Here is a 72,089-nt window from a genome sequence, read left to right on the forward strand (position 1 = left end):
ATGAGGGAAAGGATGGATCAAAAGCAACAATACAAGATGAAGAGCAAGCACTGCAAGGTGATGTACCCTGTGCAAGAGAGCCATTCCCCAGCCTCCAGCTGTGTTACCAGCTACAGCTCAGAGAAAACCATCTCATCCCATCCTGGAAAGCACCTCCATCCAACTGTAAACTTCAGCATTTGAGCCCAACAACCCGATGCAGATGCAGAAGTTCTTAAGAGTCATTATTGCCTGAACCTCTGGGCAAAGCTAGATTTCCACTAACCTGTAGCATCTTTTCATTCCCCACCCAGATGGAAATTCCATCTGTGTGGAAGCTGACACTCTAAGGCATCACAGAAGTCACACAAGCCCTTATCACACAATTACAGACTGCTCTTAATCTGCAAACAGGGTTTCATGCAACAGAGGGGAAGCTGGGCGGCTTCAGCTGCTCCAGCAACACAACCTACCAGGAAAATTCATCCAACACAGCAGGACATCAAAACTTCTCAAAACATCTGCAAAACTCTCACATTCCACCACTGAAGTGAACACTTCAGCACACTCCTTGGGCTGAGTGAGGTTTTAACTCTGTTAAATAAGAAACTCCATGAGCATCTTACACGGAGGTGGAGGAAATGCCGGGATGCGTCCGTTAAAACAAGGTTTTAATAAACAGCAGCATAAAATAATCAGTGTTTAATATCATCTCTGGCATGTGAAATACAAGAATGCACGTATCTTAATTATAAAATAGCCTTTGTCATTACATTTTTCATGCTTGCCTAATTGAAATGCCCATAATTAACAAATCAATCATCAAGTAATACAGTGATTAAACGCATGCAGTGAAAAGGAAACAATATTTGTATAAGGTAGTGGCTGAATATCACCATAATATATTTCAAGAACATCTACATCAGGTTAAAAATAATAATAATAATAATAAAAAAAGAAACAGACCAAAGATAGAAAATGCAGAGATGTATTTTCACTTCTGCTGTACAAAACATTATCACACTTTTGTGCAAAAAAGAAGATAAAAATAAAGTTGTTATTATACAACATTGTCAACTGAGCAAAAGGATTTGGTTTGTTCTGTGTACAATAAAAAACACTCTTCGGTACAAAAATGAGTCTGTGAGAACCTGCCATGTACACAGCACTTTTGTAACTCATTAAAGTGGTTTCAATTAATTAGCCTAGATTGCCGAGACCTGAATGAAATTTTTTCTTTACTAATTAAGACAAATGTCGTATTTCTAAGTGGAAAATTAATGCTAATTCACATTATTATTAGAATTGACAGACAAAATTGCTATCAATGGGTTTGCTGCCCGATGGAACGCGAGCTTCCCTTTCCTCAGGGTTACCAGAGTCGTGGTCACTGAAATTCCACACTGATCCAAAGTAATAAATATTCCCTGGCAAACTGATTGTCATTTACCAAATGGTGGTTTGGAGCCTTCCCACCCAACAGTTGCATAGCAACAAAAGGATATACAACTTCTGCTTTCACTCCTAGGTCATGAAACGTTATCTTTGCGCCAGTCGACGCGGGTTCTGAAATTAAAACATGTTTAATTTCATCACCTTTAAGGCAATTTTGTAGGTTAAGCCGTCTTTAGCGGCCAACGGCAGTGACGGTCACGGGCTGCAAGGTGGTAAACTCAAGGGTCATATAAATGCCTCTTGTTTTGGGGGCTGAATCTGACCTCAGACTCCCAGTTTAAAACCAAAATCCTACCTGAAGTAATTTCATTCAGCTTTCAGACCAACGTATCTGAAACATAATCCTCGACTGCAACATTTACAGCTACTTTAACTCTCTACTGGAACTGACATTGCACACCCAGCAGGCCTCTGAGTATCTGCATCCCCTAGAAAAGAGACAAATATTAAAAGATGCTTTTCACTATAAAGAAGTTTCTGCAATTTAAGCCACAACAGAGGTTTCCAAAGCTGTGAAAAAGCCTACAATAAAATGGTTTTTATTGAAAAAAAAAAAGTTAACAAAATCAAATTCCCCTTCCCCTTTTTGAACTGTGGGTGGCACTTAGAGAAACGAGGCGTCCGCTGCCGAAGCTGAGCATCCATACCACAATGATCGCTGTCTGGTTGAGCCTGCCCATCCTGTTAAGCAGTTAAAACTTCACAGAAGATACTTGCTGCAATGTCTGGGAGAATCTTTTAATAAAATATTTGAATATAAATCTTTTTCTACGGCTTTCTGGTTTGTCCTGTAAATAGTTCTATTTACAAAGGCCTCTCGCTATATTTACAATTCAGCTGAAATCATAGATTCATTAGGTCCATGGATGCTGGAGTCTCCTAATAGGGAGGATTGTTTTGAGTCAATTTTGTAGGGTTTTTGAGTTTTATTGCCAAAAACTGTGATACCGATCCCCCCCGGGTGACTAGGAATTGACATATGAGATAGCAAAGGGATATTTGCCTCCTGGTTGGATCCTGAAGATGGCAAACTAGTGACGTGACCTGTGCTAGTCGATCCGCTGGCGCTGCTGGGAGAGCGACTCTTTGGAGGAGGACAGTGCTGGATTACCCTGGGTGGAGCTTGTGGCTGATAGTGGGCGGCCGGGAAAGCAGCGTATCCTGGCGGTATCGGGTACCCGTTGATCGGGATGTATCGCTGGTTTTGAGGTATCGGTGGGCCGATGAAGCCGGCGATTTGGCCTTGCGGTATTCCTTGTGCTGGGAACATGTAGTTAGGGTACCTGGGGTTACTGAGGTTACTCACCGGACTGGCGCTGAGGGAAGTCGTTTGGGTGGTGGCATTCCCACCCGAGGGGGTAGTAGAACTAGTGTGGCTGGAAAGACCCTCCCAGGAGCGCAGCCTGGCATGGATTTCTTTAAACCGTGGCCTCCTGGATGGCAGGTCATGCCAGCACTCTGTCATCAGGCTATACATTCTGGGAGGACAGTCTTCAGAGCATGGCAGCAGTTGTCTTTTCCTGATCATCTCTATCACTTCTTGATTACTAAATCCATAATAGGGTTGAAGTCCAAAGCTGAATATTTCCCACAAAACGACTCCAAACGACCAGATATCGGAATCAGAGGAGAACTTGCCATACATAATGGCCTCTGGTGGCATCCAGCGGATGGGGAGGAGAGACTTGTTTTGAACTCTGTAGTAATCTGCTGAGTAGATTTCTCTGGAGAGTCCAAGGTCTGAAATTTTCACGTGAAGTTGCTCTCCGATTAAAATGTTCCGAGCGGCGAGATCTTTGTGGACAAAAAAATGACTGGACAAGTACTCCATCCCTGCTGCGATCTGGACAGCAATATGCAGGAAATCCCCATGGTCCAGGCTGGATTTTACAGTCCCATCCTCATCGCTGCTGCATCCAACATCCGAATGCGGCGACCGCATGATGAGAAACTCGTGGAGGTCTCCTTGGTTCATGTACTCGAAGAGCATGCAGACAGGTTGCTCCTGGGTCACCACGCCCAAGAGGCAAACGATGTTGGGGTGATGGAGCTCAGCCATGAGAGATGCTTCTTGCTGGAACTCTGCCCACTGCTGAGGGTTGTTAAAGTCTTTCAGGGTCTTGATAGCGATGAGCTGAGCGTGATCCATGCCTGGAAGGTAGAGATGTCCCTTGTAGATCTTGCCGAAAGCGCATTCACCCAGTTCTTCCATGAAACGAACAGCGGACAGGGGCAACTCCTTGGCTTTGCTCTGTTAAAGAAATGACAGCAGCAACAGGTCAGAAGAACAGAAGCCCAAGAACACAGTTTTAAGTAAAAGATCTTTCCGCACAGGAGGGCTGAAAGCCAAGCACAGTGACACAGGAACTCCCTGGGACCCAGCACTGGAGGTGCAGCTTCACCAGTGCCCAGTCCAGGGGCACAATCCCCTTCCCAGACCTACTGGCCACACTGCTCTTGATACAAGCCAGGATGCCATTGGCCTTCCTGGCCACCCGGGCACACTGCTGGCTCATGTTCAGTCGGCATCACCCAACACCCCCAGGTCCTTCTCTTCCTGACAGCTCTCCAGCCAGTCTCCCCTAAGCCTGTAGCACTGCCTGGGGTTGATATGTCCCATGTGCAGCACTCTACAGCCTTGTTAAACCTCATCCCATTATCATCAGACATTAACTTCCACACGGGCTCCTCACACCAACAGCCAAACCTGCTCATTTAGGGTCTCCAGTATAGCAACAGGTAGTAATTTAAGGCTAACAAGTTTGGGATCTGGGGTTTATAAATTAGTGTAAGCATCAGCATGGGCATTCCTGCAATGATTTACAGTGGCAATATAGGAAAAGAATGGGCATTCTAAAAAAAATGACATTTTAGAAGAAATTAATTCTAATTGTATTGATCACTATGACTTTTAGACAAATATTGTAGTAATAATAATAATAACAATAATAATAATAACAATAACAATAATAATAATAATAATGCCATTTAAGCAATCAGCCAGTAGACTGTACGGTGATGGCAGGAAATTAGCTATATTGCTGAGGAACAGCTGGTTTATATTAAACAAATCCTTTAGGCTAAAACTTGTTTAGGTCTGGCATATTGTAAATTATATTTTAGTAATGAAAGTGAAATGACCTCTGTCTGACCTGAGGCTGGGTTCGTCTGTTTGAACCGACATAGTGGAAAACTATGAAAGAAAATGAAGTCATAAAGTTTTGGCAGGAAGGGCTCATTTCAAGTTAAGGGGTTATAAATCTGCTTACTTTTTGTTTGACAAGTATTTGTCATACATGGGTGTACAGAATGTAAAGAAGTGTAAAATACATAGGAGGCAGCAGGCCAAAGTAAACCCAGTACAAAGGGAGAGCGGTGAGAGCGAAGCCCACCGCCTCTATCTCTTCATCGGCTCCTTCCATTAGGTGAATGACAAGATGAGCTCAGTTTATTATATTTTTTGAAGGTAATTAAAACCCCTTCAAACAGGGTTTTGGATGAAATGCTAATGCTTTTACTCATATGAGCAAACACACGTGCACCTCAGTTGGAGCTTGGAGCCTGAGAGTGTTTCCACCCAAAGTTGACATTAATACTGGATTTAAAAATAGGATTCTACTTCCTTTCTTTTAAAATGTTGTTTGAAGGCAATCAAAACATGTGAGATGGGGAGAGCTGGGTTTCCCAATGGGGAAAGACAGAATTAGCATAAATAGGATGGAAAGCTTTGCAGAGCACACGACTTTAAACACAAAAAAGGAAACAGCACGCTCTGTCTCCACAAACATTGCTGGGTGAGTTGCTTTCCTACGCTGTGTGTGTGAGGCATCGGTGCACCAGCAGCCTAGGTGGAAACTGTGACCTCAGTAAAATGATGCTCATGTTCACATTGTCTTCAGTTTAGCCAGGACTGTACCCCAAATATCTAGGGGAACAAGGACCAAGAAGCAAATTCACATCTACTAAAATATTCTGTGGAGGTTGGATGCAGGATACAGTTTTGACACTTATCTGAGTAAATGCTCTTTGTGCTATTACCAGCATTTTGATATCACAGAATGAATCATAGAATCATAGATGGCCTGGGTTGGGAGTGACCCCAAGGGTCACAGAGCTCCAACCCCCTGCCACAGGCAGGGACACCAACCTCCAGGCCTGGAGCTACACAAGGTTGTCCAGGGCCCCAGCCAACCTGGCCTTGAACACCCCCAGGGACGGGACATCCACCCCCTCAATGTCAAGTTGTCAGAGAGAAGTGGCATGGCCTGAAAAACACAGTAAATGCTTTCTGGGCACTGTTCTGCCCATAGGCAGCAGGAGGCAGTGGCAGCCCCAAAATGGGGGATATATAAAATCAAAACCAAGAGCTCAAGGTTAATCAGGCTTAAATCTTAAATGATTTTTTTCAAATGCTTCATGACTGGGACTACAGTGAAGCAAAACAATACCAGCAACAAGATTTTTGAGGTTCTGTTTGGGCAATTTCTCTTTTTTAACTGAGAGAAGGAGTAAAACACAGCACAAATCTTTCCAAAGCAACTTCAGTGGATGACAAACGACTACAGCAGAGCCATGGAAAAAACTCTCTTGAGAAAACGCTGAGTCACATCCTTATCTGCATCACTTTCTACCTTAAACGAGGCAATTCTGAGATGCTTCAGGAATGGGTTGCTGTGCTGGCTTTATTGCAAAATAACCCCTCCAGCTCTGATTTATCCAGGTACATGGGACACATGGGAATTACCTCCATAAGTCCAGCACTCTTGCTGTGCTGCTGCTGAGAAAAGCCCTTACCAAAATCGCTGCTGAAGGCACCGGCAGAAACCACAAGTTGAAAATAAGCTTCATATTCCAGTGCTGAGATCATAGAGCCATAGAATGGTCTGGGTTGGAAGGGACTCCAAGGACCACAGAGCTCCAACCCCCTGCCACAGGCAGGGCCACCAACCTCCAGGCCTGGAGCTACACAAGGTTGCTCAGGGCCCCATCCAACCTGGCCTTGAACACCCCCAGGGATGGGGCACCCACCCCCTCTCTGGGCAGAGATGATCAAAGTGTTTCACTCCCACCTTTCCAAACAGTGAAAGTGGAAGCAGAAATGAGGGGTTACCTTTGGCTTGTAGGCGTTGAGCATTGACATCTCCACGTTTTGCCCTCTCACATGTTTAGGCTGTCTCTGAACAGGAGGGGAGGATGACTTCTGGTTGTTGCGACAGATGCAGATGAAGAAGAAGAGCAGGGCTATGGCCAGGGGAATAGTGACGCTCGGCACCAGGATATACAGGATTTCCATTTTATTCTTTTCCTTGGAATCCTTATAATCTGTTGCAGAAATAAAAATACCACAAAACAACAAACAAAACAATGAATGAACAATCCCACAGACAAAAATACATCCCTGGGTCAACTAGAAGTGTTAAGAATAAAGCAGTTGGGTAACACCACTGCACTGTGAATGCTGTTTGATTTCCTTAATATTAACTGGGCAATTAAGTTTGTTGAGTAACATTTCTGTGAGATCATGGAATGACCAGGAACAATTTCCCTGCAGTGTGTCAGTTCAGACCTACCTACAGATGTGAAGTAGTTGAATCCTGTGAGGTGGCAATTGCCTGGGGGGAAATGAAGGAAGGGTCTCAGGAAAGCTAATTTCTAAAATAGCTTATGGAAGAAAGGGTCTGGTTGGGATGATGGAAACCTTGCTTTAACATGTACATTAGGTTTTCTGCCATAGTTTCTCTAATCCAACAAAAATCCTCCTATTTATTTCCAGTCTCCTGTTCTCAACATCTCCTAGCATTGGCCAAAGCATTTTTGTGGCCACCTAAAGTACTGAGGCCTGAACCATAGGCCCCAAACCAAAGCTGACCTCCAGATGAGTCTCAAAACCCAACAATATATTCACTACAATCACATATGCAATGTCATCACTCTTCCTGTAACCAGCAGAACAGTTTTTCTCTGATTGGAGGCACTCTGCAAGGCCATGAGACCAGATGTCTGGTGCTGTGGAGAAATATGTGGTCAAAGTGAAGAGAGGTAGAGATAGTCCCTTGGATTCCTCCTTGAGCCCTAGCCAGGCTTTGGGTGGAATCCAACAGGGAGAGTGAGGCCAGATGATTCCTCATCAGGTGATGTGAACTTGTTTATTCAATACTATAAAAAGCTGGGCCCTCTTGCAGCAAATTTGGAGGCCTCACCTACGAGTGGATGCACTGCACAGGACCTCCCAGTTCCCTGGACAGGGTCTCAAATCCTTGCTGCAACTGGGGCTCCCCAGTGACTGTGGATCTAGATGATGGGGGCAAGTGGTGATAGATCTTTCTTAATCACTGCGACCTTCCTTCTTCCTGTCTATTCATGATTCGGTGTGTTACCCTGCTTCCTCACTGCTTAAAATGAGAGTATAATGAGCTTCTTTAACTACATGCCTCAACCTCCTGTTTGTGTGGCCTTGAAACAGACAGTAGAATGAGCCTCCCCTCTTTGTTGGCATCTGTGGCCTTTGTATTGACCCTGTCAACTGGCAAAACAACAAAACAACACCCAGGGCATGTGGGACTGAAAGCTTCTCATCTGTCCTAGGTGCAGGAGCAGGGCAATTAGGGACTCTAGAGCAGAAGCAGTGGAGAACACCTGGGAAATGGGAGAAAATGCATGGAAATGGCAAGAAATTAGAAGAAATGGTCCTGTTTTTTATCCCAGGGGGGTTTCATGCCATGAACCCCTTGTTCTGCTAGTTCTGAGCCAGGCACAGCTGGGACATCAGCCACCTGCCTCCCTCCAGCAGCTCTGGTTTCACAGAGCACCTTTCTTGGAGGGAAGGGACAGTGGGAGAGGGGCTTCAGGAGGAGCTCACAGCCTTGTGTTCATGCCTCACCCGCTCCTGATGACAAGGACATAGTTTCTAGAGGGATCCTCTCAGCATGGGGATGCTGAGGCCTGCTTTGCTCTGGTATTTCCCAGGAGCACTCATGAAGCTTAGGGTATAATTACACTCGGATTAACACACTAACTACAGGGCAGGCTTGGAATTTGGAAGATCACCTTGTGCTGCAGGACTGGTGGCCATAGCCTGGTTGTTTCTGAGGAAGAAAGGAGAGTGTCTGTGGCAGCATCTGGCTTAGCAGATCCTGGCAGAACTGGGAATGTTTTATTATTCCTACAGGGTCATTTCAGTTTGTGTTTTTTGCCTGGATTTGTAGACATGCTTAGCAGCCCACACAGATATCCTTTATGCACTTAATTAAACATGAACTTGATCTTAAGCTTGGGTTTGACTCAAATTGTGACAGAGGCAAAGTTCAAACCCTTCTGGATGTCACTTGGCATAACCCCTCTTCTCTTATAGGCTCACACTGACCTTCTGCTCCCCCTATGCTCCTTTCTGAAGGCTCTTTTTAGATTAAGATTGTGCCATCTGGGTTTTAATTGAGAGGAGAGGTAGTCCAAATGTTTCCAGGGCCTTTGGAAAACAAGAGAGAACTAAAGTCCATCCTTGTTACTGTCTCCCTGTGTGCAGCAGCAGGATGTGTGCCCTCACCCTGCCTTTAGAGAACATCCAGCTCTACAGCGTGGACTCACTGTGGTTTTCCTCCGTGAGCTGCTGCCCTCTAGCACAGACACACAATCACTGCCTTTCCTCTCCAAACCCTTCTCATGGCTGTCTCATGCTCGAATTGCTCCATGTTTCACATCTTCCTACACCCAGGCTGACAAACCTTTAGGAAACGAGCCCATTGCAGCCTGTGAGACAACTGAAAGATACAGTCAAAGCCAGAAAAAGAAAAGAGTCAGCACGAGGCAGACGGAGACCTGGGCACTAGTTCATCACCTGAGCTCTTCCAGTCAAAGGGAATTATTATTCCTATTAAGTAGCAGCCCCCGCCGTGAAGCCTCATTAGGTTAATAGGTTTCTTGGGAGCCACCCTAATTAAATCCATTTCCCATCTAGGCATGTCCTGGTGAGGTAGAACACACAATGCTTATTGAAATGTGCCTGAAATGGCTCTTTCAGCCTGTGTAAAACCAGTAGAATGTGAGTCCCACGCAGTATTTTGGTTTTAATATGCAGATTAGCACTTAACAATCAAAGTCCTACTCACCTGATACAGCTCCATTTCTCTGTATTTAGAATAACAGAGCTGTGAAACCCAAGCTGTACAGCACATACAACTTAAGGCAGCAGTGAGAGGTAATTAAAACCTTTGTCAGGAATCCCTCAGGCCAGCCAGCTGTCCTGGGTTTGGTTAGGACAGAGTTAATTGTCTTTCTGGGTTTCTTTCTGGGCAGTGCTGGGTTTGGGAGTTGGGATGAGAGTGATGCCGATAATACACTGATGGTTCAGTTGTTGCCAAGCAGTCAGGGACTTGTCAGCTTCTCATGCTGCCCTGCTAGCAAGAAGGTGGGGGAAGCAAGGAAGCTGGGAGGGGACACAGCCAGAACAGGTGACTCAAACTGGCCAAGGGATATTCCACACCATGATGCCATGTTTGGCATAAAGGGGATCTGGATGGGTAGAAAGAGCACACTGGGGGAGTGTCTGGCTTTGGGACGGCTCTGAGCTCTGTGGTCTGAGTTGTGCCATTTGGTGACAAACTGCACCGTGTAACACCAGTTTTTGTACATTTTGCTATCAAGTCCTGTTCATATTATTTCTCCCTCCCTTTGCTGTCCCAGTAAACTGTCCTTATCCCAACCTGCAAGGGTTGCCTTTGGGTTTTTACCCCTCCTGCCCCTCCAGAGAGCAGCTGCTGGCTGGGGCAAACCTATGGCACTGTTAAGCCTTTCTATCTCATTTATTATCTAGTAAAACATCCAAATCAGAGACTTTTGCAACATGTCCAAATGCATCCTGCATTCAGCCATTTCAGACCAAAACAGCGAGCCAGTCCTGGGAGCTCAGAGCCTACCTAAAAGGGGACTGGCAAGTGCCCCACTGCCTCCCCACTCTATCAACTCTTAATTACCCAGTTATCCAGAAACAGTGGACAACACAAAACATACATGGCTGCAAGGCCATACAGGGACAGGGCAGTGGAAAGCTCAGCAGTACCACTGGCCATGGACACGCAGAGAACCCTGAGCTTGCTCAAAGTGAGCTGCCAACCCCTCCCCATCCCTCCCCAGGGCTGAGCTCCATCTCAGCCGTGCGGCTCCCGGGGCGGAGAGCCAAGAGCCGACAGTACGCGAAGGGGAGTCCTGCTGACTGCTACTCAGATCCAGAGTTTTGTACTGAAAGGCTGAAAAAAGACCTTTGGAACAGTTTATATAGCTTGAGCTATTCTTGTGTAGTCAGTCTATCACTGTGCCTAATTAACAGGGAAAATAACAGAAGTTAAATGTACTGAAATAACAGCAAAGAGATACGGGATGCTAAAAGGCATGTACGTTAGTGAGGGTCTGAGATGCACATGATACAGCCCAGACTGTCTGCCTTTCCCCTGATCTACTCTTTCAGTAAGAACATAACTTACATCCCATTTTGGCATCGATTCCCATCTTTCCATTAATTGAAAGAGACTCTGGAGCAGGCTCTGAACATGTCTCACTGCAGGAATGTTCATAGCCATAACCAGAAATAATTTCATTTGGTTCTGGCTATCGAGCAGTAACATCAAACACTGTCTCCTTTCCAAGGGGAAAGGTAATGTTACTGTGACAACTTGGAGGCAACATCAAATTTTGCATGAAACGTTGTACCATGAATTTCCAGACCATTTCTGGGTGCATTTCTGGCGTGTCCATGCAAGGAGTTGTGGGTTGGGTTTTTTTTCTTGGCATGCTATCAGTGTTGGTATTTTTAAATGCAGATTAAACAATTCAGAACCATTCGTTCAGGTCTCCATCCGCTGCCCCCACGTCTCAGAAAATCAGAATAAAATGAGAGCTGAAGCTCCAGTTTTGTTCATTTTACAAAAGCAAAATGCAACCAGGGCAGCTCTGTAAACACAAACCTAAAACACAGTGAAGAGGCTCTGGCAAGATGATCTGTTTTTTACACAAGGGCTGAGCTCTGTGACCTGGGTTTGGTTAGGACAGAGTTAATTTCTTTCTGGCAGCTGGGCAGTGCTGGGTTTGGGAGCTGGGATGAGACTGGTGCTGATAACACACTGATGTTTTAGTTGTTGCCAAGCAGTCAGGTGCTTTTCAGCTTCTCATGTTGCCCTGCTAGTGAGAAGGTGGTGGAAGCAAAGAAGCTGGGAGGGGACACAGCCAGGACAGGTGACCCAAATTGGCCCAGGGATGTTCCATACCATGATGTCATGCGTGGCATAAAGGGGATCTGGGTGGGGGGAAGGAGCACACGGGTCCAGAATGTGTGATTTGGGGAGGGTCCAGCTTTGAGACAGCTCTGAGCTGTATGGTCTGAGTTGTGTGGTTTGGTGAGAAACTGCAACATGTAACACCAGTTTTTGTACATTTTGCTATCAAGTCCTCTTCATGTTATTCCTCCCTCCCTTTGCTGTCCCCATAAACTGTCCTTATCCCAACTTGTGAGGGTTGCCTTTGGGTTTTTGCCTTCTTCCCACCCCAAGAGCAGTTGCACAGTGCTCAGCTGCCAGCCAGGGCAAACCCATGACACTGTTAGGCAACGTCTGCATTTATTAGACTGGCTCTGAATAAACTGAGATGGAGAAGGTTTTATAACCATCTTGTGCATCAGCATCAACAGTGCAACTTCTGTGGTCCAATTTAATTTAGACTCAGGAGTTGTACCAATCCTAATGGCAACCTGGAAAGCACAGGATGTGGGGCTGGTAAGGTGCCACTGCTTCACCACCTTCATCCCCTGCTAAAATATTTTCATGCCACCACTCTGCCAGCCACACAGGCAGTGGGTGTTTGAAGCTCTTCTTGGGGCAGGGATGCTGTGTTGGCTCTGTTGTACTTAGCCTGTCCTACAGTTCTGAGGGGTGACCTTATTAATGTTTAAAAATATGTAAAGGGGGAGAGTCAGGAGGATAGAGCCAGGCTCTGCTCAGAGATGGCAGCGACAGGACAAGGGGCAGCAGGTTCAAGCTGGAGCAGAGGAAGCTCCATGGGAATGTCAGGTGGAACTTTGTCACTGTGAGGGTGATGGAGTGCAGGGACAGGCTGCTCAGAGAGGCTGGGGAGTCTCCTTCTCTGGAGACATTCAAACCTGCCTGGATGTGTTCCTGTGGGATTTAGTCTATTTGATGCTGCTCTGGCAGGGGGGTTGGACTAGATGAGCTTTTGAGGTCCCTTCCAACTCCTAATGCTCTGTGAGTGTGTGATTCAAGAGACACTCTGGGCACAGCTCCCCTGAGCTGCTGTTCAGCAGGAAGGCTGTACAGCTGGGACAAAACACTTCCCCCCTTTTTCCCCAAAGATAAAGGTAATAAAGGTCAGTAATTACCACATGCTGGGACGTCACAAAGCTCAGACTTAAAGTTCTCATCTAAGGTGAAGCACCACGGGGCGTCCTTCTGGTTCCCTGGGTTGCGGCAGTAGGAGTGTCCCCCGTTGAGCTCGGGGTAGCGGATGGCGGTGAAGGTGTGGGTGTGAGGGTACTGGGAGTTCCACGGCTGGCACTGCCTCCCCGACCTGGTCACGCTCACCGTCCCCCGGTAATCCACTCCCGTGCCGTTGTAGCACTTGTGATCTGAAAGGGGGGGGGGGGGGGAAATATAAATAAGTAACAAAATCAATCCAAAGCAGTAATTCTCAGCAGCAAGGTGGATGGCTGCAGCACCCAGGGGTACCAAGCTGCCAGCATCCCCCAACAGCAGCACACTGCTGCTGGCCTGGGGCTGGGAAGCCCGGTTTGGGAGCGGGGGCTCCCAATTTGCTGCGGCTGTAACTCAGGGCCTGCTTTGCATTCACATTCCTGGGAGGATTTAAAGCTTATGCTTCTGTAATGAAAACAGCTTATGCCAAGCGTTTTTAATATAAGATACACAAAAGAAGTAAAAACTACAGTGGGAACCTGAATTGCAGCCATTATTTTCATATGAAGGTGGAGAATTTGTGGGAGCCACGTTTTATATGTGACTATTCAGATGTATAAGGGCTGTGAACAGGCTGCAGCTCAGCCTGGTCAACAAGCAAGCTCAGCCAATGTCTAAAATTTGGCTGTAATAGAGAGGGACAGCACTGGACTTGGCCCTCCCTGTGTTCTTCCTGACAAGCAGCCCTGTACTGCACCCCCAGTCTTGCTGGAACACATCAGGATGCTGGGGAAGGACAGGGAGGCTGAAGCTACGATGTCCCTCAGTATTCAAATCCTCAGTGTTTCCTACTTGCTGTTAATTAGAAAAGGCATGAAACCAATCCATAACACTTTGTGTGAGCCCACAGGCAGCTGAAGGAAAGAAATGAGAAAGTATTTCTGAGTTTCTCCCCACCCCAGACTAGCTAGGGGAGAAGTGCTCCAGAGCACGGTGCCTGTGAGCTTTCAAAGCCCAGCTCCAGCTCTGACTTCGACAGTCAGCCTTTTCCCACCAGCATTCTTGCACAGAAGCACAGGCAGTTTTAACTTACTCTTATTTATAGGATCTGCCATTGGAATCCCAATCCGGATACAATTGACGGCTTCGGGGCTATCTGGCTGGGGAAGATCTTCGCAGTTGGGCAGCTTTAATCTCATCAGAATCATGGGATTAGACCTTGCAAAAATATACTCTGTCTGACACAGGACGTTCTCCAGAATTTCACATTCATCACGGCAGAGGTCTCGTGGCTTGGGAGCTGCTGAGGTCTCATCGCAGTAGGGGAAGGCGTAATGGCACAGGGAAGGAATAGCAAACTGGGAGCATTTATCTGACAAATGGCTGGAAGTGCCAATCATGGTGAAGGCAGCTGTAAAATATACAAAAGGATTTTACTTAACCCGCTGGGAGTTTTATTCCTGTGCTCTTGCCTTCCCAGTATAACCCTCACTTCCCATTGTGACTATTATTTTCAGATGTTCAGGTGATGAAGAGGCCTTCCAGCAATACAGAGCACTAATTATGTTCAAAGTTATTAACAACACTAATTTTGCTGACAGAGAGAACACAGCTGGTTTTCAACATGGGATTAACGTTCAGCAAGTTACCAAAACCCCAAACCTCAGGATAATTCTACTTTTATAATCGTCTGGATGCCTTTTACCCAGCAGGTAAAAGCCCAAGTCAGTGTCTGCAGGCAGCAGGATGATGGTACCAGTGCCTTTGTGGGAGATGTCAGCTTCCACATCATCCCAAATGGCTTTCCAAACAAAATGGTGTGATGTTATGAGCTGCTGGCTGTGTAGGAACTGTGTGGCCTTTCCCATGGGCAATGGAAAAGCCTTTCTCAGAATGCCTACAGTGTTTGGAGACCAAGGAAGAAGGCTCTGGGGGGATGAGAAATTCGGGATATTCCAGCAGCAAGAGAAAATCTGAATATAGAGAAGATGACTAAGTTGGCTAGGATCTGGCTAAGGTTAACTTATATTAAAAAGTAGAGAAGTAGCATGGTATCTGTGAGGCCCCAGTTGGAATTCAGCACCCCCCCTCAGCACACTGCCTCCTGCACAAATGATGAAATCTGGTTCTTCACTAAATCTGAAGGAAAACTGCTACCTGCTGGATTATTGATGCAGCCTCTTCCAGCACCTAAGTGACCTCAACCATGTAAAAAGCAAGTAAGTCTGGTCTCCCCTTGCTTTTAAAATCCTCTTGGGTAACAGCAGCACAAGGTAGCCTGATTATGAGGCCCCAGAAGTTTTAAATACACGGTCATTTCTCCTTGAAAAAACCTTTTTTAGTTTCTTTTTGGGGGGAGCTGGATGAGCACAGCCATGGAGGCTGCTGAGGATGACTCCCTCCACTGACACCCCGACAGCGCAGGGGGCCTGGGCGAGCTTTGTGATGGGATACTCACAGCAGGATAAAGAGCAAGGAAAAGGAGTTTATAAAATTCCATCAGCTTTTAGGGAAAAGCTTTTAGGGGAGGAAGCAAGGGTGTGTTTTTTTTTTTTACCCACCTGTAATCTGATTTTCTATTTCCCCTTGCATGTGCAAGGACTCCATATAGATGGTGCGATTGCCGATGAAGCGGGCGCAGGCGATGCCCCTGTAGGGCTGGCAAAACCCGTCCTCTTCATACTCGTCACTGCAACCAAGCACAACCACAACAGGGGGACACGTGTCACAGGCGGCTTCACCACAACCCGTCCCCCCCGGGGAGCTGGCACTGGTGGTAGGAGAGGCCGATGCGAGGGGCTCTCTGTGTTTCTCTTCACTCCTCGATTCGTTCTGGGTGAGGCTCACCCCGGGGAAGGAGCCCCCAATAAGCCCCCACCGCCTTCCCCCCCCCCATTAGGAGCCTGTGATAAGGGATTATATGGTCTGTAGGTAGCGCAGGGAGGGGGGCACGGCATCGCCTTTGTGCCCTGCATGCCTTTAACCTTCCCAGACTCCCACACCGCTGCAGGTAGTCCTCAGCAGCTCCCAAATAATTCTTGAATTCACTAAGAAGTTGGTGTATTTCTTTCAAAAGAAAGGAAAAACACCACTGAAACCTTCAGCTGGTAAAAGCAGGTAGTGGCATTTTGGGGTAGACAGACTATATGGTGCATTAATGTGTGAGAAATGAATGCTCTTGGGAAGGATGGGGGGGGCTGTAGTCAGGAATAGACCAGCCTTGATGAGAAGAAAAAAACAGGAATGGACAGGGGGAAAAAAAAGATTTTTAAAATATTGAAAAAAAAAATTGATCATTAAAAAAAGTAAAAATAAAAATAAAATGAGAAAATGAAAAAAATTTAGAGAATAAAAAGATAAAATGATTAAATTAAAAAGTAAAATTAAAAATGTAAGTATTAAAAATGAAAATAAAAATAGAAATTAAAATAATAAAAGTAGAAGTAATAAAAGTCATAAAATAAAATTAAAATAATAAAAAATTAGGAAATAAAAATTAATTTTTTTAAAAAAATTGTGTTTATTTAAATCAGCTAACATGTTGGTTCCTATTTTTGAACCAAACTTGTGCTTAACATTGATAAACACAGTGGGAAGAGCCATGTGAGCCGTGACAGAATTTAAAGTGTATACTGAAAACCAAACTGGTCCCAGTGCTGATCCCCTTGAAATAGGAAATGTTTCATCAACCTTCCCCCAGTGCAGTAACAGTTATTGCTAAAACAGAACCAAAGCTAAGACAGGAGTTAAACAGACAGATTTCTTTCATTAGGTGCTTTGTTTTATGCAGTGGAGGATGTAAATCCAGATGGGAAATTATCTGCCAATACTCTTCAAACACAGCAAAGACAGGGAATCACTAAACCTCCGAAGCCCAGACCAGATAATCCACAGCTCCTGCTGGTCACGGACACTCTGCTGGCACACAGTGGATGGTTTTACAGATGTTTTGGGGAGCAGGACTCAGCCCTTTCATTTTCTTGCTTCCAGAACCCAGCTAGAGACGTTTGGGACCCGTTTTCTGAGCGGCTGGACCCCGCAGCTCTGCTGAGCCATGGGAGATGCCTAATGGAAATTCGCTAACGATTTGGTATTCGCCTTGGTACCCACCTGAGGCAGCTTCTACGTAGCTCATAAATTAGGCTGGATAAATTAGGGATAGTGGAATATCCCTAAGTATGACCACGGCAGGGTAGGCAACACGTTCTGTTTGCCATGGGGTGGGTTTTTGGGCAGAATTCATCCTCCCCCAGCTGCCAGAAGCCTACCAGTGGAATCAGGCTATGCCATTAATCGGGAGAAATCGGAGGGTTTTTTTAATCAAGTCTGCCATTAAGTTTAACAAAAGCCACTTTCATCCCCTCCTGCAGACCTTGGCTGTGAGAGTTTGGAAATGCAAATTGCCGGGGGCCCCTTTGAAGTCACCCCTGCATTGTGTGCATGGCTCAGAGCAAGCCACCAGCCCGCAGCCCCGCTCCCCAGAGCCCTGTCACAGCAGCCACAGCGAGCTAATGGGATTAGAGAGAAGTGCTGAGATCGCCTTCCAGGACACCCAAACCATGTCCCAGCACTCCTCAGCTCCACAGCACAATCCCAGGATTCACACAGAGTTGTTTTCCAGTTGGCTGGGAGCAGCTAGACCCCACGGATTAACAACAGTAATTTATGACTGTGAAGACAGGGGGGGTGGGAAAGAGGGACGGTGGAGATGGAAACCTCCTACCACAGACATCCCACTTCAGTTGAGAAATCAATGGGAAGGGGTCCAGCCTTCATCAGATGATGGTCCCAAGATGTTCCCAAGTGCACTGAAAACTGGATTGCAAAAGTGCAACCTTTAAACTGCCAATTAAACTCCTCATTAGCTAGAGCGACTGTAGGCTGAGGTGCCTCGGATAATGGATAGTACCAAACCAACACAGAATCACAAGCTGGAAAAGACCTTTAAGACCATCGAGTCCAACCGTCCCTGTCCTGTGCTGCCCCAGATCCCTGAGCACCTCATCTACCCATCTTTTAAACCCATCCACTGTCAGTGACTCAGCCCCCTCCCTGGGCAGCCTGTGCCACAGCCCCATAACTCTTTCAGGGAAGAAATTTTCCCTCCCAGCTGAGCTGACCCTGCCCTGGGGCAGCTTGAGCCCATTGCCCCTTGTCCCATCTCCTGTCCCCTGGCTGAAGAGAACTTGGGTTCATCTTCATCTCTCTAATTTTCTCATGCTTTGCTCTAGCAGCATTTACATTTGTCAACCCTGGGTCACCAGCAGCTTTTCCCACACTGAAATGGCAACAAAGCAATAAACCAACCCTAAACCAAAGCATGGTGGGTGTGAGTTGGAGTTCTCAGGCAGACCCTCCCAGCAGCCTTCTTGGTGTTCGCAAACATCACAGCAAGAACTTTCTCTTCCCTCTGGTACTTTGTCTTCCACCTCACCTGAGTTTGGCAGATTGAAGAGGTAAATGTGAAAGCAAAGCAGTGCTCACAGCTCCATGTGCAAAGGTCTTACAGTGGATGGAAAGGATTGAGACTGGAACACCATCCATCCCTGGGTGTGGGAGCTGCTGCGTGGCTGCGGTGTCCAAGCAAAGGGCTGCCTCACGCACACGATGGAGGCCCCGCTCCCTGTACAGGTTACCCCAGAACTGATGGCTGCTGCTTCCTGCATGACACAAACGCCCCTGGTCCAATTGCCTGGGTTGGAAGAGACCCTTTAGATCATAGACTCCAACCACAGACCTAAACCTGCCCAACCCAACTCTAGATCATGTCCTCAAGCACAACATCTACACACGTTTTACATCCCCTCAGGGATGGTGACCCCACCACCTCCCTGGGCAGCCTGTCCCAACACCTGACAGCCCTTTCAGTACAGAAATTCTTCCTGATATCTGACCTAAATCTCCCCTGGTGCAATTTTAAGCCATTCAGGGAGTGTACAAAGAGGCAGAAAGGGTTTAATAAAAGCAGGAAGGGAAAGGCCATCACAGCATTCAGGGACACTGGTGGGTGGCCGTGTGAACCAGCACAGGATTAAGGTGTGTGTGCAGAGCCAGACTGATTTATGAAGATGAACTGATTTGAAGAGCAAATAAACGGTGCATTATCTCCAAGATCTACCACGTGGAGATGGAGTGTCTTTGGCTCTGTGTGAACACTGGCCAGACAGTTTTTTCAGTTACAAAGTGAAAGGCATTTTGTCTTGCTTAAGAAAAAAGATGTTCTACTAGAGCGCTAAACCAGTCAGAGCTATTTATTTAAGTAATTTATATCCAACAGCAAAGTACTGATGGGAAAAGGCAGCCAACGTTGCCTAATTCAGACAAACCAAGTGCTTTCCAACCTTCTTTTCCAAGGAAAAACTGCTGCTTGCTGCAGGACAACAGGACTGTGAGGGGACAGCTCAGCTCCCCATCACCCTGGCACGTCCCCTGGGACATCCAGGGATCCTTACAGTGCCTGGGGACACTCCTGTTCCCTCTGAAGAGGTGCTCCCAGAGGGTCTTGCTCAATGCCTGACTCATGCACCTACAGATCTGTAACCTAAAACTGGGGTTAACGGAGGGCGTCGCTGCAGGGAAGTTGAGTTTGTAATAAATGCTGATCAGTGAGAGCATGGAGGGAAGAATCATAGAATGGTCTGGGTTGGAAGGGACCCCAAGGGTCACAGAGCTCCAACCCCCTGCCACAGACAGGGACACCAACCTCCAGGCCTGGAGCTACACAAGGTTGCCCAGGGCCCCAGCCAACCTGGCCTTGAACACCCTCAGGGATGGGGCACCCACCCCCTCTCTGGGCAGCCCCTTCCAGCACCTCACCACTCTCTCTGTAAAAAAACTTCCACATGCTCTGGAAATCTTTGCAGCTAATTAAAAGGTGCATCAATAAATTACTTTCATTATTACACGTACCCAATACACCTCCACACATGTATTAACCCTGTATAAATTGTTTGTACGTTGTTAAATAAATTGTATTTTTGTTCCCTGTTCATGTTCCAGCTTCTCACAGAATGAAAGGAAAACAGTTTTTTCCTTGGCAGATATCCCTTAAAGCAAACAGATGAATAATGTTCTGTCATACTTTCCAAAGAGCAAAAGCCAGTTGCCTGGGCCTTGCTTTGAAAAACGGGAACATATTGGCTCTGGTTCATAACAATGTTTCAGAAATGTGAGGGCTGCATTTTACTCTGCAGAAAGAAGAGAACTGCCCAGACTTGCACAACGCTGTGTAATTTAAGGAAAAGTTCTGTGTAATATAAGCTATTGCTGCTTTGACACCCCCTTTAAAGTAGCAGGGCAGCTAGGGCTTAAATGGTCTGCTAGGAAAGCACAGGCATTAAAAGAAATAATTAATAACGCTGCTCCTTTGACAGCATTAAATTTAGAGAGTCCCACAGCACCACTAATGCACCTGGTTCCTAAAAATAATAATAATAATAAAATTCAGTAGGTAAATGTGATCTAAGTAACTACTGACTTAGTTATCTCACATTCCAGATCGATAGTGGGTTTACCGTGGTGCCTCTGATCCAGGGATGGATAAAGCAGCTGAAACTAAAGTTCAGGCTGCTGGTTTTAGCAGTTGAGGCTGCTGTTCAAGCACAGCTCAGCATTAGGAACGGCACCGAGCGGCCCAGGCCAGCTCTCTGCTAAAACTGGGACAGACCAAATCCCCCTCACCCCCAAAACCAACTTACAATCACCTAAACATACCGGCCTGGGTGTTTTCAGGGCTGTGTATCACTGCGCTCCCTTCCCCCCCAGTCACTTCTCCACAGAGGATTTTGGTGCTGAAAGGAGGCAGGTTTGTGTGGAGACGTAAACATCACTGGTGAGAGCTGACATGTGTTTTCTACTAACCTCATCTGGGCAGCGTGGCAGCATCCCCAGCTTTGGAAGCTTAATAAAATACATCTCTCATGCAATTAATCCCTTGGCAAGCACGCCCCGAAGCAATTACTGCCTGGGTTTCTTTGTCATCATCAGAAAGTTTTAGGGCGTCTCTAGCAAAATGAGTCCTTCCAGGGAAGCAAAAGCTGCCTACAAGAGCTTGATGGCCATGAATCTGATCTAAATATTGCCCACGACTAAATAAGCTAGTTGGGATGTTAGCTTCCCTGATTCAGTATTTTTCTCCCTTAAACAAACGTGTTCACAGAATCACAAGGTTGGAAAAGACCTTTAAGATCATCGAGTCCCAACTGTTCCCATCCTAAGCTAAACCAGATCCCTGAGCACCTCATCTACCCTTTTTGTAAACACATCCAGGGCTGGGGACTCAGCCCCCTCCCTGGGCAGCCTGTGCCACAGCCCCACAACTCTGCCAGGGAAGAACTTTGCCCTCCCAGCTGAGCTGACCCTGCCCTGGGGCAGCTTGAGCCCATTGCCCCTTGTCCCATCTCCTGTCCCCTGGCTGCAGAGACCATCGCCCACCTCTCTGCACCCTCCTGGCAGGTAGTTGTAGGCAGTAATAAGGTCTCTAAGGATTCTAACGATCCCTTCCCCAGCAAAACTCCAGCAAAGGTCTACAGGCATTCCTGCAAGCAAGGGCACGAGCCGGCCGTGCTGGCTCAGCATCTGCAGCTGGTTAGGAAACAACCCTGGTAACGGCATTTGGATCTTTCCAGGCACATTTCTTACATCATTATTCAAGACGAAGGGCAAATCATATGCTCATAGTTATGGAAATGGCAGGAAACCTCTTGCACTTATGTTTTGTTTGACAAAGCTATTTTAAGGTTACGTTTGGAAGGTCGGTTCATCCAAGTTTCTGGATGCAGAGGGGGGAAAAAAAGTGAAATGTTTTTGAAGAGCAGTCAAGCAGGATAAGATTACAAGTGCTAAACGATGCCTCTCCTATCAAAGCTTTGTACTGCACAGAAAAACACCCTCCTGCCTCCTGGGTTCCCCCATGGAGCTGCAATGATCTCACCCACAGGCTCGTTCCTTATCCACCTCTCATCAGGCATTAACCTTTAGATAAGGAGTTTCTGATGGAACGATCACCAGCTTCACCCCGTAAATCGGCTGCGGCCGTTGTGGCCTGAGTGATACCAGACTCCTTGTCCGCCCCGCCGGGGCTCAGGCCCTGGGTTTGGAGCCCCTCAGGAGCAGATGGACAGGACTGGACCACATCACACCCACCTCCATCCCCCTTGGGCACTGCACCGGGGAGCTGGACATGAACTAGGAGAGATGGGCAAAGGGAAGAGGCTTCCCCCAAGCACCTCGACCCCAGCCCTCAGGGTTTTGTTCAAATCCCTAAGGACTGGGACCTTTTCAGCTTTATGAGCAGCCTCAAGGTGTTCTACAGCCTGACTGCTGCATCTCCATCAGACACCCACGTCCCACCATCACAGCTGGGTGCAGCTGTATTTGTGCAAGTGATGTTGAGCCACCAGATCCTATGGAGCTCCTCAGTCAAACAACTCATGGCTTTCATGGGCACGAAAAGCATTTCAGAGACCAGTCTGACTGGGAAGCTGATATTCCCTAGAGACAGTTCTCCATCTGTAGCACTGCCACAGGGGAGAATCACTACAGGATTGCTTGGTGCTGCATGAGGCTGGCATTTTTTGGCAGAGGAAGGGGCCAACAACTCACCTTTCTGCCTCTCTGGGGTCTGCCAGGAGGATACATATAGGACCACAAATCAGGCACATCACGGAGGCAGTACTCAGTCTCTAGCCACATAAAAATCCCCAATATTAAGGAGTTTTTTCACTAGTTACCTGAAGTCAAGGAGTTCAGCTTTCATTAAGCAATAAAATAACTTGCAGATTATACTGTGTGTCTCCCCCACAAACTTGATCCCCCCAATACACAGAAAAAGCACCTTTGTCATAGATTTTTTTTAAAAAAAGACATTTTAAATATAAGAGAAATACAGTCAAGGTTGGAACACCGTTCAAGTGGCTCAATTTGGACATGAAGAGCTTTATTCCCAAATATTTTACTGCATCCTTACACCAGAAGCATGGCACAACCTGGCTTTAATGCAGGAGGAGAAGGGCCCTCCAAGGAGCACTGGTCAGAGCAGGGCACTTTGAACCTCTGCGATCAGAAGAGGGTGAGAATAACAAGAAGGGTTTAAGTAACACCTTTCTGTTTGCCTTATAGTAAATCTCTTTAGTCAGACATTTATTTTATTCTTTTTTTTAAGGAAAAATTAACATTTAAAATTTTCCAGCTGGTATTGCTAATGATTCCAGCCTCTCTCATCACTGCCTAGTCCTGGCTGAAGACTGAAACTGCTCAAGCATTCCTTAAAAGAGGTTTTCCCAGCTCCTGTGTGATACACACCTCCTCCTGCAACAGCATCTTCTGCAAAGCACAGGAAATACCACACATTCATAGCTGGGACCATCAAACCCCAAAACATCCAATCTAAAGCAAAGGGCAATTTTTATGGCATTAACACAGACTTATTTAAATAACATGGGGAAAAGAGTCTTTGTTTTCAAGCTGTGTTTCCATCCTGGGCAGCTTTTAATTTCTCCCCTAAGGAAGAACATCCAAACTTCCCATTCTCCAGCAACGTGTCTTAAAGACCTGGTTTATTCCCTAAGAAAACTACTTCAGGTCATTCTTTGCCCAGGAGGGGCTTCTCCCAGTTCCTTCCCAGGCCTTGGGACACAGCAAGTACAGCTTTGAATTATTTATTCCCAACCAATACAAAACCTGTAAGCACCAAGAGTCAATACTGAGCACTAGAAAATGAGTTTCAGGACTTCTGCAGCCCATTTCATCTCCCACTAACTCTTTCCTGCTTTACCTTATTTTCTGAAGTCCCAGCTTGGGTTCTGCTCCTCCCTCCCCTCTCTTTCCTTCTAACATTTAATTTGTCTTATGTGACTCAAATGGGTCTTTCTTCTGGTGACCTAATATTTTAACCTTAAGCATGACGAAAAGCAGACCGCCCAAACCTGACACTTGAATTAAAAGTGAAACACATGCCTCAGCACAAGTTAATTAAAAATAATATGTATAATGTTAGCTTGTTTAAACTATTATTTGACCAAAGATTTGCACCCGTAACTACGATCGCGGCGACTGCCACAAAAATAACCGTAATCGCCGTAAGCACAAACTCACTGCAAAGAATCAGCTGGATCACTCCTCCTTTTTACTTCACAAATGTTAATAATGATCCTGCTGAAGCTGCTGAGCTGAATTGCTGAGCTCTGCCCCAGGAGATGCCGGAGCAGCCGGCGTGTGCCAGGGCTGTCTGAATACGGGGCATGTTCCAGTACCTGAAGGGGAGCTCTGTTCCTGCCTCTGCATGGAGAAAAGTGATTTCAAATTCATAGAATTACAGAGTCACAGACTGGTCTGGGTTGGAATCACAGAATCATAGAGTGGTTGGAAGGGACCTCCAGAGCCCATGGGGTCCAACCCCCTGCCCAAGCAGGGTCCCTAGGACAGGGCACACAGGTTGGTGTCCAGACCAGGCTGGAATCTCTCCAGAGAAGGAGACTCCACACCCCCTGGGCAGCCTGTCCCAGGGGAGATGCTCCAGGCCTTTAATCATCTTCCTAACCCTCCTCTGGACTCTCTCCAGGAGATCCCTGGCTTTTTTACACCAGGAAGCCCAGAACTGGACACAACACTCCAAGTGGGGCCTGACCAGGGCAGAGTACAGGGGAAGGATCACCTCCTGTGACCTGCTGCTCACACTCCTCTTGATGCACCCCAGGATCCTAGGAAGGGACCCCAAGGATCACAGAGCTCCAACCCCCTGCCACAGGCAGGGACACCAACCTCCAGGCCTGGAGCTACACAAGGTTGCCCAGGGCCCCATCCAATCCAACCGGGCCCTGAACACGCCCAGGGATGGGGCACCCACCCCCTCTCTGGGCAGCCTGTTCCAGCCCCTCACCACTCTCTCTGTAAAAAACTTCCCCCTAATATCTAATTCCAGATTCCTTTAAAAAAAAAAAATCAAGGGGAATACATATTTCTCTAAATGGCCTTCCTAAGAATTATGTCCAGGGAGGAATACCACGTTTTTCTCCGCTGACGAGCAGTCTGGGGGTTGCTGGGTTTATGAGCATCATATTTGGGCAGGGGGAAGCTGGTAAGTCCAAAACTGTTTTAAGCAGTTAGTCTCAGTGAAATAGTTGGTCGAGTTTAACAACTGTGAAAACATTTAAAGTTCACATAACTTGCAGGTCTACCATAAATTCTGCTCCTGACAGACAGGCATAAATAGAGGCTCCTCAGCTGGGAATAGCCAGCCTGCTTTAAAGGGTACCATGAGTTATATTAAACTGAGAACCTCTTGTGATAAAGATTGCTTTGGAGATAAGAAACTCATTCTTAAGATAACAAACAGGAGTGAAAATATGCTTCAGTGGAAATTAAGATCCACCCATTCATCCCCCAATGGTAACTGGATGAGGCACAGAGAATGTGTTTGCTTTCTTTGAATGCATTTTGCCTCTCTAGGTAGGTTGCAGACACCAGTGTGAAGCCACCACAGCCCAGTAACCATCCTGGGAGCAAAACCTTCATATTTTTGTTGGTCTTGAGAAAAATGCCTAGCCCTAAATTATCAAAATCCCAACTGGAAGGAAGAACTGTGTAAAAATGGCACCTTTCTACTTGGAAATAACACCTTTCTGCCTATTTTCTAGCAACAGCTTTGAGAGAGTTATTAAATAAATTCTGAGCTCCTTTTATAATAATTTATTAATATAAATTATAATGATTAATTGTAGCAAATAAAGAGGGAAGGATGCCATTTCACAAGGCCAAGCAGTTTGAGTTTAAAACTTGGAGTAAGACAAAGAAAAGCCCATCTTTCTCAAAGTAAGGTGTCTGTAGACAGCGAATAAGATAATGCACTTGGCAGCTCATTTACAGCCAGTGATTGGTTTTCCAGGTTAAAAAAACATTTTCCTCCCCTCCACAACCAGCACCACAGTTTCTCCAACTCAAGGGACAGAGGGAGGAAAAGGTTCATGTTTTTCTGGACTTTTCCAAGTTTGTGGGACATGCAATTTTTTTTTTAATAAATAAAATTTAATAAAGAAAAATAAAGAAAAAATTGCTTTATTTAATTTTACTTTATTATTCCAACTAAGAATAATAATTTGATAGGATTTTGCATCAGAAGTAATGCTAACTGGCTGCTGTGAACAGATCACAGGTTTCTAAGATGTTTTACACATGGTGACTTCTGTGATTTGATGCAAACTATGTCTGAGGTCCTTACAGCATCCTGCTGTACCACTCCTCAGTGAGCAAGCACAACCTTGTCTGCCAAACATCTTACCTGTCCCCATGGAGCAACCAGCTGACCTTTGTGACACCGCAATTTTAGCTGTATTTCTGAAATTAATTGGTATTGATAAGGTTATATGCATGTTATGGATTATATTAATGCATTCCCCCACTGGAAAAATATTATTTAAGATAATAAAAATGTTTCTAGAGCCTTGTTTTAATAAAGGCTGTCCTGGCACACTTATGCAGTTGTACCTTATCCAATCTAAAAAGCTGGGGGTTTATCTCTGAGTAGGTGAAATGCTAGTTCCTATCAATACTAACTCTTATCAGGGGCTGGTAACATAAACCATATATTTTACAACTGCATTAAAAAAAATAAGTGAGGATTAAGCCAAAGACCATTTAAAAGGCATGCACACATACCATCCACGCAGCAAAGCCAGCTGAGGGACTTTATTTTGGCAAGACCACGATTGCCTGTTTTGTCCCACAAAAAATGTCTCACAGGCCAAGGATGGAGCAAAGTTCCTGTGTTATTCTGAGGAACAAATAGTGAGCAGCCCCACAGACGCCTCTGGAGCCTCTCTGGGTTTCTCCCCAGATATGTGAGATTGCTGGGAATCAGCTCCTCAGGCCAACTATTGCCCCAAACACAGGTCACAATGCAAGGAAACAGTCTCCAGAGCCTTTCTCCACTTTTACCATTGCTAGAATTGTATTTTCCTTCATTATCTTCTGTACCTTTCATAACTGCAAAGGATGGTACACTCACAGAAGGTCAAATCCTCACCTGCTACTTGCACCTGGTCTAATTCGCACCCATCGAGGAGGAAAAACCAACACCACCCAATTTAAAATAAAGGATAAAGAATTACCATGGGAAACGAGTCAGACAAGGAGTTTTCTGAAACTACTGTACCCACAAACACTACAAAAGAGGCTTTTACTATGCTTTCAAGTCCAAGATTAAGAGATTCTGCTATAATTCACAGAATCACAGGGGTTGGAAGGGCCCTCCAGAGCCAAAGCAGGGTCCCTAGGACAGGGGCTGGAATCTCTCCAGAGAAGGAGACTCCACACCCCCTGGGCAGCCTGTCCCAGGGCTCCCTCACCCTCCCTGGGAAGTTCTTCCCCAGATTGGGGGGGAACTCCCTGTGCTCCAACTTGAGCCCATCACCCCTTGTCCTGTCTCCACAGGTCCCTTCCAACCCCTATGATTCTGTGACAACTGCTTTCCATCCCCACCAAGGCAACCACACACATATTTTCCTGTTAACAAGATCAATAAATTTGACACGTTCTGAAATGGATGGTTAACTCTTTTTACAGTGTTTGAAGTCGCCCAGGGTTATTGCTCTGAACAGCCAAAGCTAAAGCGTCACGCGTGGTTTTAATTATCAGGATAAATAATGTAACACCTTATAATCTTCTTCCTTGCACTTAATGATTTTGTGATGAAGTAACAGAAACCTTGATTCAGTAGGTAACTACATACAGGTGGGCTGTGCAGTGATGTTACCTTGGTGGGAAAGCTCATTCTGAAGGTTTTACCCCACACTGGAGCAGTGCAAGTGCCTTGGGTCGATACAGATTTATTCCCATTTTGCATGTTTTTACTAGACTGAATAAACACTTGCCCCAAGACTGAGACCACTGGTTCTCCTAAAGGCTGTGGAAGCCCAGGGTAAACTCTTAACTTGAGTTTGGTGTGATTGACATGTCCTTGCAACAAGGAGCTGCACTGTTAGTTCAGGGTGAGGATCCTTCTCTCCATCTTTACTCACTAGTCTTGCTCCTGATCCTGGCTGGTTACAGTGTGGCTGCCAACGGCACTGGGTGGCCTTTCCAAATTGCTGATTTTCAGGGGGTCCTCACAAGAGGGACAAGGTTGGGCATGGGGATGCCTGAACTATGTCTCTACTCATCCTTCACTGGGAGAGGAGGTGCTTCCTCCCTGCAGGCACACTGGGCCAGCCCAAGGGAGGTAGTACGCTATTCAAGGTGGAAGGAGAAACACCCCATAATCATGGAAGCATTCATGCCATCAGAAGAGCTAAAGATGCATGGGAGTGATGAAGAAAGGAGATTTTGCAGCGATTTCAAGAGACAAGCAGTGGTGCAGCACATGGCTCCAAGCCCCTGGCTTGGGATGTCCCATGAGGGGAAAAAGCAAAGGCTCAGCACTGAGCCCATCCGAACAGGGAGGAGAAGCATGAAGTGCCCATGGGAAGGGGCGCAGGAAGAGGGGAGGTACAGAGACAGAGACAACTTTGTATGAGGGTGATAAAGATGAGGACAGGAAACAAATCCATCATGCAGAGGCCCCTCCACCTGCCACTACCCACACTCTCTTCACAATGCAGTCATTATTATAATTACTATTTTCTGTTCTCTTGAACAATTCCTGTCACAAGCAACCAGAGTCTTCACTACCCCAAAGTTTCAAATCATGGAGTCACCAGTTTGGAAAAGCCCTTTAAGATCATCCAGTCCAACCACACCTGTTCTCTACTAACCCATATCCCTGAGCACCTCATCTCCCCTCTGTTAAACACCCCCAGGGCTGGGGACTCAGCCCCCTCCCTGGGCAGCCTGTGCCACAGCCCCACAACTCTGCCAGGGAAGAACTTTGCCCTCCCAGCTGAGCTGACCCTGCCCTGGGGCAGCTTGAGCCCATTGCCCCTTGTCCCATCTCCTATCCCCTGGCTGCAGAGACCATCGCCCACCTCGCTGCACCCTCCTGGCAGGGCAGTGTAGGCGATGATAAAGGTCTCCCCTCAGCCTCCTCTTCTCCAGGCTGAATCTCAGCATGGAATAAAAAAATCAAATACTGAAGGCTCTATATTTTTAATCAAACCCAATACTTATTTTTTTCCAACCAGTCGTAGCTGCAGCCTTAACATGGAGCTGAGTAGCACAGGTCCTCTGTCCTGGGGTGGATTGAACTCCTTACCCAGACAACTTCTGCCAAGTAGTTCAGTGGGAAAAAGGCCTCTGTGTGACATTAAGGATATATAGCATTAGTTGGAATGATCCTTGGCAGGTCTAACTATTTGGTTTAGCTCACAAGACTCAGTTTATTATCAAGCTTAGTCAGACACAGATTGCCAACTGCGTGTTATGATCTTTTTTCTTCTCTTTCTGCAAGAGTTGAAGAGAATCTCCATACACCCAGCGCCTGAAGGGCTGCAGGAGATGATTGGGGTAAGAGATGCAACTTTTCAGCCTTTCCAGATACTTCTTTTTCCCTTTCTGTTGCCAAACTGTTGAAGCTTCAAAAGGATCCTCACTCTGCTCCTTTTGAAAGAGATCAGGAAACCACGGGCAGAGCCTGCGACTCGGGCTCAAATGATACAATCACAGCGTTTCTCTACGTGCTTCTATCAACACTGGCAGTTGAGATCACTAATTAAAGGACAATCTACCTTCTACCCACCCTTTATGCATCTGTTGTGGTTTTGCCCCAGCTGAGAGCCGGGCACCACACAGCTATTCACTGTTTAAGAGGGGGAGAAGAATTGAGGGAGGGGGAAAGGGAGGGAAAAGAAAACCAGAGAAACCAAAACCTCACGGGTTGGAATAAGGAGAGTTTACTGGGATAGCAGAGAGATATAATAATAACAGGACTTTATAGCCACATATGTGAGAGTGGTGACACACAAAGTGGTTTCTCAACAAACCACACAGCTCTGGCCATGCAGCTCAGAGCCGTCCCAAAACTGGACTGTGCCCAAAATTGGACCGTCCCCAAAACTGCATGTCCTGGAGCTGTGCCCTCCCTCCACCAGGAGAACCAGTCCCTGGGGGTGTTCCAGGCCAGGTTGGATGGGGCCCTGGGCAACCTTGTATAGATCCATGCCTGGAGGTTGGTGGCCCTGCCTGTGGCAGGGGGTTGGAGCTCTGTGATCCTTGGGCTCCCTTCCAACCCAGACCAGTCTGTGAGTCTACGATTTCAACTCCCCCAGTCTCCTGGGGTCTCGTGACAACTGCTGTGTGCCACATCAGGGGTTACTGGCTACACAACTGGGTTGTGTTAAAGCCTCACAGAAATAAAAGTCCAAACACCCTTTAGCTGCTGAGCTTGGCATTCCACCCAAGCCATTTCTATATCAAACATTTCTTTGCATGTGTAGTTGCTATGGGTGACCCTGCACAGCACAAAACCAAATCCAGCTCTTAACAGCACATTGTCTTTTCCCTTGTATTACAAGAGCACAGTAAGGAGCTCTGGCTCCCCATGGCCAAGTTGTAATGCACTTAACTCGTTTTTCCCTCCCCACTTTAAAAAAATATTGACACCAGTGTAATTAATTTGCTTTCAGATAATACAGCCACGTCTCCGTTCCGAGTCAATCCTTCCCTTCACGCCGCCTGACGACAGAAGGGCTTTCTGTTTGCTCTACAGGCAGATAAGGGCGGAACACTTCAGCTACAATTGCTTAAAATATTTACTGGATCCCATTTCAAAAGGGAAAAGCACTTTCTAAGGTCAATCTTTCTCCAAACTACAGGCCAGCTTCTTCTCTGCCGACTTATCCAGGGCACAACAGAACGCAGTTTAACCCCCTTCGTTAGGCAGAGCCAGGGCAAGAGCCCCATGGCAAAGAAGTCAGCTTATCACAGTGTTGCTCCCATGAAAACCAGTGGGTGATGCTTGGCCACAGCAGACAAGAAGAATAACACAGTGGCACAGGTTTTGGTGGGTGCTCACATCTCTATTTCGTTACAGGCTACAGCTTGGGCAGCCCACCCTGGGGTGTCCCACCTGGGGAAGGTGACCAGGGTGATTTTCTATCCATGGTGGCACAAACACTTGCTGTTAAGGCAACAGAAACACCTTTGATCTTACTCTGGCTCAGTTTCCCCTGCATGGCCTGGGAGATAAGAGGAGGTAAAGAGGTAAAGGATCCTGGTGTTCTCTGCTAATGTGTATATTTAGCTACATAAGTACCTCGAGGTAGATAAAAGATTCAGAGGAGGGGCTCAGAGGAGTCCATAAAGATGATTAGAGGGTTGGAGCACCGCCCCTACACAGAGAGGCTGAGGGAACTGGGCTGGGTCAGCCTGGAGAAGAGAAGGCTGTGGGGGGACCTCACTGCAGCCTCCTAGTCCCTGAAGGGAGCAGAGGAACAGGAGGGGAATCAGCTTGTTAAAGGGCAGAGACTGGCAGGACAAGGGGGAATGGATTAAAGCTAAAGGAGGGAAGCTTTAAATTAGATATTAGTGGGAAGTTCTTTGCAGAGAGAGTGGTGAGGGGCTGGAACAGGCTGCCAAGAGAGGGGGTGGGTGCCCCATCCCTGGGGGTGTTCAAGGCCAGGTTGGCTGGGGCCCTGGGCAACCTTGTGTAGCTCCAGGCCTGGAGGTTGGTGTCCCTGCCTGTGGCAGGGGGTTGGAACTCTGTGATCCTTGGGGTCCCTTCCAACCCAGACCATTCTATGATTCTATGAAAAGCAATTAATTTAATACAAGACACAACAATGGCTTCCAAAATTCTGTACTCTATTTACCCAGAGGTTTTAATTGACTTTTGCTTGCTCAGGAAAGTCCAAGAGTGTGTCCCCTCCTAAACCTCAGCAGCCACCTTACTGCCTGCCACGCTGCAGGAATGTCACCAAGAAAACCACAGCAGAACAATCAGAACAGGGGAGAAGGTGAGACAGTGGCACAGCAGATAACTGTGCACCAGATCAAAGACCCAGCAAAGAGGCTCAGTCCAGCTCTCCCTGGAAACATTTTGTCTCCACGACTGGCATGCTCACAGCAGATAATCCCACTCTCAGAGCCCAGCAAAACTAAGGGAGTATTATTTTCACTTGACTGAAGTAATGCAGCAGAACGTAACATGGTTTCTGTCAGCATCAGCCACTCAGACTTCATCCTCGTACCGCGTGACTTTCTAGTACAGCTCTATTTACATTGGCCTCCACACAGAATATCCCACTTCAAGTTTGCATCTCAGATCCTACATGCTGCACACACAGGCTATTGCATCACCACACAGAGGGGCTATAAACGGTCCTGGGCCAGAACTCGGGGGACCTGCCTTCAGCCCTCACTTAAAATTTCCACCGTCACTAAGCAACACAAAGGGAGTTTCTCCAACAGCAAGAAAACGTGTGACAGGACTGGAAATCCATATACCATCTTCACCAAGGTCCATGGGGCTTAGTTGGGGGGGGGGGGGGGGGGTGAGGGGGTCAAGCCTGGTGCCCCAGCCTGGGCGCAGGAGCCCTGGGGTGCGGGGTTGGTCTTGGGATGCTGCTGGAGCAGCTCGACAGTGAATTGCAGACTGGTCTGGGTTGGAAGAGACCCAAGGATCACAGAATTCCAACCCCCCCTGCCACAGGCAGGGCCACCAACCTCCAGGCCTGGAGCTACACAAGGTTGCCCAGGGCCCCAGCCAACCTGGTCTTGAACACCTCCAGGGACGGGGCATCCACTCCCTCTCTGGGCTGCCTGCAATCTACTCTTGCATCTTGACTGGCATTTTTTCTGCCATTTTTCTGCTTCTCTAAGCTGGAAGGGGAAAGTCTCTCTGTTAGTCTTTGAAATCCACAATCAAACACACAGTTGGCCAAGTCTCACCTGGATGCTGGCCAGTGGTTATGTGTTTTCTCGGCACAAGAACCACGCCAACATCCAGCCACACAGAGCCACTGTACCAAAGATCTGTTTTACTAAAGAACCCAGATGTGTTTAACTCAAAAAAAAAAACAAAACAAACCCAAACCCCACCAAAAAAACCTTAATCACTGAAAAGAGGATGGGAGAATCCTGCAGGGTTTGTGGTTTCACAAGCCTTCCAAGCTTTTTCTGGGAATCACAAACCCCATTCGACTTTATGAATCAAATGCCCCTTAAAATGACAGCCCTCTCCTCTTTCCCTCCTCTCCTGGTGCCCAGAGGTTAAATGAAAAACAAAGCAACAATGTATTTGGATTACATGCACAGAAAAGGCTCTGTTAAGAATAGGAGGACTGTTGAAGGGCAACACTGACACAAGGAACTAGCCTGTGGTACACACATCCAGCCTGGTTGACATCCATCCATCGCCTCTTTGCTGCACAGTAACCACTGCACATCCAAGAGCAGTAATATTGGAGTGACAGCATCAGTGGGTAAAGGGAAGGTGACTGATGTCATCTACCTACTTGTCCAAAGCCTTTGACACAGTCCCCCACCACATCCTTATCTGTACATTGAAGAGATGTGGATTTGATGGGTGGACCATCCTGTGGATAAGAAACTGGTTGAAAGGATGCAGACAAAGGGTAGTGGTCAATTCTATAAGCCAGACATTCTTCTCCTCTAAAACCTAAACCACCATGTCTTAGGAACTTGCAGAACACTTGCAAGAGGAGCCATGCTGTTCTTCCAATGTCTCCACTGGAATAAAGTCAGAAGTCTGTGTTGTTGAGTGCAGTACTTCACCGGTGGGTTAAGCCTTACTGAAAAGTACTCACAACACAACAAATTGCCTGGGGTTTTTGTACAGCTCCAACACAGAATCTGCAGAGTGTTTCCTTGTCCTCTTCCCACTGGACCATACTCCAGCAGGATTTGTCTAGCTTGCTTTTAGGCTGGACCATGGAAAAAGGTGGTTTTGTTTCCCACTGTAGCTCCTACTATGAACACTCCAGCTTCTCTGATTTCAGTGCCCCATTTCTCCTGGAGGGGGGGAAGTTCAGGGCATGCAAGGGGCCATCACTCCAGGTATGGAGAAGAACGGATGAGAAAAAAAAGGATGATGATAATAATGGAAAAGACTGAGCACACAACCATTTTCCAGGCCAAAGTATCTCTATTGTTGTATTAAATTCTCTCATCTCCAGGAATCTGCTGCACTCTGACCCCAGCCCCTTCTGATTTCAATCTCTGTAGCAACCAGAGAGACCCAAGATTATGACACAGACTTCTCTGCCCTTAGAGGATCAAACCTTGCCATGGATGCTGGATAAAAAGTGAGGTTCAAAGTGATGTGAAGCAACAGGGACTTCAAAACTAACGTCAGAGTTAGGATCTGTCAGGGCATTTTTAGAAGCACTGGCTGCAGCAGCACACGTAGGTGTGTGCAAGATAGGGACACACAGAGAGAAATACACAGTGCACATCTACACCCTGACACACGAGTCACCTGGAAAAACTCTCCCTTTGATCTTCCTCTAATCATTCAATTAATTCAATGAGTTTCAATTCATAAATTCCATAGGAAAAAGAAAGGGATAAATTAGCTGCTGGGTGGCTTGTTATACTAAGAGGCATCAGGACGTGGCTGCTCTGCAGCAGAGCCCCCCCTCAGACTCCTGCCTGCATTGGAGGTGCCCTTGACACCATCCACTTTATGGAAACTATTCCAGTGGTCCAAGGGGCAGAGCTGGCAGAGCTGCCCAGCTCCCAGGCACGCATCCTGACCGTGGGACGGAGGCACCAGCACTCTCCCCACAGCTCCCCCTGCTCTATCAGCAGCACCTTCTGGCAAAGCAAAGATAAAATAGTGATTTATTTATAAAGCAGGAACATGCTGGGTGATTTTTTTACCTTTTTTTTTAAACACAAGAAGCTTCTTTAAGCTCTGCCAGAGACACAGAGCCCCGGGATGGAACATAACTCTACGGCCTCTCAGATAAGGGTTTAAAAACCGACCTCTGCCAAAGGCAAGAGCCAGAGGACGGACGTTGGGGTCAGCCAGTGTTGTGCACTGTGGCTATACCTGGGGTTCTTGCTTTCCACACCTGGGGTTCTTGCTTTCCAATACCTGGGGTTCTTGCTTTTCAAAACCTGGGGTTCTTGCTTTCCATACCTGGGGTTCTTGCTTTCCTTACCGACCACAGTGGGATGTTTCTGCTGGGGTTGCATTCGCTGTGGGCTGATTCGCGTATCACTTCTGGCTCTGGCTAACTACAGCGGTGCTTAGGGAAAGCAGGAGGGATCAGGCTGGAGCACACACATGTATTACAGTTATTTCTTGGCCCCCAGTACAAGGAAGATGTGGGACTGGTGGAGAGGGGTCAGAGGAGGCCATGAAGATAATCAGAGGGCTGGAGCAGCTCCCTTACGGAGAGAGGCTGAGGGAGATGTGCTTGTTCAGCCTGGAGAAGAGAAGGCTGAGGGGGGACCTCACTGCAGCCTCCCAGTCCCTGAAGGGAGCAGAGGAACAGGACGGGAAGGGAGGTCAGCACCACGCTACAGAACCTCCAGCACTCTGGGACAGGGAAACTGAGGCTGGTGTAGATGGGGTTTATTTCTCACCTATAAAAGCTGGTATTTCTTATGACTCCCCTAACAGCAATGAGGTGTCCTACAACAGCATCAAGACTACAGAACAGTGTAGTAACCTGGGGGCTGATGCCTTCAGGGAACAGGCTTCATGCTCTCTTCACATTTGAGGCAATTTGTAATCAAAATACCAGAAAAATGATGTTTTCATCTCTAGAACAATTTATTCTAATTTAGCATGAGTTCCAAGTTCATAATTTCTTTGTCATAATCTCCTTCCTGATTCTCTCATTTCATAGATTAAATCAGTTGAGCCTATATAGGAATGTAAACGTTCTCCAGTGAGTAAAGCTGAGATCCCTCAGCACGTTTCTTTGGATATGTCTCTCCCCAAAGTTTGGTACAACATGACCTCTTCCCAGACAGAGCCCACAGCCTCCCAGGGTAATGAAGTGTGATTAAATATCTCTTTTGGTCACAACTACTACAGAGGAATTACTTCTTTCTAAGATGGTGAGATTTTTAGCTAGTTACATTGCAGTCTTTGATCCAAAACCCTGCCAGGAAGAAAAATGGGAAGAAGGTCCCTGATACATCTTGGTTTAGAAACACGAGGCAATCCAGAGTGGCCTAGAGAGACAAATTCCAGCACAGCTCCCTGCTTTCCGTGCTTGTGATGCTCTCCTGTGGGTTTCTGACCCTTGAGGTTGTGTTGCTTAACCTTACAGATTCCAAGAAGGTGGAAGCAGACACAAAATACTCATTTTCATAACTCACTAAGCCTCCAAACTGATAAAAAGCACAAGGGCCTCCACTTCCTGCGGCAAGGCCACGTTTTCCCCCATGGAGCACCACGGTCACACAAAGGAGTGCAAGTCCAAGCAAAGACCTTCCCTTCCAGAACAACCTCAGTAACTTAATGCCAGGTACCTTCAAAAGGAAAGATGACATAAAAACTGTTCCATTAGAGGGCATCCTAGCATGTCCTTTTGTGGGCAGAGGCTTCCACACTACCATAGAATTAATTTCACGGAATCACAAGGTTGGGAAAGACCTTTGAGACCATCAAGTCCAACCGTACTCATCCTCTACTAACCCATATCCCTGAGCACCTCATCTACCTGTCTTTTAAATACATCCAGGGTCAGTGACTCAACCCCCTCCCTGAGCAGCCTGTTCCAGTGCCTGATAACCCTTTCAGTGAAGAACTTCTTTCTGATGTCTGATCTGATTCTGCCCTGGTGCAGCTTGAGGCCACTCCTCCTTGTCCCATCACCCATCACTTGGGCAAAGAGACCAACCCCCACCTCTCTGCATCCTCCTTTCAGGTAATTATATGCAGTGGGAAGGTCTCCCCTCAGCCTCCTCTTCTCCAGGCTGAACACCCCCGGCTCCCTCAGCTGCTCCTCAGAGGATTTGCCCTCCAGCCCCTTCCCCAGTATGGTTGCCCTTCTCTGGACTGGATTTCAAACTTCAGAACAGTTGAAGATCACACTTGAAAACAATAAGGGACTATAAAAGGTGAGCAGGTTTGATCCCATATCTTGAAAATAGAGAGGAAGTTAAATATAGGTTTTCAAAAGCTACCAAAGTCAGAAGCTCCACACTACAACAACGAGGCAACTGCTCAGACCCAGATGCACAGTCCCAGCAGTGGGAACCAAACCTGAGCTCCAGGATACAGGGAGCTGTTGTAAAACTACTCCCACCCGCACGCTCAGTCCTAAAAAACTGCTCTTTAAGACAGCTTACTAAAAAAGGTCCAGACAGATACACATCCAGCTTAGGACCATCAGCGCCCTTAAAATCAGTAAGAAGCCTCTAAGCAGTAAAGTTCTGCTTGTAAAGACAATTTCTTTCCAGATTGGGCTGTGACACGTACAAAGATGAGTTTCTGCTCATACCTGTGTGTACACTAATCAGTTCAAAGACTGAAGGCACCAGATGATCTAAAGGCAGTAATAATGGAAATTAAGGAGTCTAGTGGAAGGAGCAGGAGCTGACACAGTAACATGGAAACGTATCTAGGAGACAGATCATCAGTTGCAATAAATTACTGTGCTATCTGACTCAAAGTGGAATGTAAAAGTGCTCCTGTCACACAATGAAAAATGAACTTCTGACTGCTGAAACACAAGATGAATGAATTGACACAACAGACATGAAACAACTTACGATGATCCCGGACTTGCTGTTGGTGGGGGACCTGGAAAAGCGACAGAAGAGAAAGAGCATGATGAGTTATGGTGAGGTAGCAAAGCTTTCAAAAACCTTTTAAAAGATAAAAGTAACAGTCTGAAGTGCTTTATGTAGTCTAACAGAAAAGTCACAGGTACCAGACTGTATCCTGGAGCAATGACTGTCTAAATGCCACAGACGAAGCAAAAACTAGACAGGGGAGGGACTCATCCTGCAACTCAACCATGTCTTGGACCACTGTGGAAAAGGTTACAGCAAACCACAGGAGGCTTGTACAACAGTTGTAACTACAACTGGGAGAAAATAGCGTAATTTCTTCCTATCAGTCTTCACTGTTTATCAGGGAATTCATCTTAGATGTGATTTAGGTACACTGGTGAGATCTGTTCTGACCTCAGCGGGCTTTGGCTGAGGGGCTTTGGTTGGTGCTGCCCTCCCTGCTTCTCCTTTGGCTGAGCAGGCTGCAGCGCGTGTTCTCTGCCACGCCAAAGGATGCAGTTGGCTGCAGTGGATTTCAGCCAAGTTCACAGTAATGAGTAGAGAAACCAAGTAATGCTCAAGAAACCAAACTGTGAGATTAACTATTGCTCCAGTCTGGAAAAGAGAAAACTTCATGCTGTTTCCTACAGGAGCACCTATAAAAGTATCAGTGCTCAAATAAAAATCTCCTACATTTCAGGTCCAGGCTAAAGGACAACAACTGCCCCACGAGAGTACCTCTGATTATCATTTTTTTTATTTGAATTTGGAAGATGTAGGAGATTTATGAATAAAGCCTATGAGGCTCATCACAGGCATCAGTCACTGTGGGCTATCTGTTTGGTTCCTAAGAGCATTAACCAGGACTCTGCATGAACATCATCACCTCAGTGAATTACTGCCCTCTGAACATGGAGGAGGAGGAGAAGACACACAAAACCCCTTTCTTGTTTGGAATCTTCTCAGTTGCAAGATCAGCTCTGGGGACAATTCTCTCAATATAAATTTTGAAGGAAAAGTGCTTATTGCACCTGATAATAAATACTGTGTGTACATAAATATATATCTCAACGTACATAAACATATATCTCAGTGTACATAAATATATATCTCACTAACGTGCATCCAACCCAGGCTGCAAGCTGAGATGGAGACAAAGGAGGTCACCCAGGTATTTGGGGATACAATACTTGTTCTCAACTGGCCTGAATCTGCTCAGGCAGTGTATGAGTAAGTGTCGCTGCTGGGTTTCAGTCCTGCTTCCAGGAGGTTTTTACACAGGAAACACCACTGTTACAGCTCAGCTGAGCAAAGAGCAACCAGGCAGAGAAGATATTCCATCCCAGAGATGCTCCCAGAAATAGGCAGAATCAGACTGGGTGATACCACATCGGGCACTCCTTTTCAGTGGATAAACACACCTTTCTCCAGAGCTGGTTGTCTAACTAACAGTTCCAACACTTTAAAAAGAGAACACTTACCAAACTTCACAAACAGCACACCAGTTGTGGAAACAGTCTTCCTGCCATTGGTTGCTACACACTGGAAGTAACCAGTGTCCGTAGTGTCGAGGTTCCTTATCCGCAGCCGAGACCCGTAGCTGGTGGCACGGAAGGAGATCCGCCGCGGCTCCTGCACAACCGGGGCGTCGTTCTTCAGCCAGCGCACCGTCGGAGGAGGGTTCCCAGAGACTTTACAGTGCAGCTCTGCTGTCTGGCCAAGGGTGGTAGTTATGTTGTTCATAGGCTCGTCAAGCGTCAAGAAGTAATCTGTTAGGGAAAAAGCAACAAAAAATTCAAGGTGAGTAAGAACTCAAGTCAGGTTAAGGAGAGCTCCTGCTTGTCTTTGAAAGGGAAACGCTGGAAGTGGCTATCAGGTTTATAGTGATACCTGTGAAGTGATGCTTCAGGGCCAGCAATAGGATCCCATTATCTCCTTATCCCTTAAGGATCATCAAGTCCAACTCCTGGCTCCACACAGGGCCAGCCATGCCAGAGCGTGGGACTACAGGTCCCACATAGTTTAGTACAGTAATAAAAGGAACAAAACGGGGAATTTCCATGGCAGGATGCTGTATTTCCAGAAAACTTCTCATCCTTCATATGCCCACAGATTCTCTACTTTCTCAAAATCAACCTATTGGGCTTCATTCAATGCAGAGGAAGGAGGTAACGCTGCTTCTCTCTTATTTTTCCTTTTTGCTCAGCTATTCACATGAAAAACACATATCGAAAAGGCAGCTGCTCAGTTTGATGCCTTGGCCTAGGCAGATATGCCCTGCTCATGTCAGGACCCACAAAAATATACCAAACTATGAAATGAATCCCTCAGAAGTGAGAATCTCTGAGCCATTTTTAATTGATTTGCAGAGCAGCACAGGCAGTATGCGGGCAATGATTCTGTAAGCACTCACTGCAGAGATGAGGAATAAGGATCATATCGGGGAGACAATGAGTTTGTTCTCACTCAGTATCTCCCTTGCTAAGAGTGCTAAAGCTTTATCTCAAATCTGAAATAGGTCTGATAGTTCTTGATCTTCTGCTATCTTCTTAAGATAGAGAACATCAAATCAAAATTTGGCAAGTTTAATCTCTTCGAATCCATTCGTGAGCATCGCCTTCTCCTGGCAAGTGCTGTCTCACTCTGCATTGTTCAGCAAGAGGACTATTCCTAGTTAACTGTATTCAACGTTTAATTAAATCCTTTAAAGACAGAGAGCAAGATGGGTAGGAGGCACGGACTATGCAGGCTTTCATCTCCATGTCACAGGTTCAGATCTAGTGGTGGTCATTAGTGCCCAAAGCCCATTATCGGCTGCTGGCTGTCTCAGCAGGGCGGCTGAGGAACAAGAAACCCAGGGGCTGCTCTCTGCTCCTGCACTCCCAGAGCCAACCAGGGAGGGCAAGAAAAGCTTCTCAGGAAGTAAACTTGGGCTGTGCTGCTTATGCTCCACCACCCTTGGGTACATGGATTGTTAACTCCAGCAGGAAACCTGCCTAAAAGCATTAAATAATTTCTACTGTGTGTAAAACCAGCTCAGCCAACTACCTTGCCTAACTAATCCACTTCCCTAATTATTTATTTCAATCACGTCTTCACTAGCTACTCCCTTCCTTACGCTCTGAGCGTATCAGTATCTCTTCCCTTTGTATTTAATCAGTTTAAGCTGTTACCTTGTGTTTGCACAGCGCTTTACACAATGCGGCCCTGTTCCCGTTTGCTCCCGAGGAGCTCTCAGGATAAACATTCAGCACAAAGGAACTGCCCACATGTAGTTTGGATTTTTTTTTCCCCCCACTTATCAACGAGCCTTTGAATGTGCAGGTAAAAAAACCACCCTACTTTTGCCAAGCTCCCACGGATGTAATTAGTCAGGAAATCCACATATAGGGTAAAAAGGGCAGAGATCCCAGCAAAAACAGACAACAGGGTTCGATGTCTGTCCTCAGAAGGGTCAAGCCAGCCTTTCAGCTCTCCAGAATCATTTCTGCATGCTTCACTGCAAGGCTAGAAACATTTCTGACTTGCTATCTTAATAACCTCACTGGGAAGCACAGTCTAAGTCAGCACACGTATTCTTGGGCTCTCTCCATGATCTGGGTTTAATAAAAACTCACACAAATAGCTTGGAACTGGATAACCATGTTTAATTATCCAACATAACGTTTCTGTACCGCAGCCATGTATGTAATTCCTGATAACGTTTCAAAGACTGATTCAGGGTTCAACACTGGTACTGTGTAACAGGACAGCCTCAGTCTTTACTGACAAACACCTCCAAAAATATAGTATTTTAAAGGTCCTATGTATGCAGGAGAGGCAAATGAAAGAGGAAGGACACAGAGTAGGTTGCCAAAGGCTGGGGAAGGATTTTAAAGTAGCAGCAGCAGCAGTAAGTCAGTGAAAAAGCACGGCTGTAATGCAAGAGCCATGGTGCAACCTTACTACAGGTACAAACAGAAGCGGCCTCTCAGCGTCAGCAGCTTCCAACTCTTCTCTAAGTGTTCTCCACCATCCTCCAAGAACTACTCCAGCAACACTAACCCAAAACGCATCTGCTCAGTTCAGCTCAGCTTACTTAGGCCTCAAATCCATCAGTTTGGCATCCGAATCATAATGGGATGAAGCAGATCACCTGAGATGAGACTGGGATTGAAAATGAGCTGAAGGCCTACCAGTGCTTCCAAGAAGGCCTTGAGCATGGTTTCCCTGGCACGCACAGGAGCCATCCACTGCTGCCTTTGCCTGGTGTGTGGGGAACCGAAGAGAAGCCTGGTTTTACTACTTGTGTCTACATCTCTCCTACCAGGGCCTGTCAAATCCCCAGAGCTACTGCCACCATCCTCTCCCTTTGGCAACAACTACACAAAGAACATATAAAAACCCCATAAAAACCCAGGATCTGGCCGGGTCCCCCTCTGTGTCACCCATTCTCTGGTGCCATCAGCATTAACATTTCCTCCTCCCAGGCCCAAAGACCCAGGAAAAGGGGGTTAAATCTGCCTTTTGTGCTTTTGGCCGGAGGTGAACAAGGCCGAGGAAACACAGATGAACCCGCTGCTCGCACACAGGATGAAGACACCGTATCACACAGCCACACTCCTACACCACACCATGTTTCACCACGTTCCATTTGATAGCCTCCTGCAGCAGACCCCCTCTGACCCATGGGATAATTCCTTAAAAATTAGGTTCTTCAGTACAAAGTAATGAGAATTAACGAGGCTAGTGGCACAGGCCGTTGGAAAGTCTGAGTCTTAATCCTGGCTCTGAGGAGCCTTGGGTGAATCACTTCAGTTGTGATTTTTAGAAGAGCCAAAGGGAAGTAGACACCCAAAGCTCACATGGGATTTGTGCAACTAAGTCCTTTTAAAAACAGCCTTAAACCTTTTGGCTCAATCTCTCCAGCTATAAAGTGAGGATAATAATCCCTCTTACATCATGGGGAGGCTGTTATGTACATTAATGAGATAATGCTCATAAAGCACTTTGAAGGTGAAAAGTGCTACGCTGGGATAAGCACTGTTATTATATTTTAAGTTAAATCTCAGGGTTTCAAGAACATAACAAAAGCCGGTCCATGTTTTTGGGTAGCACTCTATAAAACCATTTTGGAAACATTTTAATTTCCAAAGGTAAAGGAGAGCAGCCTGAAAAGGTTCTAAATAAAATTTAGCCCACCTATAATTTAATAATAGTCAAACTGATTTTTTTTTAATTTGTAAAAACAATTTACTGCCGGGGCCTCGACCCCAAATGCCAAGTTTCAGCCCACAGAGATTTTTATTTTTTTCTTCTTTTTTTTTTTTAATGGCTGAGTTATAAACCCTTGAAAAATGCTGACAGCCCCTTTACTATAGCAGCACTAGCGGGTGCCCTATAATGAACTTTTAAATGACTTGAGATAATATCTGGAAAGCCAAGCCTGAAATATATTTCTGGTTTTGAGCCGTTGCCAATGCAAACACAACACATCATAAGTCATCTCCAGGATTCTAAGAGCATAAATTGGAGACGCTGCATATAAAATCCAAACATTAGGTATCCTTCATGGCCAAACTTTCTGCTGGGTTGATGTTACGGAACAGCAACAGCTGCACAAGGATGAAGCGTAGGGAGTTGTGTGTCTCCAAAGAAGAAAAGCCTGTGTATTTCCACAGCTACAATCTCTTGACATTGTTAAATAGGAGCCTTCCCGGTCCTAATAAATCCTGAGGTACTCTACTACTTTTAAGTGGAACCCAGGTGGCTTTCAAAATAAGAGCTTGTCCTCTCTGAAGGAATGTTAATCTCTGAGCACAGGGTTACTCTATCCTCAATTACCAAAGACACGTCTTAGAGAAGATACATGCTCTTTGCTTGGAGGAAGGTTTTGCTGGCCACACTCAGACCCTTCTCCCCACCCCCAGTGTGTAGTATGTGCTTCTGATTTCACTATCGCACTGGGGATGCAGGATTAGACCCCAAAATGTTCGCTGTATGAGAAGAATTGTTGTTCCATTTATCCTTTTCTAAATGCCCTTCTGATCTTTCAGAATATTCAAAGAAAAGCCAAAATTAAAGCATCCAAGCAAGCCTGAAAACAGTTTTAATCCAGGTGCAGCGGAGAGGCCAGCATACCACGTTACTTCCTGCTCCAGATGTGTAACTACACACTTCTCTGGAAAAGAACATCTCCAGACCTTTTCCCAAGCAAACCCACAAGCTGCAGGGACAGCATTTCCAGCTGCTGGACTGGGCAATGTTTTGTTCTGGATTTGAAAGCTGAAATCAGCTTTCATGGAGAAATCGTGGAGAAGGCTCAGGGGAGACCTCAGAGCCCCTTCCAGTCCCTGAAGAGACCTGCAGGAAAGCTGGGCAGGGACTGTCTGTAAGGGCACGGAGTGATAGGATGAGGGGCAATGGTTTTAAACTAGAGCAGGGATGAGTTAGATTAGACCTTAGGAAGAAGTTCTTCACTCTGAGGGTGGTAGATCACTGGCACAGGGTGCCCAGAGAAGTAGGGGAGGCCCCACCCCTGAAGACATTCAAGGTCAGGCTTGATGGGGCTCTAAGCAACCTGGTCTAGTTTAAGTGTCCCTGCTCACTGCAGGGGTGGGCTGAGATGTCCTTTGAAGGTTCATTCCAGAGGTACACATTCAATGATTCTATGAACTCACACAGGAAGACAACTCCTGGCAGGTCCAATCTGTGGGTCTGATCAACAGACCCTTGCTGTTAAAAGGGGCAAAAGGAAGACTCCTGGCTGGAATTTCACAGTAAAAGAATGACAGCAGGAAGAAAGGGATACCACACAGCCCATGATTTGGCAACCCATACGAAGAACATCAGAGTTAAAGAAGTCCAGACAATCAAGCAGAAATATCCAGTGGCACCTGTTTTGGGACAAGAGGACATCTGCTGCCTTTGCTTGCCCAGCTTATTTTCAGACGAGTTCCTTCAGAAATACACAGCTGTGTGTCGGGCTTTCTCCTCCCAGACACTGTCTGGAGGGTTTACTGCCACCTGAGGATAATTTACTGACCTTGAACATGCTGACCACTGCCAGAGGCCTTACGGCTTTTTGAGATGTCCACATCTGACACTTGCTGTAATTGGGATTCTCAGCATAATTAGCAGCTTAGAGACTGCCCTGAGCCATGAAGAAGGGAGAGCTTGTGGAGGAAAACTGGAGCATAGATGCCCAAGGACTTCTAAAAAATTATGGGGGGCTGAGAGTGTGAATCCTGTTGCTTTGGGATAGGAACTGGGCAACTCAGTGCCCTTCATGCCTCTGTGAATTCTTAATATGCATTTGAGAGCTCACATCTGCCTCTCCTTTTATGAGTCACCGTTCAGGTTTAAGGACAGATGTCTTGGTGATAGCTTTGACGCTAGAATCTGGCGAGGGGAAATGAAGCTTTTCCTTACTCAGGAACTGGGTTTATAGCACAAGTAGGAAGCCTCTAAACTTTATCACAAAAAAAGTGATTTGGAGAAGGTAAACAAATGTCCACATCCAGCTATAAACCCAACTACTGAAAACCATCAAGGGATTTTGTTGTCACTTTAGAAGCTGCCCTGCAGTAAAGAGCCACGTAGAAAAAACTCAAGCTATTAAAGGAAGGGTGTACAGAAAAGTATGTGCCTGAAGATTAATGCCATAGAGTCAAAGAAAAGCTGTTATTTTTGACATTTTGACATAGCATCACTTTAGGATCTGGTTCTTATTAGCCCTTTCTTTGCCTTTTAAAGGTCTCTTTTTTTTTTTAAACCAAAAACGTCAGGAAATTTGGAACAGAAACTTACAATAAAACACGTCCCTTGACCCTCCGATCTATCAATCTTTCAAATAAACAAAGATAGCTGGATGAGCCAGGAAAAGGTTATTATATATAGTTACCTTATGCAGGACGGTCAGATATTCACAGCACACTCTGAGGTTATGTAAAAAACCCCATGTAAGTGCAAGCAGTTTGTGAAACACTTTTAATCTGAATGCCCAACGTTACTTGGGGTGGTTTCTTTCTCAGGTTGTGTTCTGTGACCTCCAAATTTCACACCCTGTATTATTTATAAATGAGACATTGAAGAAACACAAATTCTCAAATAAAAACTTACACTCCATCAGTGGAAAAGCAAACAAAAGGAGCTAATGTACTGTGGCTAAAAAAATTTTCAAACAAAGTAGCAGTAATTTACTGCCTGGCTACTAACGGGACCCCACAAATAGAATCAGGATCCTGAGCTCCATCAGGGGAGCTTGATTTACTGAATATCCCCCAGATAATAAAGGAAAATAAAAAGGTAAATTGTGCATGAATGTGAAAGCTGTAATTCTTCCCCTTTCACCACACGTATCAAATTCACATCCAGTGATTTCAAAAGAAAATCTGGCAATCTCTAAAGAACTGGGGTTAAAGTTAGGAGCCTTCCATCCACCTGGTTTTCTCCACGTTTGGTTTTGTTTATGTTTTTTAAGATGTAGTTTGCCTAAGAGTCAAATTCTCCCTGGGATATCAGAAAGACTTTCTCTGTAAGAAATCACAGCTCAGTCATTTCCCTGCCTGGAAAGACTTGCCAAGGGAACAGCTTGGGCCTGGACTCATCAGTAAGGATGGCAAGGCTCGTTTCTCACCTTGGGAAGCACCTGGACCCAAAGGGTCCATCTGCAGGATCCCTAAACCATCCCAAGGGAGGGATGCTTGCTATGGGTGACCCTTGTATTGACATGCCTTTGGCTCCTTAAGTATAAATGGCAGGACAAGGGGGAATGGATTAATGCTAAAGGAAGGAAGGTTTAAATTAGATATTAGGGGGAAGTTCTTTGCAGAGAGAGTGGTGAGGGGCTGGAACAGGCTGCCCAGAGAGGGGGTGGCTGCCCCATCCCTGGGAGTGTTCAAGGCCAGGTTGGATGGGGTCCTGGGCAGCCTTGTGTAGCTCCAAGCCTGGAGGTTGGTGGCCCTGCCTGTGGCAGGGGGTTGGAGCTCTGGGATCCTTGGGGTCCCTTCCAACCCAGACCAGTCTATGATTCTCTGAAATCCCAGCTTAACCTTGAATCGCTGACTGATCTGGGGTGCATTTTGTAAAATCCAGACCCTTGCTGCCAAACTCTCCAGGGAAGGTGTGCTTTCTGGAGCACCACAGGACCGTGTACCACAAGGTCTATGCCACACAGAGAAGCTGTGAGTGGTGGGGACTGAGGATGTCTGGATGTGAAGACGGTTCCCAAGCCCTGACTCATTCTAATGTTTCAAATTTGCTTGCTGACGCTGATAAGCTATGAAAAGGGAAAGGAAAAAAGGCAGTATCTGCAAAACCTCATGTCCATGACACACCCCTGTGCACGGTCTGGGAGCTGCCACAGTGAAACAAGCTCCCAATGAGGCTGCAGGTGGTCACAGGGGGACCTGCTCAGGGGAAGCCGCAGCGATGGCATGGGTCCCTTGTCAATCCCGTAGAGTCCTATTCCAGTGAACGTCCACTGAAGCTGAATTCTACTTACAGTTAAAAGAAAATAACATTTCAAAGCTGACTCCTTCTTGGCAGAGCCTCCAATATTATCTTTGCCTAAGGATGAAGAGCTCCCAAACAATTCCTCTACTGTTCCAGATGTAAATAGGCTCTCATTCAAACACAGGCCTATCTACTTCTTTGTAAATAAACCGACATCTGATGGAAGGAAAAGATTACCTTCCACAATCGTTTTTGTGGAAGAGAAGCAGCTGAATGAAGGGCTCTTTGCCTCTTTAAATAGGATCAGGGAGAAGAAGAGCTCGTGGCAAATCGGAGGCTTTCTCAAACAAAGAGCTGGAGCAGGAGCTTGCTGCATGGTGTAAGGGGAGAGAGGGGAGGCAAAGCACACGCCAAGGGGGAATGAGAAACCAAACTGCCTTAAACAGCAGGAAGAAAGAAAGATTAAAAAGCACTGGGGGACACCTGCCTTGTTCCCTCACCCACTGGGGCACCCCAAAAAAGAGTGGCATTGAAGACTGGAGCGTGGACCCAAAAGCCAGCACCAGGGTGTCCTCGCCAACCCTGCTTGCTGCCCTTTTCAGCTGCCCATTTTGCTCTCCTCAGATACCACCAACTGCTGCAGCTGATGTCAAACAATTTCCAGATATGGAAATGGCTCCAAGCTACCAAGAGCCAAGGGCCGAGCTGTGGTGAGTGCCAGGAGCGGTCACAAGGCCTCGTGCAACGGGGCCATGCAGGAACACACACGAACAGGACTTCTCTGGTATGGTCCCCGTTGGACATCCCCTGCCTGCCAAGCAGCTGCTTGGTCCCCCAGCCCAAGGGAAATCTCAGCTAGCAACGTGGGGATGAAAGGCTCCATCCACATCCTGACCCTGACCCTTCAGATGGGCCTTTTCCTACCTCATTCCCTGAAGTCCACATAGTTTCCCTTATATAATTAAACATTTATTTGATCACACTTTCATTTCTCTTTTTGCCTGGTGCCATTCCCTCTGCACACAGTGATCTAGCAGTCAGAAAAGAGAGAGTAATGCTCAGAGCTAAACTTCTCCTCTTTTAAAAGTGATTACTTTTTAAATTTTTTTTTAAATGTATGGTTTGTTTGTTTTTTTAAGGTTTTGGTGAGAAACCACCTCCTCCCTCCCATCAATCGTTGCTTTCAACAGCTCTTCACGGGTGGCTGCGTCTCTTTTAAATTCATTTCCTGTTAAAAAGAATAAACAGGCAACTGTTTAATGCTGTCGATTTAGCTTATTTAATAGAAATTGAAACCTGAATAGGGCTCAGTTGTAAGATAATCACTGCAGAACTCACTGAGACAGGGAAAGGACCATACTAAGCAATTAGTTCAAAATGTGGAATATTGTTTTGGGAGACTCTGAGCTGCTCCTCCTCCCCAAAACATGGGAGACACAGTCAAGGGAGAGATGCTCCAGGCAGCAGGTAGAGTTAGAGCCACTTAATGCGGACAGACTTTTAACTGGGATATTTGGCTGGAAACCACTTTCATGTGGGGAACTTAATAGGCTTTAAAATGAGTTTTACTGGGATGCCTGGTGACCTCACGGCTGGCTGCAGCGAAGACAAGTGGATGTTGATTTCTTGCGACGCTTGTTTGCAAAAGAAATGGCAACTAAGTGCAGGCCTAATTTTCTCCTCTGAGGTTTCAACCCAATGAATTGGCCTGGGCTGCAGTGTGTTTGGCTTTACAGGAGCCAGGCTTTCAAAGGACCTTCAGCAGAAGCAGCAGGTCCCACATTAGAGCCCCTGCTTCTCTCTTAGGCAAGACAAAACGTGCGTGCCCTACTTTGCTTGTATGCTCACAGAACCCACCCCTCTGACTAAGCTTTTTGGGCAACAACTGCATTTTAATCACACCTGTAAATCCCTGTTTAGGTGCGCAAGCTTCCAGCAGTCTAAATGCTAATCAGAGCGAGCAAAGGGGCCGGTAATCCCCCAGGAATGCAGGATTCAGCCCAACAGAGCTGTAATTGCCACATTCCAGGTGGATTAGAAGTGGGAAACTTCATTTTACCTGTTTCTGACAATACCGCTCAGGAACAGGTGCCGTGGAAGTAATGTAGAAAATGGCTGACCTAATGCGTAGGCCGAGGCTCAGGGCTGGCACAGAGAGCACAACCTTTGCTCTGGGCCATAAGACAACTCAATGCCCAGGATGGTTGGTGGTCACCGGGCACCTTTCTCTGCTTCCCAAGGCTTCAGAGAGTGCCCACATGGAGCACGTGCTGCTGAGGAAAAAGGAGCATTTGAACTGAGCCTATCCAAGGCCCAGGTTACAAATCGCCCTGGTCATGAGAAACCAGTCTGCACAAACCCTCCCATCAGGAACACCACCACCAAAGAAGCTCCTTGGGGCTATTTTTCAGCTCAGATGAGACACAATTCACTGTAAAATTACATTATCTTCAAAATCTCCACCGTACCCTCCCCTCTAGGTTTCGGTCTGAGGCATGCAGCTCTCCCTGCAATATACAGCAATCTATGGGTGCTTTGCTAATTGAACTCTTGGGCTTACAGCAGAGCTGTGATCATTTGCAACAACTATCTCCAGCAGCTCAAGGAAGTGTGGCCCTGTGTTCTCCTGTGACCACAGGGTGGGTTCATGCTAAGGACATCATAAGAGGCCTGAAGTAAGACTGTCTGATTGCCTTCTCTCCTGCATTTCCTTAAGCTCCAGTGTTTGGCTTTGTGGCCTTAACTCACTTTTCCTAGGCCACTGATTCAGTCCTTACTTTTTGAAAAGCCAAACAAAGCTGCCAAACATGTAAAGAAACACAAAGGCATCTTGTCTGGGGGAACTACTGCCCTCAGACTCCACAGCTTTGGGATGTCCCTAGTGCATGGCTCAGACCTATGGACCTGCCACAGGCACAAGGATGAACCCCCCAACATCCATTCTGTCAACGACTGCTTTCAGCAATTTGCTGTCAACTGGGAATCCTCTGCTTAACACCTCCAGGCTTTACTCCCTTCTCCCACCAGCCAGCACAAGCCCTTTGACATTCATCTTCTCCAGCCTGTCCTGGATCACCAGAAAGTCCTGCTCCTTCCCTGGTGGGAAGGCAGACATAAAAGAGTCAACCTTGCCTTAAAGTCCTTAGAACTCCATATTCTCTTCATACTTAAGCCCAGAAAACACAGTTGTGTGTAAACATAAACCATTCCCAACACATGTTCATAAAAAAACACTAACAAAATACCGACCAAAACATTTGGGAAAACCATCTGTGGCAGAACTCCACCACGGGAAATTTCAGTCTAAATAGTTAATGGTTGGCAAAGTTACAAGCAAATGAAAAGAGTGGTTGACAAATTGCACAGCTCGTGTGGCTAACAGCACCCTGCACTGTAAATGTTAGGTTAGAAGCATTTCAAAGACCAGATTGACTCGGGAGCTGCGGGCCGCTGCCTCACACTAAGGGCTAGAGGAAGCTCAGCAATTTAGCTTAAATAATTGGTGGTGCATAATTTATCAAATGAAGGGGAATGAGAAATACATCCCTTTTTTTTTTTCTCCCCTTCAGAGAGGTCCAGATCACTCATAATTACCACCTGCAAATGAATTTCCCCCCCCATCTATTAATTTCAAGCCTCAACATTTCACAGTAGAACACGTTGAGGCAAACTGACTGCCTGGTGCTGGTTAATTCTGAGTTCAAACCCTGAGATCCACCAGGCAGAACGTCAAGCAGTTCATAAACCGACAGGACTCACATCTTGAAATATTTTTTTGCCATGTGGAACATTTTACTAGTACAAGAAACGAACACAGCATTCTCCAGAAATCACAGAACCACGCGGAATTAAATGTCTAACGATCACAAGGCACACAAAGTTGATCTTAAATGCCCCCTCACCCCTTTGCTTGCTGATCAGGCCAAGGCAAGAAGATTTGAGATTTTAAAGTCTGATTTCACATATTTCTTGGGGGTTTTTTTCTGTCTACTTACCTTTATCTAATTCACTTGAGATGTTCCATGATGATGTAGGCATGAAGTCAGCAACAATTGATGAATTTGCTCCTGGAAGGGAAAAACAGAGGGGCAGGGGAGAAAAAAAAAGAGATTCTGTTAATATATTGCTTGTGTATCATCAGGAGAAGAAGAGGCATTTATAAAGACGCTGTCACAGTAATAAAATTATTTGAAGAACAGCAGCTATTAAAAGGCAGTCGATGTGCTGGCTTGGCAGGCTGAGACATATGGGGAGCAGAACCAGTGAAGTGGAAAAAGGCACGGGGCCAGCGCCGGAGCTCGTTTCGCAACGCTGTCGCTGCGAGGCCTTGTGTTAATTAAGCAACCCATCTTTGAGAGGGATCTGGCTCACCTTAAAATCTCACCCCTGGTTTTAAAGAGGGAGAAAACGCAAATGCCCAGTGAGGCTGCTGTGCATGTTATCTACTAACATTTACAAGGGGGTTTAGTCCCACAAGCTCAGGCCTCCAGAGGAGCCAGAGTTTATGCACTGAAGCCAACAGGGCTATGTGGGTGAAAAAGCCACCTATGACTCATGTAAACTCAAGCTGGCACAACTGATCTGATCAAGACACTTTTTTCAAGAAAAAGTTGAATGGTGATCTTAAGTCTTCATTTAGATTTTTACTTTTCATAGAATCACAGCATGGTCTGGGTTGGAAGGGACCCCAAGGATCACAGAGCTCCAACCCCCTGCCACAGGCAGGGACACCAACCTCCAGGCCTGGAGCTACACAAGGTTGCCCAGGGCCCCAGCCAACCTGGCCTTGAACACCCCCAGGGATGGGGCACCCACCCCCTCTCTGGGCAACCCCCTCCAGCCCCTCACCACTCTCTCTGCAAAGAACTTCCCCCTAATATCTCATCTCACCCTTCCTTCCTTCAGCTTCACTCCATCCCCCTTGTCCTGCCAGTCTCTGCCCTTTAACAAGCTGATTCCCCTTCTGATTCTGTGCTCCCTTGAGGTACAGGAAGGCTGCAATGAGGTGCCCCCAAGAAGCCCAGCTCCCTCAGCCTCTCTCCGTAGGGGAGCTGCTCCAGCCCTCTGATCATCTCCGTGGCTCCTCTGAACCCTCTCCACCAGTCCCACATCTTTCTTGTACTGGGGCCCCAGCTCTGGACACAGGACTCCAGCTGGGGAGGGCAGAGCAGAGAGGGACAATCCCCTCTTCTGATGGAGCCCAGGATCCCATCAGCCTTCCAAGCTGCAAGAGCCACTGCTGGCTCAAGAAGGTGTTGAGGGAACTGCCAGCAAACCTCCAGCCTCAGCTACGTGTCACGGCAAAAACACCTCCATGTATCCAAATGTCATTGATTTCATCACCCATCTGAGGACATATCCTGACAGGCTGCACCCAATGGGTGCAGTATCCAGGAGATGGCTGTTGGGCTCCATGAGGGTCTTTGCAAAAAACATGTTCAGAAGTGTCAACGGTGCAAAAAACATATTCATTGCCTCATGGTGGGGGGGAATTACTGCTCCCTTGTAGCAGCTGCTTGATGAGCCCTTCAGGCATGGGAAGGACTGCTTTTAGAGCACCATCTCCCAGAGCCAACCCCAGGGATTAATATACATATAGACGAGCTTTAGTGAGTGATGGTGGGAATGGTGGGAGGAAGGGTGCACGCACACATTACATGGCACAGAAACACAGTGTGCCCCCAAATTCCCTGTGTACCCCCAGCCCCAGGAAACCTGACCCTGGAAAGGAGAAGAACGATGCACAGGAGTGCTACAGCCCCAAAATCGGGACTGAATTTGAAGTACAACCAAGCAGTGCTCCATGTGTCAGCACCCGGTCTGGGCGAGATGCCCTGAGGCCCAATCCTGCACCACGGTAGGACCCCCTGTGATTTCCTGGTCCTGTAGGTTAGAGTGGGCTGCTGAGCATCAGCAGGATCCCAAGTGAGAACAGGAATGTTTTGAAGTGTGTTATTTTTACTCTGACACCATCCCTTTAGCTTATTCCCAAACATCTTTTAACTCCAAAGCAATTCCACCCATAAAACCGTGGCAGTGTGATGGGATGCAAAGATGTCCTGTGTTTCCCTGACCAGGTAGAAATTGGGGTTTTTAAATTTAAATATCATGAGAAAATTGTAAACCCAAAGTCACACAAAGCCACAAAGCTGTTACGTTCAGCTACAGCTACGATGCTTTTTATAAATACTGTCCCTCTTAAAAGCCCACCTGGTAGCAGTGCTTATTTAAGACTCCATCAAGTATTTCCAATGTAAACATGGAATTTGAAGGCATTATAACTCACCTACAAACACAGCCCCTGGCCTGCACAGATACGCAGGGTAGAAACCCACTGATGGGGACAGATCCTGAGCCCATGTAAAATGGCATCGCTCTGGAGTCAGCACTGACACCTGTTTGCACCAAGCTTTTTCATCCTTTTTCCATCCCTTTTCACCAGTTGAGCTTCTCACCTAACTCAATAGTTAGGGACCACATGGCTGCATGACCCACAAGGTTTAGGAAAATAGAATGGATCCAGTGCTGAATTCACCTGCACGGTGACCACCGTCATCCAACACTCTGGCTGACCAGTTGGCTCTCAGGCTAAAGCTGAGAAATGGGGTAGGTGACAAATAACCAGTGGGCCAACTGCTGACCAGGACCTGGTGAGCATCATGTTGGTCCCGGAGGCTGGGATGCTTGACGACTCCCCTTCCATCCCTCCCACTCAAAAAAATGGGGCAGCTTCTGGAGGCTTATGATGGAAGCCCTCAAGACAGGCATCCGAGGTGCTGTTGCCTCCCACACCACCCACTGAGATCAAACTGGTCCATTTCGTACATCCATGGGGCACCCCTCAAACCCATGAGTGTCATTCACACAGCTCACACATTCAAGTTCTGCACTCAACAACAGAACTTCTGTAGGCCACATTGCTTTTGTTCATCTGGAAATACTCTGGTATGAAGAGCCCACAAATGAATTGTTTTCTGCAAAGAGCTAACACACCTTAACCACACTGAAAGAGAAGCTCCAAACGATGCCATGACCAAACACAGGATGCTGCTGTTGAAAACTCCTCAGTGTTCCTATGAATGTTTTCTTAAACAGGCTTTAAAAACATGACTGGAAATCTCACAGACCTGACATCCATCACCTGATCTACACAAGAAACTGCACTGAAAGACCAATCTTTACCATTTGTGAGATAGCTCTCCAGGCTGGAAACTGGTAATGGTCTGACACTCCTGAATTAAAGGTCTGATTTAAGAGCGAAGTATTACTGTGCCTTTAATTTGAAAGGAACGTGCAGAGCAGCCACACAACATGGGCACATACCACCAATTCCAAGCTAATGTAGGAAACAGAAACATCCCAGAGAAGTCCATGAGACCTGCAAGAATTGAATTTCTAGCTGATGACTTAGGATTGCTGCGCTCAGAAGCAAGAGCTGTGGTACCTCTCCTTGGAAAAACCACGTTATGACCTTCAGGTGAAATCCAAAACACGCTGTCGGAAGGTGAGCTCCCAGCCAGCCCATGGAGAGAGATGAGTCATGGTCGGGAGAAGGATCAAAGCCTCCTCTGAGCAAACTCTTTGGTTCCTCCCCTGGAACTGAACCCACCTCCTGCTCCTGCCTGATCGGCCTCGCTCAGTAACTCTGCCTCCAGGAGGAAAATGCGTTTAAAACCAGACTGGGAACGAGTCAGATTTTTTTCCCTCTTGGGACCTACAGCATGCCAGTGGATCAAAGCTGGAGCTCCCAGAAGGTCACACCAGCAATCCCTGCACGACAGCTCAGAGGCCTGGAGGACCTCAGGGAGCAGCACTCATCACTCCGCTCATCCACAGTACATCCGCTCGCTTCAGCCACATGTCCTACCTTTAAACTTATCTGATCAATGGTTATCAATAGCTGAAGGGTGGGACACAGGGGACATGGGCAGCCTCTGCTCAGTGTCTGTGGGGACAGGACAAGGGGCAATGGGCTCAAGTTGCAGCACAGGGAGTTCCCCCCCAATGTGGGGAAGAACTTCTTCCCAGTGAGAGTGAGGGAGCCCTGGGACAGGCTGCCCAGGGGGTGTGGAGTCTCCTTCTCTGGAGAGATTCCAGCCCTGCCCTGTCCTAGGGACCCTGCTTTGGCAGGGGTTGGACTCGATGAGCTCTGCAGGTCCCTTCCAACCCCTACAATCTGAGTCTGTCAAACTTCCTAGAAACCAAGTGCTCCCTTTATCTGCAAGTCCCATATACAGGATTTTCACGCAGCCACCTGCACTTGGGGCACCAGGACAGGTTTGACCATTTGCCATCAGCATTTAAGAAAATAATACTAAAATGAAAAAAAAATAAAGTCTGCTTGATATTGCAACTGGGTTTCAGATGGGGGAGTTTAACAATTTACCCAGAGCTGTTAATGATGCCCTCTTATGCCCTGCTTTAACTCTCTGAACAATAAGATTTGTCCTGAAAAAAAGTCAACTTGAGAAACGCAACCAGCAGAGAGGCCATTATCCCATTAAGCTTTTATACAGAGATGAGATCATTCCCCATGAATGACGAATCTTCTCCTTAACACTGGAAAGATCAGGAGCTGTTCAAACCTCTATCGCTATTAAGAAACACTGGTCTTGAGTTAATGAGAAATCACAACAGTCAATTATAACCCCTGTGAAAAGCCAAGGAAAGTGTATTCAAACACACTCCCCACCGAGAAGTTGGCTAATAGCTGGTTTTATTACCATATTGCACAAGTGCAGAGTGAATTTCACACAAGTCAGGCCTTTAAAAGCCTTTGTGATTAAATAAACTTCAATAAGGTTTACAATAAGCTGCCTCTGGAGAAAAACTACAGAGCTAGTTCTTATCACAGGCACACACTACCGGCTCATTTTCTCACCAGAAGCAGCCATTACTCAGGGCTCCGGTGTTTGTACTGTCACGGCTGCAGAGCCATCAAAAGGATGGGGCAGCCTCATCCCCCAGCCACAGAACCGAAAAGGAGAAGATCCAGGCCCCGTACCCAGGCTAATTAATATCTCTGTGTAATGCATTTGTAACGAGAAGTAAAGAGAATATAAGTCAAAACAGGAAGAAGGCAGATAACTGAGATGATACCAAACCCAGAGACGATGGATGATTTTAAGGGGGTATAAATCTGCTGCACTGAAACAAAGCAGAGAGCAAAGCGAGTCTAAATATGTGGCTATTCCACTCATGAGGGCCTCTGAGCAGTGCATGAGGTCTGCACAGCTACAGGGTGTAAGTACATACACTGTCCACAGAAGCATTGCCTAGGACAGGCTTTGTTCTCCACTGCAGAAACGAAAAGGCCAGGTCTTGCAGGAACACACCTTGTGAAGGTGGAAGATATCGTTGAGTTAAGAGGCAAACACAAAATTCCCAATGTTTTCTTAATGGGCATCCTCTGTCTTACTTTATATTGCACCAGTGGGTCATTCTGTACCCTAATATATAATTATATACATAATCTAAAGTATCTTTTTCTGATACGAAAATGAAGGTGACTGCAGCATCTGCAATTCACATCTCCCTGCAGAGTACACAAAACAGCACAGAGGCAGAAACTTGGTAACCAAGGCGGTAGAAGTCTGAATAAAAAGATAAACTATACAAAACAAATGTTTAAACTAAATTTTAAAAAGTTTTCCACCGGCAAACCCCATTCTGAAGCTGTGTAGAAAGCCTACCCCAAGTGTTATCTGTTATCCTCCAAAGAATTTGCCCAAGGAAGTGATAAACCCCCAATTTCATGAGACAAGATTGGGCAAGATGTTACTACAGATGCAAAAGGGGAGCTATCCCACGCTCTCCAGAGGGTCAAGACAGGATAATTTAACAGAAGATTTGGGCACAAGTAGTTTGGCCAAACCACCGATAAACAGGTTACAGCAGCAGATCCATAAGATGCATCAACACCCCTTGAAGAGGAGAATAAAAACCTTCAGAAGAGAAGCTTCAACCATCCTACCTGGATTTTACATTAGGAAAACGGATTGTAGATAAAGTCATTCAGACTTTGAGCAAAACTTAATTACCCTAAGTGCTCAGTGTTTTTTGCTTTTCTGCACATTCCAGACGGAGGGTTCATCTTCCCCTCTGTCTAGTTCCTACCTGACTGATCTCTTCCAGGATCTTCCCACAGAGTTGCCTGGAGGCTGTTTTTCTTCTCAGCTTTATCTCCCACATCTTCCTTTTCTGCCTTTTGCCTTCACGGGTCCTTTTGTAAGTTCCACACAGGATTTCATCTCCCAAGACATTACGTTCTGCAATCAGCCAGCTACCAGCCTACCTGCAGCCCACCCTGGAGGTGCTGAAGGAAATCTAGACATACTTTCTGCAGACTGTAATGGATACCACCTATTATTGACCAATTTTCTTGTCTGTTTAAAAATTGGCACCGTCCCGAAATCTCCATAACACAGACCTCAAATTCTGCTTCTGTCTTCAGGATTTTGTTTTCACGACGTCGGCAGCTCTGCAGGTCGGTAGATGTGTCTGCATGAGGCAACTCTTGGGTTTCAAAAGGAGGCAGGAATCATAAATATTTCAATCAGCTGAAGGAGGCAAAGCTGCACAGAGACAGGAAATTGCTGAGAGCATTTCTGCTCTTCAAGTAAAGCAGGTGTCTCTCTTGGAAGATACACACAATCACAGAATCATAGAGGTTGGAAGGGAACTCCAGAGCCCATGGGGTCCAACCCCCTGCCCAAGCAGGGTCCCTAGGACAGGGCACACAGGGCAGCGTCCAGACAGGGCTGGAATCTCTCCAGAGAAGGAGACTCCACACCCCCTGGGCAGCCTGTCCCAGGGCTCCCTCACCCTCACTGGGAAGAAGTTCTTCCCCACATTGGGGGGGAACTCCCTGTGCTCCAACTTGAGCCCATCGCCCCTTGTCCTGTCCCCACAGACACTGAGCAGAGGCTGCCCATGGCCCCCTGTGTCCCACCTTCAGCTATTGATAAACACTGATCAGATCCCCTCTCAGGCTTCTTCTCTGCAGGCTGAACAGCCCCAGCTCACTCAGCCTTTCCTCACAGGAGAGATGCTCCAGGCCCTTCAGCATCTCTGTCCCTCCTCTGGACTCTCTCCAGGAGATCCCTGGCTGTTTGATCCCAGGGAGCCCAGCACTGGACACAACACACCAGGTGAGGCCTGACCAGGGCTGAGTAGAGGGGAAGGATCACCTCCTGTGACCTGCTGGCCACACTCCTCTTGATGCACCCCCGGATCCCATTGGTCTTTTTGGCCCTTGGGGCACACTGCTGGCTCATGGCCACCCAGTCACCCACCAGGACCCGCAGGTCTTTCTCCACAGAGCTCCTCTCCAGCAGGTCACCCTCAGCCTGTACTGAGACAAGCAGTTTTTCCTTCCCAGGTGCAAGACTCTTCACTTGCTCTTATTAAACCTCATCTGGTTTCTTACTGCCCAGCTCTCCAGCCTGCCTTAAATAGCATGCACTACCACAGGTCAGTGTCAAACCTTCCAGTGATTAGCTATGAACATCAGAATTTCACTCCACAATGATGCATAGAAAATATGGTATCTGTGGTCTACAGCAAACACAGCCCAGGCTGAAAATACTTCCCACAAGCAGGCTCAACCTTGCACATTGAGGTGAAGCTGCTGTCACTTCAATATTCTGAAAGAGAACAGCCTACATGCAGGAAAAGCTGCCAGAGAGCAGGCTTTAACTAAAGATCTATTCTGTAAGCAAGAAGAAATGCTGCATGATGGCATTTCTCCTTCAAACACTGAACATTAACTCATTAGCTTTACTCCACAGCTGCAAAGGCAAAGCTTGTTCTGCAGGAACCTTGCACAGGCAGATCCAGGAGATAAGAGTTTACCCAACGATTCCTGCAATCGCTGTGTCAGAAGCTGTGCTTTCTGCTGGGATAGGACCTGCTGGAGCTCTTCACACTGGTCCATGCTGAGATCATAGAATCACAGACTGGTCTGGGTTGGGAGGGACCCCAAGGGTCACAGAGCTCCAACCCCCTGCCACACCAACCTCCAGGCCTGGAGCTACACAAGGTTGCCCAGGGCCCCATCCAAACTGGCCTTGAACACCCCCAGGGATGGGGCACCCACCCCCTCTCTGGGCAGCCCCTTCCAGCCCCTCTGTAAAAAACCTCCCCCCTAATATCTAATCTAACCCTTCCCTCCTGCAGCTTCAACCCATTCTCCCTTGTCCTGCCATTATCTACCCTTTAAAAAAGTTGATTCCCCTAAGAGATGATACTGTGTGATGCCCATAACAACTTCCAAAGGGTTCATTTTCCTTACCCTGCTGAGAATAAGTAACCTTTCAAGCACATCTATCTGTTGTTTATCTGTAGAACATCGTTACTGATCGCCGGGGGTAGGTTAATAATTGGCATTAGATAGGGCTATTTTCCACGCTAAACAACAACTTAAGCCTAGTGGATTTCAAGCATATGATAAGTTAATTTTCAGCTTCAAAAGTGAGACGTGCAGCAGGATGGTTTCATTCAGTGCTGGACTGGAAATTGTTAGGAATGTCATTTATACCACAGCCTATTCCATCTATCGGAGCACTAAAAGTGCCGGTAGCGGCGATGCGGCAACACAGACACAAAGAGCAACCTTCTCTAACTGGGAGTGTTTCGAAACGCCCCAAGATCCCAGGGGCTAGAGATAAACTGAAGGATTAGCCTGTTCCTGATGCACCATCAGAAAGAATCCCAGTTTGTGGTTACAGGGCAGGGAGCCAAGAGCGCTGTGTGCACCTGATGCCTCTGCCTCGGCTTTCTCACAGGTCTCGCTCTCTTCCATGAGGATACAGCAGAATCACACAATCACAGGGGTTGGAAGGGACCTCCAGAGCTCATCAGGTCCAACCCCCTGCCAAAGCAGGGTCCTTAGGACAGGGCACACAGGTCGGCATCCAGACAGGGCTGGAATCTCTCCAGAGAAGGAGACTCCACACCCTCTGGGCAGCCTGTCCCAGGGCTCCCTCACCCTCACTGGGAAGAAGTTCTTCCCCAGATTGGGGGGGAACTCCCTGTGCTCCAGCTTGAGGCCACTGCCAGGAAAAGCTTTCGGCTCAAAGGTGGGCAGTCCCCAATACAAGATACTGGTAATACCCACCACAGAAGTCCTGCTGGTGAGATTAAAGCTTGTTCTCAAACACCCCGCTCTTTAGATTTGTTCTGGAGTATCAATACACAACATCATCAGAAAATTATGTCATTGCTATGCACTGAATGACCTGCAAGCTCTTAGCATGCCTTTAAATGTTCTGGCAGTGTCTGGTGACTGCAGAAGTCAGGGCTGGCTGCAACTATTCTTAGTAACTCAGTCTTTGGCTAAGGTCGTATCAGTTAAAGAATGTTTTCTTCCACAGCATCCTGAAAGAAGAGGTTTTTAAGAGGCCTTTTTTATATGCTAATACTTTAATCCTAAATTTCTAATTACTGAGCTACAATTCCCTTTGATTGCAGCTATTAATTACAGATTATCATTAATGTTATATGGATTTAGAAGTCACTGTGGAATCTGGGTGCACTTTACATGGCTCTAAATTGGGTCGTTAACAGTTCCACTTAAGAAGAGCAAAACACTGCACCCTGGAGCAACCCACAAGCTTTAATGACAGGGAATGAAGAAAAGAAATGGCCAGTTGGCTGGGGGCCAGCATTTCCTAGCTCACAGTGGAGTCTTTGTGCTTGGGAGCCGCAGAAACGTGGCTACCACGGCACTTGGATGCAGGTCAACCAGACGTGAACCTCATGCGTGCAGGCCTGGAGTAGAAAACCCTCTGCTTGGCATTCCTGCACTGTCCTGCACTGTACAAACTCATGGGAATTCTAACTCCACTGCCAAGGAAGCAGGAGCAAATCTAGGGGAAAAGAAAGATTGGGCTTCTAAGTGCACTTGAAGCAAAAGCACTTCGTAACTAAGTGACCGGTACCTTGAACTGTCCAGACTCTATCAGCTGTGCAGACAAAGATACAGCAGGAATGAGTCTGTCTCACTAGACTGAACCCTCTGAACATCCTTCAGGGCTGCTCTGGGAAGAACTATTTGCACTCCACACAATCTGTAACACAAGGGATGTGGAGGCAATGTACAGGAGGAACACATCGTTGTCTTGCCCATAAAGTCAGGTTTTCCTGGACACAGATATCAAAGTCTGGTTGTTCCTTGGTAGCAATAACCCTAGAAGGGAGCACAGCACAGCTGATTGTCATGCAAACCTATAAAGGTTGGGAATTTGCATAATAAACGCAATTTTCCCATCTCTCCAAACCTACCTGAGATGATACTGGATTTTTCTTTCCATGCCCTGAGCTATTCTCCTCTGAGAGCTTCAGGCTGCTGGAGGGGCAGAAGAGAAAGTGGGAACCACACAAAGGGAACTGGATGGCTGCCATGAAAGAAAGCAAAATGCTAACAGTGGCAGCAAGAATTTACTGGGTGGCAAGTGTGGGGTAAGAGGATGCAACAAGAAACAGTGAAGAAAAACCTGTGGGACCCAGGGGGAAATGGGCAGCCTCTTCTCACTGTCTGTGGGGACAGGACAAGGGGCGATGGGCTCAAGTTGGAGCACAGGGAGTTCCCCCCCAACCTGAGGAAGAACTTCTTCCCAGTGAGGGTGAGGGAGCCCTGGGACAGGCTGCTCAGGGGGCGTGGAGTCTCCTTCTCTGGAGAGATTCCAGCCCCATCTGGACACCGCCCTGTGTGCCCTGTCCTAGGGACCCTGCTTGGGCAGGGGGTTGGACCTGATGAGCTGTGGAGGTCCCTCCCAGCCCCTGTGATTCTGAGATTCTGTGATCTAAAGCGCATTGAGATCGCTCCACGCAGAAAAAAAAGTCTCTGTGTCTTTTCCCAGCAACTCTGAGCAATCCACAGCACCCAGCTCGCACCTACCATGGGTGCTTGCTTTCCTGAAGGCATCAATGCCCTGCACAGGTGTTATTTGGGGGACCACAGCCTCCACAAAGGTTCCCATTTATTTATCTCACACAACAGGAGACTGAGCAACGCTCAAGAGCACACGGTTGGGATAGGAGTGTTTGCAGATGAAGTGGCTGGACAGGGCTTTGCATTGCACCTGCTCGCTGTGCCCCTGCCTTCCATCAGTGCCACTGCACTAAATCCACCCCAAAAAGCTTTAAAGTTGGCCAAAAAAAACCCCAGCCAAGTACAGGGAGCACAAACAAGAAACCATTTACATCCCCCATAAATCCCAGCACACCGAAACCCTTCACACCTCAGCACTCGAGGGCCAGACCTGATTGAAATGGATAAGGCTGCTAGAGATCTACAATTAAACCCTTATTAACTTGTGAAGACAATTAAGGCAGAATTCTGCCACGTGCAAAATTCCTTATTACTTTGTCGAGCTCGCTAATTATTTTCCTTGCAGGGAGGGGAAAAATGTACACACATCAGGCTGGGAATTAATGAATGGTCCTGAAACAATTACTCCTTAAATACACAGAAGCCTCCCCAGTGTAAACACGCTCTGGTTTATACTGTATCCCCTTGGTATGAGGCATCCATCGCAGGGTGACTTATTGGCTGCGTGTGATGACACAGTAAATGCTGCTCGTGTGATGGCTTTGGGCTCAGGCTTAGGATTTTACATGGGTCCATGGTGATTAATGGACAACCTGGCACATTTATAAAGAGGCTGAAACACAAGGATACACTGTGAAACGTATGCTAATAGAGCACAATTTATATAAAAAAGGGGGGGAATGTAAATATTTAAAGGATGCCAGAGCTGGGTGCTTTGGCCAAGATGGGACTGAGCTACACTGATTGTTTGAAGGGAATGTACAACCTGGTCTAAACCTGCACGAGCCTGGTCTCAGGCAGGCTGGCAGCCTGCATGCTTTGGGAGGGAGATTTCAAACTTGAGTTCTGCTGCTAAAAGGCTGGGCTTTAAAATTGTCCTTGAAGTCAACTAGATGATGCCTGTGAGGACCGATCAGCATGGGTGTGGAGAACTGGGCTTAGCTCAGGTCTCGGCTGGGAGCAGTGAGGGAAGTGCTGGGGGGCAGGACTCTGACCCAGATTATAGAATCCCAGACTGGTCTGGGTTGGAAGGGACCCCAAGGGTCACAGAGCTCCAACCCCCCTGCCACAGGCAGGGACACCAACCTCCAGGCCTGGAGCTACACAAGGTTGCCCAGGGCCCCAGCCAACCTGGTCTTGAACACCCCCAGGGATGGGGCACCCACCACCTCTCTGGGCAGCCTTTTTTAGCCCCTCACCACTCTCTCTGTAAAGAACTTCTGCCTAAGATCTAATTTAAACCTTCCCTCCTTTAGCTTCAATCCATTCCCCATTTCATCAGTGGCTTAAGCATGCTCTTGTACTAGAGTCCCCCCTGCTTTCAACAGATGCAAAATTCATGAACATCCAGGGGCTACTGGACATCCCATCATAGACCTCAGCTTTGCAATCCCCATCCTGGCAGCTTCACAATGGGCACCAAATCCAAAAATCCAATGAAATCAATCTCCTGCATCCTTAAATTATGCAGCAACCCTTATGCACTCCCTCAAGCACTGGCCAGGACTAAGGAAATGCTTGGTGCAAAAGACCCACTTCCAAACAACACAGCTAAGACTTAGCAAGCCTTCATCTTAATTGCACCCAGAAGCACAAATGTCTGCAGTCTTCATGACCCCATAATGGCTTTACCACCAAAAAAAAAAAAGTCCAGAGTCTCTAAAAGTTAACAGCCTGTACAACAGGAGATCAACAGGAGCAGGGCAAAGCTGGCTTGCTCCCTCTTAACTGCTTTTGCAGCCCCTGAAGCCTGGTGGAAGGATAAACCACTGATGATTTTTTTATTAGCTCAACAAACAAGAGGCGAGGCGTTTGATGGAATGCTACTGCAGCTCGGCAGAGATTGGGTTTCAAAGCCGTGGCAACTGCTGTGCTTGAAGAAGTTTCCAAGCTAGTTAAGCTTGGAAATGGATAGGGGTTTTCTCTGAAAGGCAGGGCAGCACAAATAAACACACTGAGCACAGTGCAACCAGATGAAGTTCCAGTGGACCAACCGCTCGCTTCGTGGCTGCAAACCGCAGCGCCGCGCGAACGCTTTCCAGGGCTGCTCCCAATTCCTCCTTCTTCAGGCCAAAAGGACTGCAGGAGTATCAAGCCCAGCAGGTGATAAGAGCGTCTGCCAAAGTGAGCCCCAGTGTGTGCAGATGATGCTGAGTTCAAATGAGCACATCCTTACTACAGGGCTACACATGACCAGAGGGTTCGCTGCCATGAGGCAGCTCAGATGGCATCCAGACACACTTGAAAGATTCGCTGCAGACTATTGACAAGGAAAGGAAAACGTGGTTTCTGCCTGAAGGGCTCCAGCAAACCAGGCACTGGGAAACTGAAAGGGCAAACCGTCCTGTTACCTCCCTGTGAGGTTCATACCCAGCATTTACAGACTGCTCCTCCAGCTCTTCCCCACTCACCTGTAATTAGCTCCCCAGCTACTCCTTACAGCCCAGCCGAATTTCTCTGCTCTTCGACTTTTCATCCCTCCTGAAGTTCATTCATGGGTCCCTACCTCACTACACCAGGAGCTACACCCTCCGTGTTGTCCCACTTCTCAGCTCTGAGCATCTTGTGCAGGACTCCATTTCATCAAAAAACCCCACAGTTTGGATGCTACCAGAGGGCTTTCCAAAAGAGGGAGAGATCACCTCCTCATTTTTCCTGGTTCTGGTCAAACATCACAATCTACCACCTACTTAGTTTCAATTAAGATGTTGAAATAATCAAACTCCTGTGGCTACACAAGACTAAAAATTTTCCATTATTTACTCCATGGATGCTTGAGGAATACTTGAACCCATTCCAGAGTTTACAGAGCTCCCTGGAAGACCCAGCACTGATGAATGATTTTGAATGCTGCCTCAGGTTTGTGCACGCCTTTAATCCTCCTGGAACACCACACTGCTGAGTCGTGGGCTTTCTTACCCCACTTCCCCAATTAATTGACTTTGACAGTGGGTCTGTGAGCTGCTGCTGTTAGTCATGCTGTTTATATAAGGCCAGGGATAAGAGATTAGAGCATTACAATGATCTTTTCAAAATTCAGCTATTAAAGCTGCTGAAGGGGTGTAGGAGAAGTAAGAGAAGAGGTTTCCTCACAGGTTACCTGATTTGAGAAGGACATTATGTATTTGGTGCTTGTGGTCCTGCAGCTGAACAGCCCAGTCACAGAAAGCACAACTAAGAGACATAGTAACACTCCCAGCAACTCCAAGATCACTCCAGAGAGTTATCACCCAGTGCCAGTACTCCTCTGGGATATTAACAACTCAGCCAGGAGGCCCTGGGAACTTTGGGTTAGTGCTAGGCCTGTGAACAGGACAAATGTCACTGTTCTTGGAGGAATCCAGATGGAAAATGTCCTCAGATTACGAAAGAGAGAGTTGGGCTTGTTCAGCCTGGAGAAGAGAAGGCTCCAGGGAGTCTGTATTGTGGCATACTGACACTTAAAGGGGTCCTACAGGAACATGGTCACCAGGGAGTGCAGGGACAGGACAGGGGGTGATGGCTTCAAGCTGGAAGAGGACAGGGGTAGGTTAGATGTTAGGAAGAAATTCTTTACTTTGAGAGTGGGGAGGCCCTGGCACAGGCTGCCCAGAGAGGCTGTGGCTGCCCCTGGATCCCTCACAGGGTTCAAGGCCAGGCTGGATGGGGCTTTGGGCATCCTGGACTAGTGAGGGTGTCCCTGCCCATGGCAGGGGGTTGGAACTAGATGATCTTTGAGGTCCTTTCCAACCCAAAGCCTTCCATGATTCTGTGACAAGGCAGGACAAAGCATAGGCACAAAAAGCTGAGAAGAGACTAGTCCTGGACTTGAGGGAGAGGTTTACCCTGGGTAAAGCAATCCAATTACATCTGTCATGTTGAGGGCTGTTGAGATGGTACGAAAAAACATCCTACACCTCTGCAGGCAAACGTAGCCAAACTGTAAATATCAATCATGCAGAAGTGTCTTTTATCACCAGGCTTCTCAGCAGATTGTGTCTTGTTTGAAATGCCTGGTCTTGGTATGCCGAAGGCAGGAATTCAGAGAAGATGTGGTTCTCTCCAAACCACAGAGCAAATCGTGCCCTGTGATTTTGGTTTCCTTGCATTACTGACTTAAAGCTCTGAAACCATTTAATACATATACAGATGTATAGATACACACACACACACACACACACACACACACACACACGTGCATGGAACTAAGCAGACACAGATTTTGGCTGCAGACACAAAGCCAACAGACAGTGTGACCCGACTGTATCACCTGTGATGAATTTCACAGCAGAAATCACAGCACAGTGTCACAGATTCACAGAATCACAGGGGTGGGAAGGGGCCTCCAGAGCCCATGGGGTCCAACCCCCTGCCAAAGCAGGGTCCCTAGGACAGGAGACACAGGGCGGTGACCAGACGGGGCTGGAATCTCTCTAGAGAAGGAGACTCCACACCCCGTGGGCAGCCTGTCCCAGGGCTCCCTCACCCTCACTGGGAAGAAGTTCTTCCCCAGACTGGGGGGAACTCCCTGTGCTCCAACTTGAGCCCATCACCCCTTGTCCTGTCCTTGTCCACTGAGAAGCGTTTCTTGTGGTGATTGACATGATCGGGATTTCTATGTTAAGAAGCTGAGGCACTGGCTGCTGTACCAGGCAGCAGGACCCACAGCTCTGGCTGGAAATGCAGCTGGAGGAAGACACATATCCACATGCTTTGGACACTACCTGGGCTGAGGTGTTAATTCCCAGCATCCCCTGACACCAGGAATCCAGGAGCTATGGTGGGTGCAGTCATAAAAAACAGTTATGAAGGGAACCATCAGGGGCAAATCCCTGCTCAAGTCATTCCCTGGTGAACAAAGGGGTTATGAAGTTCTGCTGGACAATGAGGAACCCCAAAGTCCTACCTGGTGGCCAGAAGCTCTGATGTGTCATGAACAGCTGATACAGACAAACACCATGGATGCTTTTACTAACCAAAGCTTTGATGCTGCTCCTTTAAGCTAAACCTGGTTGAAAACAAGGAGTTACTGTATCAATCTTTATCTACTCCTACTGTATCTACCAGCTGTATCCAAAGCAATTAAAGCAACTGTTACTTCCATTGATGAGCAAAGGCATACAGGTACTTCCCAGGCATGAGAGGAGGTGGTGAATGGGATGAGACACCTGCCCATTTTCCAGCCTCTCATCTGACAACTGCAAGAGTCTCCCTTTGGATCTTTAAGTGTATCAGGGGAAAAGCAAAGCTGTAAGATCATTGCATTTACACACCATGACACCTTAAAGAAGTCCTCCAGTCTCTCTGAACTAAAAAGCTGACTTATTTTCCTGGCAAACCTCCAGACATCAGCACAGCTTGTCCTGCTGGGGTCAGGGACACCCCACACCTCACCAGCTCTGTATGTATTGCCACAAGCTCTTCTCCTCAAGGCTTCTGTCCATACTCACAGGTTGCTTCCCAGTTCAGAGAGGTTCCCACTGTGATTGAGGGAGTTCTGACTAACAAGGATAAATAAGGAACTGCCCAAAGCTTTCAGGATTTGGCTTACTTAGTGCCATTATGCTTGACGTTGTGCCAGACAAGGAGAACTTGATCTCTGCTCCAAGTGGATAAACACTGCGGGAGCCTTGGAGATGTTGGCATGTATTTATGTAAAGCAGCACAGGTGGGTTTACTTCTCAAAGAAATAAACACAAAAATACTTCATAATGCTTGGAAGTCAGCAGAGAGCAGAGTGGTGGAATGAGCTTCTCCAGGAGTGGGTTGAGAAGAAAAGTCCTGGAGGTAAGCAGTGTCACTGATGGAGGGGAAGAGCCAGGGAGACAGAGGTCACCCCGGGAAGCTGGAGATTCCCTGTCACCCAGCAGGAAAACACAGAGCTAAAAAACCAACATGCAGAATGAAAATACTTTGCAGACGTGGGAAAACATCTCTATTCCCATGTCTGCAAGGGCATGTGTTCGATTTGAGTAGGAACTTTTCCTTAGCAATTAACTGCTGGCAGTTAATTAACACCTGTATGTCCCCACCCCACCGAAAGGACTGCCTAGTGACACCAGGATCCACCACAGAAATCAAGGAAGGTCCAAGCTGAAGTTTTAACTCTTACAGTTATCACCCAGTGATGTCACTAGCCTTATTTGAGCAACTCACAGCCAGAGAAAAGTTGGGCAGCCGGTGTGGTTTCTCAAGAGGCACTTGGTCTCTGTGCTCCCACTGAAGTCAACAGCCCGGGTGCTGCTGCATTAGGAAACGCTGAGCACTTCTGAAAGCTGCACAAGTGGCTGCAAAGAGCCTTAGAAAGCTCTTAGCTTACCACTGCTCCAGACACACAACCCAAATAAAGAAAGAAAAGTAAAAGCAAAGCACAGAGAATGTTTGAAAAGCCCTTCCAAAGCATCACACGCTGCCTGCCTGCCTTAGATAAGCAGCTAAAACTCCCTCGCTGTCCCTTTCATCTGCAGGTCACTTCACCTTGGCCTGGGCTTTAATTGAATTGAAGGTTTATTTGCACATGGTAGGTAGAGCATCACTCAGGAGAGGGAAAACCCCACGCTGCAGACACCAGAGCCACCTTACCCCAGTACATATGACCTAAATAGCTGGCACTTCTGCAGCTTGGGTAAATAAAGCAAAGCCAGGACTGACAGGACTGGAAGAGCTGTCTGGACTTGTGGCCCCCTTGACTTAGGCTGATTGTTGGTTTGGAGCTTTCTCACCCAGGCAAAACCTCCTGGGCTAACTGGGGTTATCAGCACATGAGCAAGGTGTTCTCTGGCTCCTACTAACCTAAAAGACACGACTTCCACTTCATGCAGAACAGCCACACTAGACACCAGCAGCACACTCTGCTCCAGGGCATTCCTGTGACAGGGCTGTGGGAAGCCAATGCCACCACGTCTGCTGGTGGCACCTCCATAAACTGCAGGACCCTGCAGACTGTGCACTCTCAGCAGCAGCTCCAGGCTTCACCCAGCTCACATACCGAGGAGGAGAATTGCAGAGCCCTGAGATTTGCTTTGGCACCGGGTGAGGACACTGTGGCACCGTTTGTGTGTACTCAGCAGTTTTAGAATCCAAGGGTTTCTCAGGGTTGCATGCCTGGAGATATGAGGAGAGCACCCTGAGCAGTTTCTGGCTGGTCAGGACGCAGACAAATGAGAGAAACGAAGCCTTTTGTTTTTCCTAGGCTGTCAGTTAACATTAAGCAGTGTGGCTCAAGTTGCCTTTTAAAGGGTGCCGAGCTTCCCCCCCCGGCTATTACATGAAAAATGACACAAGGTGCTGTTAGTTAACCAGTCAGTCAGCCCCTAACGACCTCCTATACACAAACATTTGTATTCTTCAAAAGGTGGATGTGGAAGGAGAGGAATGAAGGAAATCTCCCTTCAGACAACCCAAGTGGATTTCCAGCAGCTCGTGTACACGCAGCGCTGTCGGAGCTCCCCGCTGCTTGGTTAATCACCAAAACCCAATTCATCTGCTTAAAGATTTTGCTTTCATTACCTTGATTTTTGGGAACTGTGATTCAAAGAGTAAAGCTGGGAGTGGCTGACAGGAATACTGCACTGCCATTCGGCAAGAGCTGGGCAGGCTGGAGAGCTGGGCAGGGAGAAACCAGATGAGGTTTAATAAAAGCAAGTGGAGAGTCTGGCACCTGGGAAGGAATAACTGCTGGAATCAGTATAGGCTGGGGGTGACCTGCTGGAGAGGAGCTCTGTGGAGAAGGATGTGGGGGTCCTGGTGGGTGACAGGGTGGCCATGAGCCAGCAGTGTGCCCTGGGGGCTGAGAGAGACAATGGGATCCTGGGGGCATCAGGAGGAGTGTGGCCAGCAGGTGACAGGAGGGGATCCTCCCCCTCTGCTCTGCCCTGGTCAGGCCCCACCTGGAGTGTTGTGCCCAGTGCTGGGCTCCCTGGGATCAAACAGCCAGGGATCTCCTGGAGAGAGTCCAGAGGAGGGACAGAGATGCTGAAGGGCCTGGAGCATCTCCCCTGGGAGGAAAGGCTGAGGGAGCTGGGGCTGTTCAGCCTGCAGAGAAGAAGCCTGAGAGGGGATCTGATCAGTGTTTATCAACAGCTGAAGGGTGGGACACAGGGGGACATGGGCAGCCTCTGCTCAGTGTCTGTGGGGACAGGACAAGGGGCAATGGGCTCAAGCTGGAGCACAGGGAGTTCCCCCCCAATGTGGGGAAGAACTTCTTCCCAGTGAGGGTGAGGGAGCCCTGGGACAGGCTGCCCAGGGGGTGTGGAGTCTCCTTCTCTGCAGAGATTCCAGCCCTGTCTGGACCCCGACTTGTGTGCCCTGTCCTAGGGACCCTGCTTTGGCAGGGGGTGGGACCCCATGGGCTCTGGAGGCCCCTTCCAACCCCTGTGATCCTGTGATTCTTTGCAAACATCCACAGCTAAAGCTGGCTTTAAGCTGCACACTGGTTGGCCCATGAGGTATAACCCCAGTTATACCAGGCTGATGGGTGCACAGGGTTTGATGCAAGAGGCAGTGGACACCGCGCTTTACTTCACTGCTGAATGGCTCCTTCCACTCCAGGACAGGCTGCCCTGCCTAACCCCAGTGCTGAGCCTTCTGCAGACGTATCTACTGGAACCCTTATTACCCAGCAAAGATGATTTGTAACTTTGCTTTGTGATACTGCACCTTTGGAGCAGTGGGTCTTTGGACACCCTCCATACTGAGCTTATTTTGGGGTGAAACGCTCGTACCGCTCCCTGGCAAAGCTTTAAACTGAAAATCTTTAACGTTATTCAACTTTTAAAAGATTTTTCTATGAACATGAACAACTCTGGTTGGTATCAGGAGCCAGAGACCTTTTTTTCAGCCTACAGAGAGTAAGTAGTCTGTTGTTTCTTACATCTGGAACAGTAGTAATCTATTCCTTAAGCCCAAGCAATCAAATTACTCTAATTTTCTGTTGTCTTGGCTTGAGTAAATATTTTCAAGACAAGTTATGTTAAAAATATGCACAGGCTGACTGTACAGTTCAATGTGCTTAACATCTGTGCTGCAGTTCAGTGTGGCAAGTTGGAAAGGTATCCCAATGGAAAGGGACTCAGGGAAAAAAAAATCCATTTGAATTAAGAACCAGCTAAGGAGCAGCAGAAAAATTTAAAATTAAAACTAAATAAAAAAATAAAGAGGGGAAATTTAAATTTAAAATGTAGGAAAAAAAATAAGAGGGAGGCTGGAATTTCTGTGACAGCTTAAGCAGGAATTAATCTCCAAGGGATGGCAAGGAACAACCTTGCCTCATTTCAAGGGCTTCAGAGCTGCCCTGGGAGGGGGGAGGAAATAAAAGTGAGAAAAATATTGGGGGGGTTGTGCCTCTAAATCCCCCTCAGCCCCTGCAAGTCTCAGCACAGAGGAAGTTTTGGCATGTGGTTATTAGCTGGTTTGTTTGAGAACAGTGGAGAAATGGATTCCATCATTTCACTATCAAGTATAGAAAACTTCTGGTAGGTTGAATGAAGAGAACAGGGGTGGTTATTGCACCCATTTCTGGCAACAAGTCCCTGAGCAATGCGCCCACCTCCACATGCAGATGGCTTAAACAGTCTAAGGGAAGCCCAGTTTGGAGTTTTGGAAACCAAAACCAAACACCATCATTAGGACTGATGTCTGAGGAACAAGCCCATGTGCCTGCAAGCACAGTGGATGGAGGCAAAACTGCAAAGCTTTGGATCAAAGTCCTCCATGCTTTTCATTTATTCCCCTGTGTCTCCATGGCAGGGGCTGAGCAGCATTTCTTAGACTACCAGTGCTTCCAGTTACAGATTCACAGAATCACAGAATGTGTAAGGTTGGAAGGGACCTTCAAAGGCCATCTAGTCCCACCCCTGCAGTGAGCAGGGACATCTTCACTAGAGCAGGTTGCTCAGAGCCCCATCCACCCTGACCTTGAATGTCTGCAGGGATGGGGCCTCCACCACAGAATCACCAGGTTGGAAAAGACTTAAGCTCATCGAGTCCAACTGTCCCTGTCCTGTGCTGACCCAGCTCCCTGAGCACCTCATCTCCCCTCTGTTCAACACCCCCAGGGCTGGGGACTCAGCCCCCTCCCTGGGCAGCCTGTGCCACAGCCCCATAACTCTGCCAGGGAAGAACTTTGCCCTCCCAGCTGAGCTGACCCTGCCCTG

General features: G+C 47.1%; 1 protein-coding gene across 1 annotated transcript; it reads right to left on the minus strand.

Moving 5' to 3' along the window:
* Positions 1 to 2,260: 2,260 nt before the first annotated feature.
* Positions 2,261 to 50,957, minus strand: ROR1 (receptor tyrosine kinase like orphan receptor 1; the record flags this gene model as incomplete). The annotated part of the gene is made up of 8 exons (XM_084265982.1): positions 50,900 to 50,957; positions 38,951 to 39,238; positions 37,467 to 37,497; positions 15,407 to 15,534; positions 13,939 to 14,256; positions 12,815 to 13,060; positions 6,545 to 6,756; positions 2,261 to 3,685 (listed from the first exon to the last, which is right to left on the minus strand). The coding sequence occupies exons 1-8, from the start codon at positions 50,940 to 50,942 to the stop codon at positions 2,261 to 2,263; spliced, it is 2,691 nt and encodes an 896-aa protein (XP_084122108.1). The 5' UTR covers positions 50,943 to 50,957.
* Between the last annotated feature and the right edge of the window lie 21,132 nt (positions 50,958 to 72,089).

Source organism: Gallinula chloropus, assembly GCF_964237585.1.
Source record: "Gallinula chloropus genome assembly, chromosome: 6".
Classification (NCBI taxonomy): Eukaryota; Metazoa; Chordata; class Aves; order Gruiformes; family Rallidae; genus Gallinula; species Gallinula chloropus.